We start from the raw sequence: 71,444 nt of genomic DNA, 5'->3' as shown, positions 1-71,444 counted from the left end.
TACAGCAACCTAAAACATGCAGCCAGCTAGCAAAGGAGTACTGCAGACTTCTTAAATGGGCTAACACTGGAACTCTTCCTTTCTTAGTGGGGTCCTCTCTGCTGTTAAAAAGCTGTGGGAAACCTGTTCCAGAGCAGAGTAGAGTCAAATAGTTGCAAGTTTCTTTGGTAGAAAGGTATTTCAGGTAGGGTTGGAAAAACTCCTCTGTTACCAGATACTCTGAGATTAGTATTTGCTCAATGTAGGGCCAAAGATGCTTACACTAGGAAAAAAAAAAGGCAGGGGTTTTGTTTGCTTTTTAATTGTTTTAAGATTAAATACAGTACGTCAAATTCAATGAGTGGTTGCTGATGTATGTTGAAGATGTTCAGCGTAAGCTGTGCTCCAGCTGCAGTTCCCCTTCCTATTCAGATACTCAAGACAGCCAGTTTGACACATTATTATTGGAAAAAATTATATTTTGGAAGAACTCACTACAGAAGGTGACAGAATTCCAAAAAAATCAAATTACATGAAAATATACATCGCAATTCTCTTTGTACATCAGGTGAGGAAACTCTGAAGTAGAAGGCAAAGAAGATGAAGGGCCACAGAAGAGAGAAAAGGGAAAAGGAAGGAAGCTATTTTTTCATATCAAACCCAGAAGTTAGCTATTTGAAAGCCTACAGATGTGCATGCTTGAACTCAACCTTGAGAAAAAACAAAGCCTCCCACACACACCCCCACCCCACAAACAGGCAATGAAAAAGGCAAAAGAAATTATAATCAAATTACCCTAAAAGCAGCTCATTCCTATCTTGGACTTAGTCAACTGATCTTCCAAATAAAAGCACTCCAGTCCATTGGAAGTTAAAAATCCAGCAGGCTGCTCAAGGGTGCTCCATGGCCAGTTTTATTGCTATACCCAATTCAAGAAGCAGGTGTAATTGGGTTAAAAAAGGGGAATGGAAGGGGGGCAGCACCTTTGTGACTACAAAGGTCATCACAGAAGACGACACAAATTTAATAAATCCTTCCAGGTTTCAGTTAGGAAAATTTTAAGTTAGGGGAGAATAAAAGAAAGCATGTTTCCAAAAAAGAGATACTAAACTTTAATAAGCAAGAGATTTCAATTAAGCCTCAGTGGGTCTAAGGAAAAAAGAGGGGGTGGTGGGAAAAAAAAAACCAAACAACTTTATCCTAATTTTTTAATTTGACATGCTTCACAAGCTGTTGGTTTGGTTTTGGGGGGTTTTGTGTGTTTGGGTTTTTTTTAACTGATAGGAAACAATGAATAGGGAAGAGAAAAACCTGCTAAAATCTTTAGAATTTACACAATTCCATTCCTAACTACAGACAGAATTATTTGGTACAATGTGTATTTGTGGATGTACATGAACAGTATATATATTATCCGGATCATGTTGTGCTATGTACACATCTTTACAATTCTTCCTGAAGGTTAAAGCAGTTCATTAGATTTCAAAATGCGTAATCATCTTGTGTTGGCACTTGTTAGGCTCTTGTCAGCATTGATAACTGGCATGTTTTATTGCAGCCCAGTTCCAGCCAGTGTTTGCCAACTTGTAACAACAGAAGTCCAGCAATAGTTGGGTAGAGTGCAGGAAAAAAAACAGTGCCATTTTTCTCAATTGGAGACCTACAAAGAAATCACAGTTATTAAAAATAACACACCTCATCACCCTCAATTAAAGACGCTCAATAGTGTTTTAAGCTTTAGATAATCATTACTTGTTCAATAACTTCACATACACCTGAACAGAAGATGCAAAAATATAAGACTGGAGTTAGATCAGCATACTGGTTATCCAAGCTCAGCTATCAGACTTCCAGATATCACAAGGTTGGAAGAGACCTTTAAGAGCAAGTCCAACCACTCATCAAGTTATTATTCACATAGGACTAAACACCTCTAGGTTTACCACTGAGACCTCTGTGCATCACTAACTGTGAAGGATGCTGCTTCCACAGCCAAGTGCAGTACCAAAAGGGCAGTGCTTCAGTAGGTAACCCCACCACAGCTACCACCTCAGGCTGTGCTTGTTTGAAACCAGCTATACAGCCCCTTCTCATGCCATTCACCACTCATCACTTAAAGAGGAGTCATTGGGACTTAAAAAAAAAAAAGACTTTTGCCTTCCAAAAAAGCAGCACAGCCAATTACTTCATTATTTGTCATGAGCATTGTTTCACTATGGCCAAGTTTTACATGGCAACAGAGCCAGGGTTACTTAAGGATACTCTGGAGTGTTACTCAGTTACTCCCTTTCTCTAAGAAAGAAAAAACTGTCAGCTGCATTGACAATTCTTGTCCAACTGTTTATAACCAGACTGTAAGACATTCAGTTCCTTTGTTTGGTCTTTTGATCAGCATCAAGCAGTTTCATCCTTTATACTGGAGTAAGTTCCATTCAGTCAAAGTGTTTCTGCAGAGAAGAGATGCTGCAGTGCTGGTGTGGCAGATGGAGCCTTCCACCACCCCCAACATCCTTACAGAAGTGTTAAGAAAGGAACCAAGTACCTCCTGTACAACCCTGGTGAAGAAAAACTAACTAGCATTGAGTAAGCTGTTCAGAGAGTGCAACTCTTAAACTACATCCAGCACCACACTTCCCACCCACCCCCCCAGGTTTTGTGCACTGAAGCTAACTACTCCATATAGTTTGGGGCTTCTCCAGCCAAAGGGGTCAGAGGAGTTTATTTGCCAACCCAACCATTAAGAAAGGGCTGCTTCACCACAAAGCTGTCCTTTACTTTGAAAAGCAAGAGCAGGAAATTCATAGTTAGCTGAGGAAGTTTTTTCCTTGGCATACACCAAGTGACCAAAGGACAGGCATTTGAGGGCCACATTTTAATACAGTTTTCTGCAAGAGTTTGTTTAAAAAAAAGGAAGTCCCCTTAAAATTAGGGCAGAATGTTCAAATTAGAGTAAGTATTGAGTCAAAAGCTCATTTTTAACAGGGTGGCACAAAATGTGAATATCACATCAGCTTCTCTGCTGGAGCCAAAGTTTTGCAGACTCAACTCAGATCAATGTGATCAATGCTGAGCTCCTTCACTGAACACACACAGAGCTTATCTAGGTTTCTGTATCAGTACCTGAGTTACATTACATTGCTAGATGCTCTGTTCACCTGCCTTACATGTGTCTCACTATTGCTAGTAATTGGTTAAGACTACACAGCTACGTTGCTCCTTTTTAAGGCAGCTGTTAACATTCTTGCAGTTTCTTATCTTGTTCTCAGACTTCTGCTCTTCTCCTGCATCCCAACTGTGCCGTAACGGATCTCCGCTCGACCCCCAGGCCTGATTTGATGGGAGTTGAACCTTGCAGCAATAAATCTGGGTGGGCCACAGAACCCACTCCTCATACACAGCCACACTCCTCTCCGGTCAAACCTTGTACAGGCTCTCAGATATACTACAGTTCAGTTTCCAAGCAGAATATAGCTCTTTCTGAAGCTATTCTTAGGCCTTCCCAAGTTAGAGAGGTTTGGGCTGCTGAAGAGAGCATGGCCTTTCCTGGTATCATTGATGAGCAATCTCTTGAACCTTTCTGATATGCTAGTAGACTATTAGAATTCTCCTAAGTATCTGAGGTGATCCTTTCCCAGTGGTTCCTAACAACCTCACTGTAGTCTTGCTGTATGCAACATGCCACCCACAGCTGCAAGATAAACTCCAATTATATATACACACACATAATATCATGAGATAGCAGGACTGGATGCTTTTAAAGATTCAAGCAAGTATTCTTCACAATAATGAAGATGAAAAAATGATTACTCACTTCTCTGGCTCCAGTACCCTCTAATCACTATTAATAAAGCAGGATGAATACTGATGAAGAGAATTTAAACTTCTGAACAGCATAAACACAAGAATGCTAGAGATGCTCCCCAAACTCGGCAGGAGTAGTTGTTACCTCACTTGAAAATTCTTTTAGTCTTTAGCATCACATACAGGCAAAGGGCTCCACTGAGGCTGTGGCTGAGAAAGGTTTGGGCTTTTCTGGCTTTTGAGGGGGAAAAATTAGTTCAGCAACACTCAGGCAGGAAATAGTCAACTCTGGTAAGTGGGTAACCGTCTTGTCTTTAGAAGGATACTTACCCTGAAAAAAGTGAAGCTACTAGTTGCTGAATAAGTGTCACTCAAAAGCAGTTTCTTGGCTTTTTCTTACACAGCGGGCAACTTTTCTTTTAAATTCTCCATTTCTGTCTTCTCTCCATTCTTTCTGTAATGGAACAGACAGCTTTCAGGTGCTTATGTTTTCAGAAATCAGCCATCTAGTCAACACCTCGATTTGCTTACAAACATTGAGCTAGTCAATGAAAATCTAAGATGTTCAGGACTTTTGAGAGCTTGCTTTTGTTTCCATGCAAGCTGCTCACAAGACAGTGAGGACGCACAGCCTTTTCCCCTTGGACTTTAGGCATTGCCCAATAATAACCTGATGGCTACCATTATTTCATAGAATCTTTCCTGGTGGAGGCAGTCTTAAGGCACAGAGTTGACTTCCTCACTCTTGGCCTCCTCAAACTCCCAGCACCTCAAACCTATTGCTTAGGGAGGCCTGGGGAACCAAAGTGGGTAGGGAGGACGTTTTCCCACAGCACTGAGCTGGGACTATCTTCCAACCCTCTCTGTCTTTCTGGTCTCTGACTGCTCCCTAAACACAGAATCCCAGGGGTTAGAAGGGACCTGGAGAGCTCATGGGGTCCAACCCACCTGCCAAAGCAGCTCCCCAGCTCATATTGCACAGGGCGGCGTCCAGACGGGGCTGGAATATCTCCAGAGATGGAGACTCCACAACCCCCTGGGCAGCCTGTCCCAGGGCTCTGGCACCCTCACTGGGGAAAAGTTCTTCCTGTGCTCTAACTTGCAGCCATTGCCCCTTGTCCTGTCCCCACAGAGCACTGAAAAGGGGCTGCCCATTTCCCCCTGCATCCCACCCTTCAGCTATTTATCAACATTAAGAAGGTCCCCCCTTAGTCTTCTTCTCTCCAGGCTGAACAGCCCCAGCTCACTCAGCATTTCCTCAGAGGGGAGATGCTCCAGGCCCTTCATCATCTCCGGAGCCTCCTCTGGACTCTCTCCAGGACATCCCTGTCTTTTTTTATCCCAGGGAGCCCAGCACTGGACACAACACTACAGGTGGGGCCTGACCAGGGCAGAGCAGAGGGGGAGGATCCCCTCCTGTGACCTGCTGGCCACACTCCTCTTGATGCCCCCAGGATCCCATTGTCTCTCTCAGCCCCCAGGGCACACTGCTGGCTCATGGCCACCCTGTCATCTACCAGGACCCCCAGGTCCTTCTCCACAGAGCTCCTGTTTCTCTGCTCCCTTCAGGGACTGGAAGGCTGCAACCCATCATGAAATACCTTTTCATCCCCTACTTGTAATGAAGGTTATGGCACATTTTAGATAGGAAGTTACCATAACCAGGATATCTTAACATTCACCACCCTACAAGCTCATGCAGCCACCCAGCATGTTGAAAAGCCCTGTCTGTCTTATCTTACCAGTGAAAGCATAAACAAGGCTACTAATATAATAACTGTTCTTTTTTCCATAATTTCTATCACAGGAATTTGGTTCCTCCAGTTGGTACATAAGATAGCTTAAGGCCAAAGAAAACATTGAATTTGTGCTCTTGTAGCTTCAGAGTCTTAGTTTTTGCTTCTGCCTTTTATATTTGTAGTTGTATGAAACAAGTGTTCAGAATTGAAGAGCAAACAGTTTCGAGTTTGACTGCAATCTCTCATTGTGAACTGTTCTATTTGCTTCGTGAAATCTATTCAGGCTCCTGCCCCTAGTTTTTCTCCCACTCCAACAAGGATGGTTTCTTTTTCCATGAATCAGGTAGACCCCCTGCTCCTATAAAGCTGTCACCTGCCTCTAACACTTCAGACTCACTTAAAACTAGAAATTAATGAAAGGAGTCAAAGTATCTTTTAATAGTTGCCAAATACTGTTGCTGCAGTAAACTTGTACTTTATAAAAATCAATAAGCTGTCTTGACAGCAGTTCACAATAAAGCACAAGCTTCTGATACTTTATTACCCTGATGAGCATCTTCTTGTTAATACAAAAAGCAAGCAATCTACAATCCAGCAGGAGATGCTAGGCTGCTCAAGCAGCACATTGAGTTTTGAGTTACTTAGATGTTCTAATACCAGTCAGAAAAATAGTTCCCAGCACCCAAAGGTTCCATCAGTGATGCCTCAGTACTGACTTCACAGTTGGAGTTAAGGTTTTACTCTTTCAAGCTGCACCAAAAAAATAAGAAAGCAGCTGTTTCCTTGAGACATTGTCAACATCTACTCTAAGATTCAGGTAAACAAATTCATGGTCTTCTATCTAATATCTCCCTGTGTGGCAAAAACCCCAATTTGCTCCTGAAGTGGCTGGCAGAGTGGGGCATGCTACAGAAAGATCAAAAAGCTTGAGAGATGCCAGGAAGGTGGCAAGCATAGCTAAAAGTACAAACCCTCTCCAGTGTTAGACTGGCTGCATTCAACATACATGTGTCTAAACTAAGCAGTTCTAATTGTACTTTTAGCATTTCATTTGTAACTTGTTCCACCTGGTGTGCTCAGGTTTGCCAGCAGGAAACATGTGCTCTGGGTATTTGTTTCCACCCGTAACAGGGCACAAGAAGAGGAATACCCACACTCAAGAGAACATTAAATGAGGGAATTCTTCACTACAACTTCTTGGGCTTGGTCTTTATTTTCTTCCCATTAAGTCTGGTCCACTTAAGACTACTCCCATGATCATTTGTCAGCAGAACTCAACCACCTTTGGAAATACTAACAGCACAGTAGATGAAAGGCTTCAGGGAACTCAACTCCCACCCATTTCAGGAAGTTACAGCTAACTTGACAGAGCAGGTTAACATGCTTCTAGAAAACTCTGCGCCTTCTGATTACCATCCTCACTACTCCAGTTAAAAGACCTAGAACCTCTCTTTTGTGAGAGATAGCATGTATTATTTGTCACTGCTGAACCACAAGTGACAGCAAGTATGTTGGCATATGTCAAATGAACAGGACCTCAAGTCCATTCCTCTACTCCCCTCAAAACTGAGAGCTTTTTCTCTCCCCACCACAAATAGTTGTTAGTCTAATTGCTGTTCTGCTATAAATAGGAGATGATATTTGTGTTTATACACCCACACAGAACACATCTCACTTAAGACAGTACCCTTACTGCAAATTCACCAGGCCACTCTTCCCCACTCCTTAGTCTTCTGGTCTGGAAGAAGTCTCCCTTGGAGCTGGAGGACAGATGCCCAGGGAGCTTCCAAGTACACTCCCAAAGCACAGACCTACTGGTTTTACCCATGGACCAAGGAAGAGTGCTGTAAAGAGGTGGATGCCCAAAGTCACAATAGATTTAGTCCAAAGGACCCCACCACATTTTCTCCTTCCACTCAAGTCAATACTTAACAGCTTCTATGTTTTCCTGAACAAACACTTTGGTGTGTTACACTAACAACATACCAGGAACAAAAAAAAAGTTCCAAACTACATTACCTTCTGCAGCTCAACTCAATTCTAGTTTAACTGTTACACTTATATAGCCACAGAGGATTTTACAGCCAGCTTCCTTTAAATTTTAAGGCTAAAGGAGCTGAAGTTTATCCATTAAGTACCTCTGTGCAGAAGTTATTTACTATAAATAAGTGTGTTCTTGCATAAGAGAACTTAAACCACTGCCAATGAAATCTGTCGGCATCTTCCCTTTGCAGTCCAAGAAATTTCCCAAGGCTTAACTAGTAATTATGTTTCACAATATGACTGCTTTTCCCAACAAAAAGGTAGCCTTAGCCTGTGATATAAAAGGTTTTTTCCACGAGCTACTGCACTGTTTGTCCAACTAGAAGCAAAACTCCACTGCAGGTTTAAGGTTTCTACGCTGAAGACAAATCAGCAGACCAAGGAAAATCTTACCGCTGCATCGACATTAGCAGGAGAATCACCATTGGGATCTGCCAGCATAGAAATAACACTAATCATGATAGTTTCCACTGTGTGAATGGGAAGCCAGCGTTCCTCAGGTTTTTCATAGCCATATTTGTCTTCTCCAGGCTCATGAAGGATTGAAATGCAGACATCACCGTTCTTGTCAACTACAAAACAGAACAAGGCATATTTCAGTAATGAACAACACGCTGGCATTTCTTTGGGATAGTTGTGGAACTGCTCATCTTCACTCCAGCTAGTCTTAAAACAAGTTACTGAAGACTTTTTATAAACAGGGAAAGTAATTAACTATTACAGTACTCAATCTGAAGTAAAAAGGGCTTGGTGGAAGTCTTATTATGCCTGGACTTCAGGCAGATAAGGTGCACGGGGAGAAGTTAATTCTAATATCATGCTGCAACTTTCAAGCCTGTTTAGAGAGGCTTCCACTACAGCTTTTGCTGTCAAGTTCAGGAAACTAGAGTGATTTTTACTTTTTTTCCAGAGCAGCAGCATCTGGAAAAAAAGCTGGATATTCCTGCTTCTGGAATTACAAACTGTTTGACAAGTACTCTGACATTTCCAGAGATGAAACTCACACAGCATCAGTATGTTCCCTTCTGTCCCTTAAGAGTGAAGCACTGTGCTGGTCTCCTCCCAGCTTTAAAAAGTGTTCTTCAGTTCATAAAGTGATTATTCCTTCAGAGTAAAAACCTTCTCTTTTATTTACCTCCCATCTATGTCCAGCAGTCCATAAGTAAATGAAATTTTAGGAGGAGTCTTCCTTGGACGGACTAAAAGATGCTTCACCAGAGGACAACCACCATGGGACTTCTATATTGAACTGACAAGTTAGTAACACTAAGATGAAATATTAGGAGGTATAACAGAAGGCAGCTACAGAAGTCAAGTTTCTCCTCAGACCAGGATTTTGCACTTCAGAAAAAAGGAATATCCCTGAGCAGTTCCCAAGAATTCCAGAAGTTACTCAAAGTAGCTTCTTAAAATATTCCAGGAGCAGTCTTTCAGAGCAGCACTATTAAAAACTTTGACATTATTATTTCTTTATGAAGATGACAAAATAAACACATAGCTTCATATTTCTAACGTAAGCAGAAGTGCATCCATTTGTCTCCAGTGTGTTTTAGATTGCAGAATGAATCGAAGCTGTGACATCTCTTACCGTTTGGGTGCCAGATTTCTGTGATGAATTTCATTTTTGGCGGCCTCAGTGGATAGTCTTTTGGGAAAGTAAGATGAGCCTTGAAAACACCACCTTCACTGGGGAATCAAAAATATCTTAGTAGAGTTTCTTGTATACTTAAGCTGAAGATCAGAACTTACTGATGCGTCAAAAGCTCTAAGTTCACCCCTCACACAGCTTAACATGGTGTTAGGGATTATCAGTACCGCAATTTTCATACGCAATGCAAGAGTTTCTACATTGAGGAGATCCTTTAACAAGATATGCCAGTTCCCCAACACTGTATCTTTTTTAGAATTAGGGTGATGTTCCAGAGGGTAAAAAAACCCCAATACACACAAAAATAGTAAAAAAAACTGCTAAAGAATTCACCATCTGGAAATACAATTTACTTTTTTCCTCCCAGTGCACTTAACAGCAAAAGGAGATACTGCCAGTTATTACCCTTCTCCAGTGCAGCCCAACAGACACCTGTTTATTTACCTCCTTTAGAAATCTCAGTCCTAACTTCTTGGTATCAGTCTATAGCAGTGAGCCCCAGTGAACAGTTACAGAAAGCTTTACAATTGTGCTTGTAGCATTGCTTTATAAAGAGACTTCCAATACTACCTTTTCAGCAAAAGGGATTTAGGCATGACAGTAAGGTCTTCTGCATTACAGTTCCACACTAAACTAGAAAACAACGATAAATGAGAGATATCCAGTCTTTATGTGGAGTTACAGGCCCATATGTAACTAAGGTAATAGCTTGATGGGTTTTGGTGTTCTAGTTTTGGGGTTTTTTTAAATGAAATACCTAGGTTCCAATACCTGGGAATAATTTCTTTTGAGAAATGCTAATGCCTATATCAAATGGAAAGCCTTAGAGACAGAATATTTAATTAAAGTACTTAAAACATTCACACTGTTACTGTCATTTCTTGTAATTGAAGTTTGTAACAATCTGAAATTGCCAAGGTGGATAATACAGAGACTGGAACAGGACCTCCACAGGTGCCCTGAGACGTGTAGTATGACAAACAGCAGCTACACAGATGTAAGTAGTGGTGTAGAAAGGACAAAGCAGTGCAGTTTTTCCCCCTTGTATTTGACCAGGAGGAGGAACCAGTATCCAAAGCCCCCAAGCTACAGAGAAAATAATAAGTTTTACCACCAGTAACCAAAGAAATGCAATTCTAGCAAGTGTCTCAAAAACCACCCAAATCCAAAGAGCACCAGCTCTAACCAACTTGGCTCTTAAAATAAAGTAGCTGAGGGATTTGAACCCACAGCATTCGTTTTCCACAAGCTTTAGAAGAGGAAGGAAGTTTCAAAAAAATTCTCGATCCTGGGAAGAGACAGAGTTCCATAAACACTGGCTGTTTTAACATCCCTACTAGTTGAGACAGAGGAGAATTAAGATTCCATTTGTTGAGAGCCCCAAACCATTCAAGTTCTTTCTTTCAAACTGAAAAAGTTTCTTTCCCCCCCTTAAAGAAGCAGTTCCTAAAACTACTAGACTGCATGACAGTTGCCCTTCAACTATATATATAGGTCTTCAATTGGATACATTAGAAAACAGTTAATGAAGTACAGCTGAAGTTGAGGGATCTGTGCCATTTCTAGCTATATTTCTGATAAAGAGGTCTGCATCAGTAGTCAAACACTAAATCCAGTCTCTAGGTAAACTTGGAATAAAGTGGGACCATGAATGAGACTTGACTATGAAAATTCTGAACCAGCTGGTTAAGTTAAACTAATAGTTCTACTGTCGTCACAAAAATGGACCAGGGAGGAAGGGTTCAGCATACCACTACCTTGAAAAGCAGTAACTAGGGACTGGAAGAGCAGAGCTTCTCATCTAAAAAGCCTCAAAAGCAGCTAAGCACCTTATCAAAGTGGGGAAAACATGCTATTGCAATTTTTATGATCTACTAAGAGGCTGAAGTAGCAGCAGTATTTCTTGATTGACAGTATTTATTAAACGGCCATGAGAATATAACAAGACTTCTCAAAAGAGGTCAACAGAAGTTGGAGAATTCATCTCATGCAAGACTGATAAGTACAGTGTAGTGAGCTTAAGGAGAAGCAACACAATTTGATTACTGTGCTTAAGTACTTATTCAGAAGTCTGCAGACAGAGGTATACAACTTCATGTTGGAACTAAAACTGACCTCAACTAAATGTCACTAGGCTTTTTGTATCAGTAATTTACCACTGGAACAGCTCAGTGAAGTAGAACAGAGTTCACCTTCAAGAGCTACACTTTAAACTGACCTCTTCTGGGCATAGAGCCTTTCCCCAGGAGCTACAATGGATGATCATATATAAGCTCTATGAGAGAGAGAGATAAATCCTTCTCTCAATTAGCCAGAGCCCTTTGAAAAAAAATCTAAGACCCACACACCACCACAACAAATCAAACCACCCCCAGAAACAGCCACACCACATGTACCAGAGTGCTTCAGGTATAAAGCAGTACAAAAAACACAGTGAACTTCAGTCCAAGAAAATAACTGACATTATGAACTCCAGAGCTTTGTCTTCAAATGTCAGTTAAAGAACCCAGTCCACAGGATAAAGATACAAGCTTTTTAAAGCCCACTGTGAAGGTCTGCCAATTATTCAAATGTGATCAACACTGAAGTACTCTAGGTCACACTAGGAAGTTCTCTCATCTCAAACTGACAGGACTTCAGTCTCATTCTGTGGTCTGCTGCAGTTTCTCTAACTACATACCTCTTGCATTTTCCTACAACACCTAGCATGAAGTTGTAATGGTTTGATACTGTACTACCAGCTGGCTAGAGCCTCACAACAGTAACAACAAATAATGATTATATCTGCCTTATGCATCTAAGTAAGGAAGAAAAGCTGCCTCTATAGCCTGTTCCTTCTCATTTCTACACAACTGGGATCAGCGTTCCCAGGGGAACAAAGCAGTTTACAACTACATAGCAAGTTCAACTATTTACAGGTATTTCACTAGCAACAGAACATTATTACCTAACTTACTCAGTACAAAGATTTAAGTTAACTTATACTCACTTAGACCAAACTAAAACTAGTAAATCCAAGTTTACTTAAGTTTCTGTATAAGCATCAGTACTTACTAGAGTGTATCTGGAGGACCAATAATAAGGACTTCCCATCGATAAAGATCATTGTCATCTATTAAGCCCGCTGAAAAGCCTTCCACTGGATTTTTGTTGAGCTCTGTGTAGGAAAAAGAATTTAAGAATGACTTTAGGTGTCCAATATGCATTTGCTGGTTTTGCTCATGCCTCTACAAGTGACCAAGAAAAACCCCATGACTTTCAGTGATTTGGCACCTACTAATGGACTTATGGCCTGGGTGAATACCCTCAGCTCCCTATCACACCCAACAGAACACTGCCAGAGTGGAGACCTGTAGTATGACTCTCAAACTATTTAAGTACATCATGAGAAAAGCATCAAAACAACTCAGACCTGTGGGACATGGTCTCCTAATCTAGATACCAACATGTGTGTGTACAAGTCAGAAAACAGACCTTCTCCAACAAAAAGCCATGCTGCTTTGTAAATGCCTTGAGGAAACAGAATAAACTAGTCTATCTTTAGCTCTAGAAAATGTTAACAGAGGAACATCGTCACACTTGTTTTTATTTGAAACTAACATCCTTAAATGATTTTCTTTTTAAATCTGAAAGCATTTGAGACCTGTGCCCAGTGCATTCCAGAGATAATGATTTACTACTTTCTGAAAGAAAGCCTAGAAGACCAGCTATCATGCTGTTTAGGCTTGGGTCTATTTTTCCTTTTGTTTTACAGTTTTATCCACTAGTTATAAGCAATACAGGATATATGCTTACAGGCTACTTCATGAAGTTCCTGCCAGATAGAAGGCTTATCTGGAAATAGCTGTGCAGCAGTCCAGCCTAGATGTAGACACCACTCAGTTTGTTTTCAGCCTGCTCCAGGAAAAAGCTAAGAGTCAGAAATAAAGACCTCAAATGAGTTCTGCCTGAAATTCAACTCAGGGTTTAGGGAAGAACATCCCTTAAGCAATAGCTTCAGGTCAAAAGCTAATTTAAGTGCCATATTAAGATTCTGGATCCAGCATTTCCAACAGTACATAAAAAGCACTGAGGGATCTTGGATATTTAAGACAGAGTAAGTGAAGAAAATTATTCCTTCAACTGGTCAGTTATTTCCAAATTATTTTAGTTCCTGCCAGACATTATACCGCCCTCATTATTAATTATTATTAATACACTTCACATTACAGTCTATCTACATATTTACTCTCTGTAAACCCAACAGCTGTCCTTATAACGCCCTCAGGTACATGCAGAACTTCAAGTGAGAAGCTCATACCTTTATGGAGAAAAGGCTACCATTAAGGCACCTGATTTGCCCATAAGCTTGCAGTCAGTTTTAACAGTTTAGTTTTTAACTCTTTAAAGCATGGTTAAAAAAAATAGAAGAATCATGAATTCAAGCCCTATACAGAACAGACTAAATCCACACAGGGAAAAGAAAACATTAATCTCATATGAAGGACTGAAGGGGCAGAGAGGAGGAATACCAACTGTGTTTGGTAGTAATTCAGAGCCAAATTTATCTGCTTAGATGACTCAATGCTAAAACCCCAAAAAACATAAGGGATTTCCTTAGAAGTTACTCAGTAGGGGTTCAGTCAATAGATGAGACCAGCCACTCACTCTCCACGGACAAAGACTTCGGTACTGAACCAAATCACGTTTTCTCAAGATAATGCCTGAAACAAGAGGTAGTATCACAGGCTGTTTAACCAAGATGCAAAGCAAGAACTACAGCACAGCCACACATCCACTAAGCAGGCAGGTTTCCACACTCTGGCATCTAGGAAACTTTGTGGCAACAGCTACATAGGTACTTCTATTTGGTTTTAGGTGAAAAGGGCAAAGAGCATCTCAAAAGAAACAAAGATTCACCAGTCCTTTACTACCTCCCCACTACAGATACTACTCAAGCATCAGCTACTAAAGTTCCACCACGTTAGTAGTTAAATATACCTGCTTTTCCATGCAGGATTTTATTAAGAAAATAAGTCTATGCAAAAGAGCCACCTCTGTTCAGGACACTGAAGCCATGGTTATTATATTAGTATTGTAAAATAGACTATCCAGCATAACATCTATAGAAGGAAATAGAAAGAGCACAAGTATTAGATCTTAATATTTCACCCTAAGACATTCAAGCCTGAATTTAAGCCTCCAGAACACAAGTTCTCATTTCTGTATTTCCATAGGGAGGAAACAGTTTATACCAAGTTCTACCTAAACTGCTATAACTCAAGCTGCTCACATTTATCTTCCTTATTGTTATCACTTCTCACTGATAAGACTAAACAAGCCTGCAGAAGACTCCAGCAAATTCAGCATGCTTCTCCATCTAAATATGTCACACTACTTTCAACCCATCATACATGTTTTCTTCTCTGTTTCATGAGTCATGCTATTTCTGTTTCTCTTTACATCTGTCTCAGCCTCCAAATAACTTTTTTTAATCCTTAAGTCCTTTGAAACATTTTTCCATGTACTTGCTCCCAGTCCAAGCCAGCTCTTGCACTCTGATTCATAGCTAAGACCTTGCAGCACTCTATTGCAAAAGATGTGAGGAGGAGTAAGATTGCTGGATCCCACTCTTGTAACACAGAAAATCTGTAAGCTATATGAAGATGAGGGCCACCTTCAGTTACCAAGAGTTATAGAAATCTGCTCAGTGGAATTTGCCTATAAATCAAACTATGAAGTTACTTCAGCAAATTATGATGTTACTACTTTCAAAGGAGGTCTCTGCTTGTAAAACGTTTCCATTTTCCTTCCATGGTGACAGTAGATCAAACAGCTGCTGATTGCAAAAATCATCTGAGATCAAACAATGAATATAAACTCAGGCACTTCCTCCACTAGAGGTAGGTTAAAATGAGCTTTCCATCCAGATCATTTGGACTAAACTCAACATCAACTAAGAGCTGACTGGTAGAGAAAAAAGGAGATCTCAGACAAGTTTTGAGCTAGGACAGAAAAAACCCTCCACATCATCCTTGGCTGTTCACCACAATAGCCAGGAGCTGCTACTCATTAAAACTTGAAAACACTGATGCCTAAGGTTTGGGTTTATTCCCTGCTAGTGCTGCATGTCAGAAAAGTTAACTAACAGTACTACCTATTTCTTCACAAGCTGAAACTCACACAGTAGTGAAATCCATGCACCAATATCCCAAATAAACAGCAATGCTATATGGCAAGAAAGGAGCACACACACTCTATGCTCACAGCAATCAGCTGCTGGGCAGAGGGACTTCTGCCCACCAACCAGAGCCTCTGGTGACACCCACACTGCACTCAAGAAAATGAGACACCTGTTCCCTGCATCTGTCATTTCTTACCAACTACAGTAGTTAACTACTTGTAGTCTGAACAGGAGTTTTCCTAGACAGACACATGGATGGCAAGTATGCTTCATAAAGCAAAGGATACAAATCCTTCCCCAAGCCAGAGAGAGGGAATAAGCCCTTGGTACAGGTCCTTTACAAAGTCCCATTGAAGAGCTAGTCTACAAGTCCTAGACATGCAAATAAGTCAGATGTCCATGAAGAACCAAATCCCTCCATGTTATTTTTTCAACACTTCGTTTTCCTTTGAGATTTCTTGTATAGCTAAAGATATTCTGTATGGTTTTAAATGTAAATGAGTATATTAACACATCTGTCATGTCCATGCCTAAGTTAAGTGCAATTTATTATATATTAGACACTATGGTTTATTTCTGCCAACATTTTCTGTGTTTCTGATAGATTCATATAACAGAAATTTCTTAAAGAGGAAAAAAATAACAACTCTTACATTGACTGTAGAAGCAGTTTCAGGTAGAGACCTTCGCAGCTCAAGCAGCAGCTGACAGCCAAGCAGCAAGAACCTGGACAGCAGCCAAACAGCAACATACTGGGGAAAGAATCCTGGGGCTGCTTATAAATTAGACATTCAGTCCCTTTAATCCCAGCCCTGAATCAATACCTGATTTGGGGACATGAGAGACTACTGGCCCATAATCCACTAGAGTTGTTTAAGTCCACAACAGAGTTTAATGGTCAATGCTTAGTCTCCCACATGATGTGCCAACACAACACCGTGCTGCTTTAGTGGTTTAGCTCTTAAAGCAGAACTAAGTTACCGTTGCCTTAAACTTGAGCCAACACACTGCCAGGAGCTGTGCTTCCAGTTTCAGTGTTTAGTCAACACAAAGCTACTGATGTTCCCACACTCACTAAAACTGCCTTTATAAGCCATGAGACTTTGACCAATCCAAAAGCAAAACGGCATCAACACGAGTGACTAAGCAGAAACAGCCCCATGGCTGCACGCGGCAGCTATGTACGGCATCTGAACTGCTCAGCCTGACGTTTCCCCCAGCCAGCCATAGCATAGGAACACTTCAGGGTATTTTAAGCTACACTACAAAACAAAGTTTTCAAAAAATATACAAGCTTTCACCTTCTATTTAATAGCAGCTTCTTCAGCAAGGTACAGGGTGGATGAGTTTTGTGCCGTCAGTGAACAGAGTCCAGCACACAGACAGGACAGTTCAAGTCCTGGCTAAGGCTTCTGAAGAAGGCATCTTACTGACTTAGGTGCAGTTCCCAGAACAAGCAGGTATGGGCCATATCAGAGCTTTACATTCACTGGGCATTAGGCTTGTTCTTTATCAGTTGCTTCTTGAGAGCCTCAGCACTACTTCAGGAGCTTCCAATAACTGTACAGACTGAAAATCCTCATTCTAGACTCTACTCCATACCCAAAAATTGTGACTTCCATATAGTTGTATTATCTCAGGCCAGTTATGATCCCCAAAGCTTCCCTTTCTGCCTGCATACTCAGCTGCAAGTCTCCAATTCTAAATTAGCAACGTCCTTGCAAAGATGTATCCACAGAGCTCTCCATATTATCTACTTTCATCATGTACTGTCTTGCTCCACAAGCTCATCCAAGAAGTTCAGCCTTTCAGTACCTAAAGGGGGTCTACAGGAAAGTTGGAGAGGGACTCTTTGTTAGGTAATGCAGTGATAGGACAAAGAGTAATGGGTTTAAACTGGAAGAGGGAAGGTTTAAATTAGACATTTGGAACAAGTTCTTCTTTGTGAGGGTGGGGAGGCCCCAGCACAGGGAGCCCAGAGACATCTTGCCATCTCCTCAGCTACAGCTGTAGAGCCTCCCACGCTTTTCCATAGCAAAGCAGGTTTGTGTAAGGATGCCAGCCAAGGTTGAAGGGTTCTGGTTTGATTTTTGGTTTTAATACCTAACAATATCCTAGTCAGGCCACAGCTCAGCTCTGTAAACAAAAGGACAACACCACTAGCCCAAAGTGAAGAGGGAAAAGCTCCTATAACTGCCCCTATGGGTCAGTGGATTAAAATTTTAAGTACCAGAGAAGTGTGACTAGATACAACTAGAATTCCTTTATTAGTAAGGTATAATGTTATTCTACACATAAACTAAGAGTCAAGTTTCTTGTTTGCATGTGTTCTGTAGATCAGTGTTCACAGGAGTTGTGGCATACCCAAAAATAGACAATGGAAAGTTCAGGGTAGCTACCTAGTTGAAACCTGACTCATAACACACTAACCAGAAGCAGGTGTCTAGGACTGCCTTGGTTCTTGAGGAGCTCCCCATAGTTCCTTAAGTCCATTAAGGTGGCCACTCACTGTTGTCTAAAGCACCATTGACAATGTCTATCTCAACTTAGAGGTCTCAAAGCCAGCTCTCTCATGCAGTTTCAGTTAGACCACAGATAACTAGCTACCAACCTGACCTGGCAACTCAGTTTACTCATGATGTTTCCATGCACCATTTTACCCAAGAGTTGTAGACACAGACAAGAATAGGCATGACCTATCCTGAAACATTTTCTTTCTGTAGGACTTGTCATACACAGAAGCCTTCTGTTTACATAAACTCAAACCATACCTTTTCCAACAGCCCACACTTACCATACACAGAAGGAAAGTGTCTTAACCCCTCCCCAGATGTGTTTGCCATTAAACAAATGTCAGCAACTCAGTAAGTTCAGTAACTGTGGAGCAGTGTGACTACTAAGCACACCAGTCTTTTGCCTCAAGATGAAGGTGGTGATCGAGTTCCTTTCCTGTCCAAATCAGTTTCCACAGAACACTGAAAATACAGAACACACTGAAGAAAACCTCTGAATTCCATAGTATTGTTTAATCTTTTGAAATTCTTATTCTTCCAGAATTAAGATTCTCAGCACTAAGTTTGGAACATATGTTTAAATTAAAATCAATCCTGGATTTCTGGTAGAAATTGAGGTAAACTGTTTCCTGAAGAGCCCTCTTTAGCTGGGCTGCTTTAAGTATACTGTGCATCACATCCTATCAGGATCTAGCAGTTACATCACTCAGATTAAAATGGAGGTTGAACACATCTGTTAAATTCTAGTAAGATCTGAGGTTTGTTGGGGGGAAGTAGTATGAGTAAGGGGAGAACAGGGGTAGTCAGAAGGACTGGAAGAACCCCATTCTGAAGTCCACATCTGAAAGGAAGCAAGTATCTCACCAGGAAACATCCAGTGGTTTGCTCACAAAGAGTCAACTCAACACAGGGCCACATTCATCTAATAAAACTCAGTGCAACAGAAACACCACCTTCATTTTGTCCTCAGTGTCCAATGCATGTGCTAGGTAGGTACGTGCATCTGTCTGTATTTGAGACTGTCACCCTCAGCAGAGCTCAACAGAGATCTTAGCAGGATAAGTAGTCATGAGGCTCCATGATTAACTCATCCCAAAGCAGATGTCAAAGACAGGTCAGATGAATCACACTCTACATCTATCCATTCCTCTCACCTACAGAGGAGCCTGAAGAGCTTCCAATGTCCACAGCATACAACTGCTAGAATTTGTCAGAACAAATTGTTGTGCTAGGTGCCAATCATACTAATATAGCTGAGTGTTACGTGGACAGCAGGAAAAGTTAATTAACTTCTTAACAGCTGACTGTAAATTACCAACAGCTGAAAGCAACAGAAAAATCCATCCAAGTATCTTTTGAGTAGTCATATACACATCAGTCATGAAGCAGCGCTGTCAAACAGAGACAAGAGCTCTAGGATATGTGTTGTGTACCTACAGACGTCCTAGAACCATGTTCTAGTCTCTATCACAAGACTATGCCATAGGGAGACGTTAACATCTGAAGAGTTCCTCAGAGGTTTTCTTCATCATATGATTAAGTGGTGCAAATCAAGGACTTTTGCAGCTTGTTTTCTCTTTTGCTTATAACATAACAGATTTGCATCTCCTAATTTGAACTACACTGTTATTCAGAACCAAGACATTTCTCTGACTCCTGATAGCATCACCTGTTAGATCAGCACCAAATGCAAGCCAACTAAAAAACCAGCCTACCTGACATACTAGTTATGAATGGAAATTCATTTCCCTTTAACAATCCACATACAGAAAGCCTTTATTATTATCAAAAAGTCTTTACTATTATTCTAAACCTGTACAAGCACTGTTAACATTCATGCACAGCTATACTTGGTGCTCTTATAAGTCTAGATATCTGATCTCTGTTCCACCTGATATGCCTTGGAACTGAGAGTAAGGAGAAGCAAGTATGAACATTTGCAGGGTGGCCTAAAGCTCAGAACTACTGCATTCCATAAATGAAAGATCTTGCCAAGCCCAGCCTACTGCCAGATATGCACACCCCACTGAAGTGAAGCACAGAGCAGGTGCAACACTGACAGCACAGGCCTGCATGTGAAGCGTTACCCTGATTCTGTTCTCACGTGCTGGGACAAAAAGCAGACAGCATGAGTTTCAGGAGTCATGTGCCCTCTTCCTCACCCAAGCCACCTGCTCTTCTTTCTCCAGGCATCAGCCTCCACATTCAATTTAGTATTCAGTTAGTTCACACTTTCAGAACAGCAGCCACCTTTCAGTTCAGTCCACCAGACCCCAATCTTTATACTGGAAACAAAATGCTGTTTGATTTTTTATGCTTCCACGCTATTCTACACCAATACTTGAAGCTCACTCGTTCAGAACACCCCACAAGCTTAAGGACTTTCAAAAACCCAGCCTTCCAGGTGACAAACAAGAACAACATCTAGATCACAACAGATGCTGCATTAGAAGAAGAAAATTCAGCAGAATGCCTATTTAGATTTTACCTACAAAGTTCACTTATTTTCAAACTGTTTAGAATAGAGCTCAGGGCAGGGGAGAAAATACAATTTGTACCAACATCAACCACAAAATGGACCAAGTAATCCTACCATTGCTGAATACACACTTACTGTTTCAAGTCTTCCTTGTGTTAAAGGAAAAAACAATCAAAGCTAGGGCAGAGCCAAGGCAGGATCAGTCCTAAGTACATCTGGCTTTATTTCACTCTTTTATCCCAGATCAGTTTCTCTTTACGTAGTCCTTCAATGCTGAAGTTGAAATCACTATCAATCACAAATGCAAGACATTTTAGTTAAAGTTGGGAGATTTAACATCTCCAAATAAAGATCTTATGGATAAAGCAGGAGTTACTTTAATTATTTTCTCAATAGGTAATATTGTAGGTAAACATTTCATAGGATCTCCAGCAGCCTTCTCCCATTCCACCACTAACAGAACAGATCTAGGTACGTACATAATTTGGTATAACTTACTATGACTTGTCTGGGGGGACCAGAGAAGGAAATAACTCATCATTTGTGGTAAGTTTTGTAGTCACAGCTGGCTGTGACTTCAGCTGCCCCATCAAGGAGTAAGCTTATGAAGCAGGTTGTTACTGCTTCATCCTGTTCAAGGAATGGGTTTAGTCATCAAGCCCATCCCTCTGGGGGTTTAGTTAAACTTCATTTTCCAGAGCTGATAGCATCCCTCAACTTCCGTTCTTCTAACTGCTTTCATAAATACTCTGTTCTTTGAAGAGGCAAGAGTTCTTATTTCTGCAAGAGGAACATTTGAAAAACTACCATGCAGGGAGTAAAGTTTGCCATAAATCACATCCACTACATTATGATGGAATGCTTATACTGCTGAGCCTCTAGTCTCTGTCACAAGGCATGTGTTCTAGCAACAGTATCATCTACAAAGTCAGCATGAGCAAGGTAGCTTTGAGGCTTCTGTCAGTACATCCTCACCAGAAACAGGATAATCTTACCTGTTATAGCAGGCCCTATGTGGCAAGAGGCTTAAGGTGAGTGGTACACACTACACACGTGCTGTGGCTAAGCACCCCAAAAAGAATCAGAGCAATGAAAATAGATTGTTATCTAGAACTACAAAAGAGTCCTTTGAAAACAAAGCAGGAGGGGTTACAGCATTTGAAGTCAGATTTGACACGTACAGGACCTTGAGTCTTAACTATTTCAGGACCATACAGAACATTTGGTCATACAAACAGATGTCTCCAAGGAAGCCAACAAAGCAGACTAACACCAACTTAATACTTCAGATCAGTGCCACTCAAATCATTATCTCGTAGACAAACCTACTGTAAGCCAATGAGTAGCCAGTACTGAACTGTAAACAAACTGTAAAACTGCCTTCTACCACCAGCCACTCAAGAGATATGCCAGCTCACCTTCAATCAATAAAGTGATTTTAACTCCATAACAGCATCAGAATTCACTACTTCAGATCTTAAAAGTAAATTCTATGTAACTGCCCAAAAGTCACCTAGCTCAACATTACAAGTTTTTTTCACATAAGGAAGCAAGTGGTTGAACTGCCACATTAAGTATTTAATACAGTTGAGAAACTTGTTAAATTTTAATCAGACATTTTTACTTTGAAATAGGAGCTGTATATACTTTAAGTAGAAATAATGCCATGTTTGAGAAAACACTAGTATGATCATATCTATCTATCTCCTAAAATGAAGGATAATTACAACACAATACAATTTCAGCCAACAAGGGCATGGTTATTTCCCTGTTTTCAGTAATCTGTTTATATTATAACAGGACTTGCACTTCTGGTTCCACTGTACATTACCAATTTAACTGCACCCCTCCTACATGATTTTACTGGATTAACTAGACATGTCTCCCTACTGTAACAGGTCTCTGTCAGCAAGGATTTGGCAGAAAGATGAAACAGAAGTGTATTCTATGCCTCAGCCTGCAAAACCCTTGGGGTTGACAGTTCGAGACTGGAGAAGTAGTTTTATACCTCTCAGTTATCCCCTGTCTCCTTTTAAGGGGTATAAAGTTTTGGGGCTGTACAGAGAATGTTTTATCCTCCCCTGGGGAGTGAACTCTGCTCATGTGGTACTATACCAATCTACATAGTTGCTACTGATTTTAATAGGGGGTTTTGGAAGTTCAGAGGCACTTCACTCCTATTTTTTCTTGCACCTTACTCATAAGAGGAAATGGATGTCATGTGTTCTATTTCACATTATTTCCAATGACAGAGAGCCTTTCTCCTTCAAAAAAAAAAATCCATACAAATATGTTTATTGAGTTTTAGGAGATTTCCAGAAACTGCTACAGTTTACAATTAAGTTGACTTGTGAAAAAACAGCCATTTAGCTTTACAGAGAGATGAAAGCCTCCCCTCAGCTCAAGCTAGTCAGACTAGTACTCTTAACTGGCTTTAGCAGTCAGAGATCCCACTCAGCAGCTCCTTTAAATACTTTCAAAATAAAGACTCACACCAAATAAAAGCTATCCAAAGTTCTGACTATCTTGATCTGAAGTGTTCCTGTGCCTAAACAGGGGCAGGCACATGTCAATATAAAAACAGCTACTGCACAAATTCCCTGGTGATATAGCTCAATATTTCATTAGCTAAGGCACTTAGTATTAGGGATGGGGAAACCACAAACAAGACCCCCCCCAAAATAAACACAAACCCACATCTAATTTGAAGTTCTACTTGGTGACTGTTATTGAATAACCCTTCTCTTAGAGCACTATCAGCATCCAGAACATACCTCTTAAGCTGACAAGCACGTTGTATGTATCCTGCTTTGGTATGAGTTACCTGCTCAAGTTTAATACAAGCCAGCTTGCTCCAGAAGAAATAGAAGTCTGTCTTCATACACTTACTAGAACAACTTGGGATTATGTTAAGTTTCTCTTGTATTTTGATAGGACCCTTGGTTTTAAGTTTCACTGACAACCAAACAGGTTTACCAGTTGACCTTCACTTTAACAAAGTCCTTAAAAATCAAAACAAGTCACTGATGAAGTGCAACACAGGTGCCCATTTTCCCCATAATGCCTTTATTTAGAACTAAAAACATATGGGAGGCAAAACAGGTAACCAGTTCCAAGAACTAGTATTTCACATTCCTTTCCTCTCCTATCATTGTTCCCCCCCCCCCCCCCCCCCCCCTTTTTGGTACAGAGAAGGGCTATCCAGGTCCTTGCCCATTAAAGAATTCCTATATTCTTCAATTGCTCCACCATGACACAGGTTTCAAACTTCCCCTTCAGCCTCCCTCCACTTCTGGATGCCTTTCTCCAAGTCCAACAGCTCTGGCTTCAGATCTCTTGTGCCTGAATAATGCCAGCTTGATGCATGATCTAGAGCAATTTAAATCAGTTTAGATCACATAACTCTTATCCACTGCCTGCTCACTGTCCTTCAAAATCCAACCACTAGGTACAGCCCAGTGACTCACCAAGCTTGAAACAACACAAAAGTGTCAGCCCCACCAGTGAAAAAGATTACCACAATGCTGATTTTGTTTGTTTTGAGGTAGTACAAGTACTGTAAACAAAGGGACACATTGGAGCAGCTGAGACTTGGAAGAAGACAGCAGTAGGGAAGGAAGATCAGACATCATGAAGCTCAGTCTCTGTATTGCGACTTCAGGTAGCCTGCCATCAGAAAGAGCAGTGTCAGAGTCTAGTGTCACCTCAGTTCAGATGTTATTTAGAAAACAGTTTCTTCACATGTATTTCTCAGGTCAGTTACTCCAGATAGGATTTTTGAAGAGTTCAAGACTCTTCTTCAGTACTCACACTTAAAATCACTTTTAATACAGGTTTGGGGTTTTTGTTGGTTTTGGTTTCTTTAATATTCAAGAACACCAAAGGCACTGACATTACTTCAAACACAAAAACCCCACAAAAAAAAAGTTGCCTATTACACACAAATGGTTGCAGTACTTGAGTCAGCACAGTTGAATCAGCAGCAGTAATAAAGGCAACTGGAAAAGCTTACCAGTTTTTACTGTAACACATGAAGCCTTAAGGAAAAGGCCAGCAGAAGGGTAAACAGAAATTAACCCTAAAGTCTGCAAGTCCATTCACTATCCACACAGCCTGTGCTTACAGAAGGTCTCAAGATCTCACAAGACAAGAAAAAAACCTGCCCCCAAGACCACCCAATCCACACCACAGAAGCTGACAGTTAATAGTTATTATTGAGAGGTTTCAACTACATGTCAAACTTTCTTTCACTGAGCACAATTAGTTGGTTAAAAGAGAAGTTCCAGACAGCCTAGGAACTATATTAGGTTACCAAAGGCTCATTTTTATCAAGTTAGCAAGCAACTACTCTACACTATTGCTTCCCTAGAGGCATCATTTACAGGAAAGAGAAGCTTTGTATCAAACCTAGTCTAGAGCTCCTGTAGTAAGTCTATACCCAGTGTTATTAGCATATCCAAACATGCTGACACCTTGCTGAATGTCAGTAACAATTTCAGCAGTTACTAAGGCATTAAGGGGCACATGCTTACGTTCAAGAGTCCAACTACCATATGTCTGAGATTTGGAGTATTTTTAAAGAATGTCACCTTAAAGGGGTAAAAAAAAAAAAAGAAATCCTGTGCTAATTACTAACTCTGCTGAAGTCTCTCAAACTTCTCATCAACTGAAACTAGAAGATAGTGCTGGGGATGCAACAAATACATCACCTAGCTCGCTATACCTGGTTACACAACTTCACAATGTTGTTTTCCACCCTGACGCTTTCAAAGACGCTGCTGAAGTCTCAGGCTTAATCATCCTTCGGGAATTCCTGTGCCACTCAGTGACCCCCCCCCCCCTTTGTACGGCCACCCAGCAAACTTCAGCCAGCGGTGTGTTTGCCCGAGTTTAGGTACACTAGCACACATTTCCTTATCGGGGTATGAAGCAATTTTTACGTAAGGGACAAAAAAGGCAATCAAGATTCGCCCCAAGTGCCGGGTAAAGCCGCGCGTTTTCTCGATGGGGATTACTTTACCCCGGCCGCAAAAGCCCAGAAGGCAGAGGGGGAGCATGTGGAGCGGGGGAGGGACAACAGGCGGCAGGCACCTCGCCGCGCCCGGCCACGGGCTCGTTTCTCTTTAAATCCGCCAGCCAGCGACACATGGAGCTGCATTGTGCGCCCCGCCGCGCGGGCGGCCCTGCGCATGCGCACAGCCGGCGGACCGGGCCGGGCCAGGTCCCCGCGGCGGCGGCCCAGCGCGCACGGCCGCCCGCCCGGGGACAAAGGGAGGGGGGGGGGGGGGGGGGGGGGGGGGGCGGCGGCGACGACTCGCGACTCGGAGCCAAGCTGCCACCCTCCCGCGCTCCCTTTACGCCGCGCTCCCCGCCACGGCGGCGGGGCCCAACCCGGCCCTCCGACCCTTCCTGTCCCCCAACTCCTCCTTTCCCGCACCCGTCCCGCCCCCTCGCCCACCCCCCACCCCCCCCTCACGGGTTCCCCCCCCCCCCTCCCCTCCCGCCCCCAAGAGCACGCGGCGGGCTGCCCTGCGCACCCTCCCCTGGGCTCGGTCGTTCCCCCCCCGTCCCGAGTCGTTTCTCCCCACCCCTCCTCTTCCGCCCAGGAGTCCGGTGCTGCCCGGTCCTCTTCCCTCCCTCCCCGTCAGTGCCTGCAGAAACCCCGGCTCTTCTGACAACAAAGGGGGAAGGCGGCCTCGCACTCCAGATCCGTCCTCCCCGGCGTAGGGCACGGGAGGTGAGGGTGGGAGCCGGGACGGGGGCACCTCAGGTCCCCACAGGAGTGCGTGCGTAGTGGGACGATTCACCTCCGGCCCTGAAGTACCGTTTCCACGGTGGAAGTCCTCCCCCCACCCCCGCTTCTTTTCGGGGCCTGACAAAGATCCCCCTCGCACCCCGGAGCCTTCCCTGCACACATCCCCCATGCTGCGGGGAGGAGAGCTCCGGCTCCTTTCTCTCCCCCGCCCCCCTTCCGCCCCCCCACGAAACAGGGCTGAAAGAGAGATCGGGGAGACTGCCAGGTAGGGGCGAGCAGGCCCGTCGCTAACCCCTACTTCCCTGACGGGACGGGGGCAGCGAAGGAAACGCTTCTCCCCGCCATGACGGCCCTCCGCACCCCTCCCCCCCGGCTCCCCTGGCAGCGATCGCCAGGCAGTCTCCCCCTCCCCCCCTCGGCCTAGTTCCCTCAGCTCCCGGCTGGCAAGGAGACCGGCGGGGGGGTGGGGGCGTAATCTCCCCTTCCCCCTCACACACACACTCCCCGCCAACCGGCCAGCCGGCCGCCCGCCCCCTCCCTCCCCCGAGCCGGCGCCCCTTCCCCCAGCGTAGGCCCCGACCCCTCAGAGGCCGGCCGGCCGGCCAGCCTCCCCTCCCCGACTCTCTCCCACTCCACCCGCAGCAGATCGCCTCCCTCCCGCCGACCCCCCCAGCCCAGGTACCTGCTAGTTGTCTCCGCAATAGCAAGGCGGACTGGAGCTCCGTCATTCTCCCCCTCTCTGCCCGGGGAGGGAGTCCCAGCAGCGGCGGGGACGGCGCGGCTCCTGGTGCTGCGAGCGCCCGAGGCGGCGGCGAGTGGCCCTCAGCCCGCCCGCACCGCGCCCCCCGGGGGTCTGGCTCCACGCCGGCCGCCGTCACAGCACGCAGGGTCCCTGGCAGGGGCGCGCGGCCGTGGCTCCGTGCCGCCCTCCTCCTCACCGCCACCTCCTCCTCCCCCCGCCCGCCAGGAATTTCACTGCACTCCGGGCCGCGGTGCGCAGGCGCACTCAGGGCCGGCCGCCGGCCCTTCCGCGTCGCCATCTTGAGAGGGGATGTGAGGCGGGGCGTGCCGCCTTTCGGCCGCCATGGTGAGGTCTCTTCTTTCCCTCCCTCCCTCCCTTACCCCTCCTTTTGCAAAGCTCTCGGCTGCAAGGAGGGAGGGAGGGAGGCAGATGCTTCGGAGGGGCAACTTTCTTCCACAGTACTTTGTGCTGCCGGCTTCTTTCCTGGCTGCTTCTGCTTGGCATTTCCCTGAGGGCAGCCAGGCTGCTCTGAGGCGCAGCTGGCAGCTCCCTGCGAGGGAGACAGGTCGTCCCTCGGTTACCGCGCTGCACGAGACTGTTCTCAGATACAGGGCAGTAAGTAACATGAGTTGTCTGGGCAACTCATCTGGCCTCAGAGTCCTCCTTGCCCTCAGACTTCAGCTATCCCTCCAACCTCGTAAAATACACGAGGCTCTGAGGAGGGGCTAAAAAGAGCAGGCTAAAAGGAGTTAGCAGCTGCTAGATGAAAGTTCCTCATGCAGGATTGCTGTAAAATGTAGATTTTTGTCTGTGGGTGTGATGGGGATGCTTGTGTGAGGGGGAGTGTGCTGCTGCGGGAAAGGGAAAGAGTTATAAAAGGCTTACATCAAACCCCTTCTTAGGCTTGTGAAGTAAAGGGACTCTCCTGCCTTAGCTTATCCCTGAAGGTCACAGGCTTGATTTTTGGGTCTCTGGCAAAAAAGCTTTCTGAAAAGGAGCTTTTGCAAGGTGTCTGTGAGTCTGACGACAGCCACTGCTGAGAGGAAGGCTGAAAATGGCCAGGAACAGTACAGATTATCTGTATATTCATGTGTTGACTGTGAAAAATATACTGTGATAAACAGGTGTGTAAGACCCTAAAATAAAAGACATCAGCTGCTCTGCTCCTCTGCCATAGGTTTCAAGCATCCTATTGGATTCTCCAATCTTACACTTTCATTCTCAGGGAAATGCTGTTTCTGGCTAATTGGATGAACAATTATTATGAGTGACAGAAAGTAGGAAACTCTCTGCTCTGCTGTAGAAAGAAATTGCTATGAAGGCATTTATCCTGTATCAGTTTGCCAAAATGTTCAAATCCTCTGGAAAAACAGCTCTTTCTATTTTTTCTACTACAAGGGGTTTATTTTGTTTGTGAACACCAAACTTGGCTTGCAATGAAAACTATCCCATAAGAAAGATCTTTTAGTTGGCAATGCTGAAGCAATTTCCCATGCTGCAATTTAAAAGGCCTAGTATAGTCTGAGAGTTTCAATACTGTTCTAGTACAATTAATCAGAATACTATTCCCAGATATTATTGCAGTTCTGATTAAATTTGTGTCCTCTTTAATGATTAAACTAGGATGTTACAAGACATCCCATGGTGTATGATACTATTACTGAAATTCATCTCATAAATGGTGTCCTTAGCCAAAGAAAGCCTTTGTGAAAGCAGGTTGATTTTAATTCCTAAATGTATTCCCAAATGTATTTTGTATTTATATTATGTATTGCTCCAGTCAGGTTCATTCAGTCTTGTTTCTTAATTTTTCTATCTGTTTAAGCATAGAAGGCTATCATGTGCAACTGCATTTTGTAAACTTCTTATGCTAAGAGACAGTCATCCAGATTGGAATTCAGGCGTGTTGATGGGAAGTGACACTATTGTGGATGGTATTTCTGTTTCAGGAATAAAAGGTAGGCTTTGTTCACAATGTCTGTTAAGCAAGCACAAATTCACTCAACTTTCTGTACCTGATGTCAATTCAGGCACGAGTACACATTTCTGACAGCTCTATTAATAGAGGACCTAACTACAGCAGTGAAGATTGAATAGTTATATGAAACAACTCTATTTCTATTGCATTTTATTAATTAAATCACCCTGAATTCTTTACCATTAGGTCACTCACTGGCAGTCATATTAGTTAAGAAGGGAAGTTTTCTGCAGCCTTGTGTATGATTTTCCTTGTAAGGAACATAGAAGGCTGTGGGTTGGGAAAGAAAGGATAAGGTTTAAGCTGACACAGATGACCTGGATTCCTTTATTCTGGCTGCAGATTCAACCCTAAATTATACAAGCAATATATATTTCATTGTAGGAAGCATTGGCAACTTAAAAGTACTCCAACGCTGTCAGATCACCTTGTGTGCACTTGCACAGTGTAGAACATGGATACTGCTGCTGAGGGCAGGTGTGTGACTGAGACATCAACTAGTTTGGTGTTTCCTTACAGCAATGAAGACTCTGTGGAATCCCATCATGAAAACAAAGCCATCGTGCCACAGCAGAGTGGGAACTCTGTTGGCACACAGTTCACATTGCCTGTCCTTAACACAAGAGGCTATCTGAAAAGAGGTAAAAGCCTTTCCCTGGCTAGGTGATCTTCTGTTCTGTGAATACCTACTTTCTGTACTCCCTATGTCCAAACACTGTTTGCTGAGACAACAAGCGGTACATTTTAGGAAAAGATATCAAGATAGGAGAGATTGTTTCCTTAGATTTGTTTTACTGTCTCTGGCATGCAGCCTCTCTGCAACTCTCTCCCCCATCCCTGGATTAAATGGAAGGGCAATAAGAATTTAGATTACTTTGTCTTTCCTGAGACCATTTATTGTATAATGACTGTTCTGATTTTACAGTCATTTGCTGTGGTCCTTACTGCATTAATCTTTTCCCTTGGCAAGAGCATATTATCATAATCATTCATCTTGTGGTTGGAATAGGAAATCCTGGAAGTTTTTCTGTCACCTTAAAAAAGTTCAAGGTTTCACATTCAGCATCTGAACTTTGGTTGAATAGGATGTCTTTCATTTTACTTTCTTCCTAATTCTTCATTCACAACACAAATCACAGATCACACTAGTAGATAGTTTTTGCTCAGTAGAGTGTCTTCCAGCTGGATTCACAGTTGGCAACATCTGCTCCCCTACTTCAGCTTCTTGGCAAAAACAGAAAGCTGATGGTAGGATAGACATAGCTCCCTGTAACATGTTTTGCAATGTTCATCTGATTTTACCTGGTGGAGTCAGTGCAGAGACATTTTAAACAGTAGCAATGTGAGGTATCAGTTTTTAGGCTTTAAAAACTTCTTGTTAGGCAAACATGGGCCATTTATACATCTACCATTGAGTTTCTTGCAGTTTATATCTAGTAAACAGGTTGTTTTCTTACTGGTAAAAGTGAAATTTTTAAGGCCTATATTCTGGATCCAAATAGTCATCAGAAAAAAGTATCAGTTTGCCCTTTAGGCTTGCTTTTGCTGTGCATTCACTGATATATAAGCAGTTTGCTCAAAGGACTTTCTCTTGATTAAGCCTTAACTGAGTTTGCTTACGAGTAGTAAAATCCAAATTACTTCTTGATACATTGGTAACAGTTGGGCTGTGCCATGGGTATGTATCATAATGGGAAATGCTCTGAAAATCCCTTGTTAAGAGAGAATTTTGGAAAAATGAGGCAGCAATTCATGGTGTTTTGTTTTCAATTCATAGCTCCCTGCTGGCTTGAATAAGAGCGTAACAAGGACTAAAAGCTGCTTTGTTTCCAGTTAGATATGACCTATAAATAAAGGGACAACCTGTGATGAACGTATCAGTCTGGCCAGAAGTATTTTGTGTAACAGGTTCAAAAGTTTAACTGTTACTCAAATGTTGTTGGGTTCATGTTTCACTGGGAAGTGGAGGGGTGAGGAGTGTGAAGAAGTGGGGTTTCCTGAAAAAAAGGGACCACTGCACGAGTAGCATGGCAGACAGAAACCTGGTATGGGTGCTGCTGCAGCTGCTACAACACATCTTTTCAGAACATACCTCCGTGCAGAGGATGATGAAAATGTTTATATTTAGTTATAGCAATGGTTAGATCCTCTGACCAAGATCAGAGTCCCGCTGGGTTAACACTAATCCCTGAGGATCTCCTGTAGAGGTAAGACCCACCATTCTTCTGTAGCAGTCCAAATAGGATGGATGTGTGGCAGTCCATGGTGCTAAAATGTCTTGCCCAACCACAGAATCATAGGGGTTGGAAGGGACCTCTAGACATCATCAAGTCCAACCCCCCTGCCAAAGCAGGGTCCCTTGGACACGCCGCACAGGTAGATGTCCAGACGGGGCTGGAATATCTCCAGAGAAGGAGACTCCACAACGCCCCTGGGTGGCCTGTCCCAGGGCTCTGGCACCCTCACCATGAAGAAGTTCTTCCACATATTGGTGTGAGCCCCATCAAGCCTGACCTTGAATGTCTCCAGGGATGGGGCCTCCACCACCTCTCTGGGCAACCTGTGCCAGTGATCCAACACCCTCATGTTGAAGAACATTTTCCTAATATTCCAACAGAATCACAGAATCACAAGTTTGGAAAAGAATGGTATGGTCTGTGTTGGAAGGGACCCCAAGGATCACAGAGCTCCAACTACCTGCCACAGGTAGGGACACCAACCTCCAGGCCTGGAGCTACACAGGGTTGCCCAGGGCCCCATCCAACCTGGCCTTGAACACCCCCAGGGATAGGGCACTCACCCCCTCTCTGGGCAGCCTGTTCCAGCCCCTCACCACTCTCTCTGCAAAGAACTTCCCCCTAATATCCAATTTCATCCTTCCTTCAGCTTCACTCCATCCCCCTTGTCCTGCCATTGTCTACCCTTCTAAAAAGCTGATTCCCCTCCTGCCCAAGGTGTCAGAGCAAGCCTGTACTGGAGCCAGAAATAGGAACTGGTCCTGACTTCCATTCCCTGATACATGAAACCGCAATGGCTTTAACGTTCAAACCTCAACACGTGTCTCTCATTCCTCTGTAAATCCAGCAGTATTCCACCTAAGTCACTGACCAGAGATGAAGCTTTCAGCTGTGGCATGAAGCGTGGAAAATGATTGCTTGAGCCAAAAAAAGAAAAAGGTATGTAAATGCAGACTAAGTTGTTCACTGAAGGCTGACACCTAAACAAAGTGTTTTCATGTGATTTTTGGATGAGAGTTCTGGTATGAATGAATCATCCTTGACAGGAATGGCCCTGGTAAAGCAGTTTCTGGATCTGCAAGAAATTCTTATGGATTCTTAATGGTGATGTTTACTCAGATTTTCGGCAGGAAGGTGCTGTTTAAGACCTCAGTAAACCAGAATGTCTAAATTATTAATTAAACAGATAGTGTTCTCAGCTGGGAAATGAGGATTTTCCCTAGTCAGTGATGTTAGGATCAGGGTGAAATGCCTACCTGAGAGGTGTTTGCTTTATGCAATGTGAACGTAGTTTTCTCAAAGTACATTGCATTTCTTCCCTTACTGAGTCAGAAACTTGACTTCAACATAGGACAGTAAATGAAAGCCACAGAAATGAAGGTAATGATGAAAGACTGGCTTGAATGCCAAATAGTTATGGGGAGGTTTAACCTAAAATTAAAATTGTAATTTATGGCTCATGTTTCTAAATAATTAAGTGTGAGAAATTTTTGCTTTGTTACTTGCAACACCTGACCAAATTGTCAGAGTTTAATATACCTGATGGAAAGCAGTCATGAGATCCACTGCTGTGTCAGTTTTCAATCCCTGGAACAAATACAAGGATGTGAAATATGAGGCAGGTAGTAACTGATTTGTCTTTTCTGAAATGCTGGCATGTTACTGGAAGAAAATAAACATCAGTATTCTTACTTGAAGAAAAGAAAACAAGGACATATAATTGAGAATGGTTATTTGTATCTGAATTTAATCCAGAAACTGAAGTACTGTTTTCACCACTTCCTTTTTCTATTGTTGGCTTGAACCAGACATTTAAATAATTGATTCATGATTTAAAATGGCAAGCAGGAAATCTTAATTTACATGATTTATTTTAATCATATTTTACACTGGTAATTCTTAAACATTTTCTTAAATAAAAGCAGATTCAATGTGCCTGGCAGGAAGTTACTTTTTGTTAGAAGGGCAGGAGTAGTCATTGATTTAAGACACATTAACATACATCTGTTCTGTTCTATCTGTTAACATATATCTGTTTTTTTTAAGTCCTTAAGTAGTATTTGAGATCCTGTGTTTATTAGATGTTGTGTATTTCTGTATAAGTTACATTTAGATGTGATTCACTTAAAATTCACGAAGGATTCATTAATGAGAGATGAAAATTTGTTTTTAGCTCCACCAAGTCCAAGATACTAATACTACCAGATCTTATCTTCCCACAAGTTAGAGCTAATCATCCTGCATCTTGATTTTGTTCATAGTTTGGGAAAGGGAAAAACAAGCTGGCTCCCTTTTTCAAATCCCAGTTTGGTTCTCATCTCTGAATGAACCAGTAATCAAAATGAACTTGTTGAATAAACTAAAATGAAGAATTCACTCTCTTTCTGCACCTGCAGATGAAGCTAGTATTGTACAAAGCTGGTTCAGCAATGAACACGCTATTTCTAGCCACTTACTCAGTAACACCCACCAGTTTGCTGTTTAGACTTTCTCTGAAATTTCTGCAGCAAGCCTGGGCTGCTTGTATGTTTTGCACTTAGTGATACTAGATTTCACTGCAGTGAAGGCTGCTCTTACTTTAAGTTTCATTTTAAATAGGACTGGTTTTAAAAGGACAGAAATAATTGGTTTAAAATAATCATAGAATCCCAGACTGGTCTGGGTTGGAAGGGACCCCAAGGATCAGAGAGCTCCAACCCCCCTGCCACGGGCAGGGCCACCAACCTCCAGGCCTGGAGCTACACAAGGTTGCCCAGGGCCCCATCCAACCTGGCCTTGAACACCCCCAGGGATGGGGCACCTACCCCCTCTCTGGGCAGCCTGTTCCAGCCCCTTCAGCTTCACTCCATCCCCCTTGTCCTGCCAGTCTCTACCCTTTGAACAAGCTGATTCCCCTCCTGTTTCTCTGCTCCCTTCAGGGACTGGAAGGCTGCAATGAGGTCCCCCCACAGCCTTCTCTTCTCCAGGCTGAACCAGCCCAGCTCCCTCAGCCTCTCTTCATAGGGGAGCTGCTCCAGCCCTCTGAGCATCTTTGTGGCTCCTCTGAACCCTCTCCAACAGTTCCCCATCTTTCTTGTATTGTGGCCCCAGCTCTGGACACAGGACTCCAGCTGGGGCCTCAGGAGGGCAGAGCAGGGAGGGACAATCCCCTCCCTGTCCCTGCTGCCACCCCTCTGCTGATGGAGCCCAGGATCCCATCGCCCTTCCCAGCTGCAAGAGCCACTGCTGGCTCATGGGGAGTTTCTCATCCCCCATCACAACCAGGTCCTTCTCAGCAGGGCTGCTCCCCAGGAGCTCTTCTCCCAGGCTGTCAATATGTCTGGGATTCCTCCAGCCCAAGTGCAACACCTCACACTTGGCAGTGTTGAACCTCATCAGGTTCACCCAGTCCCACCTTTCCAGCCTGTCAAGATCCCTCTGGATGGCTCCTTTCCTTCTGCAGTGTCACTCACACCACTCAGCTTGGTGTCAGCCCCAAACTTGCTGAGGCTGCACTCAATTCCATCATCCATGTCATTGATAGAGATGTTACAGAGAACCGGTCCCAAGACAGAGCCCTGGGGGACACCACTTGTCACTGGCCTCCACCTGGACATATCCATGCAGATTTCACTGCCCTTTTCTGTTATAATTGTGGCAGAAGCATCCACAATCCTAAAAGGCAAGAAATCCAGTTATGAGGTACACCAATAAAAGTAAGCTTGAGCTAAACCAATGGTAAACAAAAAAGCAGTTAGTATCTTTGGTGCGTGGTAACTATACCTCCCTTCTCTTGACCTCCATGTGCTGTTCTGTGCTTGAATAAATCTCAGCTAGATGAGGAAGCTCTGTTTCAGTGATGTGCAACTTCCTCCTTTGTCTGATGGTAATGCAAATGTTCCCACTTGCAAAGAAGGAGGAGGGTACACTTAATAAATTTGGAGTGTGTTCACCTTCTACTGCTCTGTGATTACTTGCTGCAACTGTAGTTTCTACTGCTATACCTTCTGAGACAGAAATATATGGATACAACTGAGGGGAATGTTACCTGTAAAATGAGTTCTTTAGGTAAGTACCCCATGACATTTTTCATAAAATTGCAGTTTGTTTCCTAATTAAAAAGGTGTAGGAGAAGAGTCTGAACTAGCCTGCTTGCCCAACCAAAAGCATGATCTGCACTGCAGGAAGTTTAAAGTTATATAGATATTATTTGTCAGTAATAAAGAAAAGCATGGATTTTACAGTTTAGAGTGTACATTGTATTTGCTGCGATTACAAGGCTAAAGTATGCTTGTGCTGGGTCCACACTGTGTTCTGTGCTCTTACCCAGGATATGTGAAAGAAATTCAAGCTGAGGAGATGAAAAGGATGCAGTAACTAAAACCACAGAATTTATTGAAGCTCACAGAACGAGAACCTTTCATATTTTCTAGCTAAGTATATAGCAAAACAGGTGGTCCAGCTGGTTTTCTTGAAGTTTTCTGGTAACAAAAGACTGCTCATAAAGTCTGCTGGACTCCTAGAGATTGTTGGTTTATATGCTTCAGTCCCTTGCTACGCATTTGTATGTGCAAAGATAAGAGATGTGCAGACTGAGTTGTGCTAGTTATGCTTGCAAAGGTTTGAAGAAAAATTGTTGGCAACCTAGTCTTGATTATTCAGCTACTAAAGTTTATTCTAAAATACTAAATATTTCATCATTTTAAATCATTAGCAGTTGTTCCCTGAATGTTAATCATGACTAAACAGGGCCATAAGTGATACACTGTGGATTTGACAAACTACAGGTGCAGAATTTCTCCAACTTACATCAGAAAGAGAGCACTCAGGTTCTCTCCCCTCCAGCCAGTACAGGCTGTCTATTCCAAGGGAGTAACAAGCTGGCAAATGGGCATCAGTCTGGAGGACTGAAACACAGGAGAAATAGGCACATTGGTAGGTGAGTCACCTCTGGAGTTTTGCAGTATGGTCCTTTATGAGAACAGAATATTGATTCTATAGTATATCTGAAACTGGTGACATTACTTGAGTAGGCTGCACCTGTGTTACATCAGCCACTGTTCAGTTTAAACTGCAGGTCAAACTGCTGTCCCTCCAGTCATGCAAACCAGGTCGTAATGCCTAGGGCCAAATTTGTCTTTACATTTTATCCTTGCAGACTGCCTTCAAAACCAGAGGGGACTTACTGTGCAGCCTTGGTTCAAACAGAGACCACAGTGACAAACCTTAAAAAACCCACAGCCTCTTACCTAAATCTCTGTCATTCCACAGCTCTTTTGTAGTCATTATCATTGTCTTTGAATCTCCTTGGAGTGGAATATTTCAGGTAGGTCCAGACATGCATTTATTAAGCTGTCTCTCTACCAGAATTATGTTTAATTTAATTTTTCTGATCTTGTCAGACACTAAAATTACTAAGTCTTGCAACAACCCATACTGCAGTTATTTGCAGAATCTCATGATTTATGAATTTGCTTCCATCACAATAGGTTTAAAATATATACATCTCCAAATGCAGGCTGCTCCCATCTGTGCTTGCAAATACAACCAAGCATGTATTCTCTTTTGGCTACTTTATGTTATCTGGGTGATGCCTAAGAGAGGTAAGATTTCAAAAGCAGCTTATTTCTTTCTTCCTAAAATCAGTATTGCTGGATCTAGTCAATAATGAGTATTGTTTCTGTGTTCATTCCTTTCATAGACTTTGTTGCTGTTTGCTATTCAGTGGGTTAATGAGGTTTTTTTTTTTGTTACATGTATAGAAATGGTTAATCAGGATAAGAAATATTCTTCAGTTTATATATTTCTGACAACTTAGTGGGTTAACATAGCCATGTCTTGGAGAGCAGAAGGCTTCATTAGCTGCCCACACCACTGGGTTCTTTTCTTTCCAGTAAGGGTGGCCACACAGGGCAGGACTGTGGCCAAGAAAGGGTCATTCCTCAGTCTCAGGAGGAGCACATAGCAGAGTGAAGACCCAGCAGGACTGCTGCCCAGATGCTGAGTGGGTGCCCAGAAGCACAGGACACTCCAGATGAGTAATAGCTGAGGAGAACTTGCTCTAGTTGAAACAAGCCAGCTTCCTAAGCACATAAAACTCCTGTAGCTTGGCCTGCTGACTCTCAGCCAACCAATTCTAGCTATCCCCAAGGATACGTGTTCATCTGGGGAGCCTCAGTTGCATTTGTCAGGTTCAACCATCAAAAAAACTTTTGGTGCTGCAGCCAGATTCAGGGTGGTGTAAGAAAATGTGTTGCTCTGTGTGTGGACTGGTTCCTAGAAGGAACAGGTTTTGACTTGCTGCTACCATGGAAGGATTTAACTGCTGGTGACTTCTTGCATGACACAGCTAGAAGATCTCATGCTTAAATGAAATGTCAAGAGAACAGAGCTGGTGAAGGGAGCGTGGTAAGGATAAAAATCTCCTTTCTATATTGCATTGGCACCTAGCACCCCTACTGTAAGCTATGTGGACAAATAGTGCTCTTTGTTCCAAGATCCTGACTGACAGAAATGAAAAAAACAAAGGGGGGGGGGGGAATTTGGCTATAAAGAAATGAGCTGTCATCTTGCTTAACAAAAGTTGGTATGTATTGTAGAGTGGTATCCTGTGATTCTGTAGCTTACATGGCAGAAGTGGATCGTCACAAAGTTTTGCAGGAATTTTTTGGCATGGCACTATCTACAGCCATGTGGAAATAGTAATTGGAGCAAAGGATAAACAGGCAGTTAAAGGCAGGATACTGTCAAGCAATGATGTCTATAGGAGGTGACAGAGTAAGGCTAAGTCACAGAGTGGCTTTTAGAAGTGACTGCAGACTTGTATCCAGCAGTGAAAAATGGAGTGGATGGAATGATCTGGCTTGTGATATCAGAAAACATCAAGTGGAAGTGATGCCTGGAAGCTTTCATGAAGAGCAAAAGGGCAATCGAGTTGTAAAAGAGTTCAGAGCTGGTGGTTTGGGGTTTGTGTAGAACATTTTCTGTTTAACATGATTCTATCTTGAGAGCAGCCCTGCTGAGGACCTGGGTGTGATGGGGGATGAGAAACTTCCCATGAGCCAGCAGTGGCTCTTGCAGCTTGGAAGAGCGATGGGATCCTGGGCTCCATCAGCAGAGGGGTGGCAGCAGGGACAGGGAGGGGATTGTCCCTCTCTGCTCTGCCCTCCTGAGGCCCCAGCTGGAGTCCTGTGTCCAGAGCTGGGGCCACCAGTACAAGAAAGATGGGGAACTGGTGGAGGGGTTGGAACTCTCTGATCTTTGGGGACCCTTCCAACCCAGGCCAGTCTATGATTCTATCTTTGGAAAACTAGGAATTTGCAAATTCTGTTTTAGGAAAGCAGAACTGAGTTCTCCCCATAACAGTGTTAGTTAAAAGCTGCTTTTAATTGTGTGTACACATCATGTCCAGCAGTAGATGTCAGGAGTTCAGAGCAGTATAGGATGTGCCCCAGAAACTCAAAGGGCAATTGAATCAAGAGACATTTAAGCTAGCCAGACCAAGAGTTAAATCCTGACGAGTTGTCCCACGGGGCTTTCCTTACAAGCTTTGAGATGTGGCTGGGCATCAAATATGGAAAATATCTGTCCTAAAGGACATGGAGCCCAGAGCCATGAGCGGTGATGAAAAAACCCCATCCCGACTGGGACCGTTTCACTTCCTACTGCTACGGAACTACCCTGCCACAAGCCGCCAAGACTCACGGGTTTGAGTCTACAGCACCCTGCTCGGGCTCTACTTCTCCCTGCTGCTGTTGGGTTTTCTTCTTCGGAAGTAGTACCAGACCGGAGGGACTGTTCGGGGGCTGTCACACCGCTCCGCAACCCGAGGCTCTGCCCGGCGCCGGTGTTTGAGCGCCGCTCAACGGCGCGGCGCCGCAGCGGCTGCCGGGGCGCCCGGCCTCTCTCTGCCGCCGCGTCCTCCTCCCTCCTCACGCCGGGTTTGGGGCTGGTAAAGCGGAGCCCACCTCCGGCTCGCCTGCCTTTAAAGCCCGCTGTAATCCTTCAGAGGAAATTTCGTATCTTTTGCGGATTTTTTTTTCCCGCCCTCGTGGGAGTGGATGAAGTTTTTAATTTCGTATTCTGAATAGTTTTCAGACGGAAGCTGACTCACATGGAGCTCCCTTGAGCAGGAGTGGGGAGAGATGCCCCTAATGTATATCTAAATCACAGGGGTTGGAAGGGACCTGGAGAGCTCCTGGGGTCCAACCCCCCTGCCAAAGCAGCTCCCCAGCTCATATTGCACAGGGCGGCGTCCAGACGGGGCTGGAATATCTCCAGAGATGGAGACTCCACAACCCCCTGGGCAGCCTGTCCCAGGGCTCTGGCACCCTCACTGGGGAAAAGTTCTTCCTATGCTCTAACTTGCAGCCATTGCCCCTTGTCCTGTCCCCACAGAGCACTGAAAAGGGGCTGCCCATTTCCCCCTGCATCCCATCCTTCAATATTTATCAACATGAAGAAGGTCCCCCCTTAGTCTTCTTCTCTCCAGGCTGAACAGCCCCAGCTCACTCAGCCTTTCCTCAGAGGGGAGATGCTCCAGGCCCTTCATCATCTCCGGAGCCTCCTCTGGCCTCTCTCCAGGACATCCCTGTCTTTTTTATCCCAGGGAGCCCAGCACTGGACACAACACTGCAGGTGGGGCCTGACCAGGGCAGAGCAGAGGGGCCCTTAGAAAGTTGAGAGCTAAGATATTACCCTCCAAGAAGACTCCTCTTGAAATAAAAGTTAATATAGACTTACCCATGGTTAAATTAAACTTGCCTGCTGGTTTATGATGAACTAGATCTTAATGAAGACAGCATGACATACTACAGTTTTGAGTGCACAATAGTCTGGATTTTACAAAGTGGCCAAGAATACTGGGTGCTATTTTGTTTTTCAGTTTAGTCTGAAGTGTGAAACACACAGTTCTTAAAAGCACCCCAACTATAGACACCTGTCTTCATGCACGTGATAAACTGTAATCAGTATTCATTCCAATCAGCTGCCTCTCAAATGCTCACAGTTCCATCTCCCTTTGCTTGTTGTAGCATTTTGGGTTGGTGTTTAGGGTTTTTTTTTCAATATTCCTTGTCTGTAAAAATACCCAAATCAGCCTGTAGTCTGGAGTATGAGTTTTCTGCTGAAATTGCTGATTTGACCTAAAAACTCAGGGCCTAATTGGAAAGAATTTTGATCTGGGGCAGATGGGCAGTAGCAGGGTGGAGTGACTCATCAGGTGGCAGGGGCAAGGCTAGGTAGCCCTATTTTAAAAGCCAGAAGTGAGTGGATTTGTGACAGGAATGAAGATCTGAGGCGCAGAGAAAGCATTGTGTAACTTGTCCAGAGTTGTGCAAGAAATCTGATAAAAAGGAAGGGAGGCTCAAGTCAAAGGTACCAACCTAGTCTAGCAAATGAACTTACCTTCTTTTAATATCCCTCTCCTCTAAGAAAGGCTATTTTTAACCCTGGCATCTCACTGAGTTCTTAGCAGAGATCATTCTTACTTTTGTATATGCAGTTTCTGTGGCATCTCTGCACAGTTTTGCACTTTTATTTCTTGGATGCACAAGGGATTATTCTGCCTTTGTTTACGTTCACTTTGCCTTGCCTGCAAAGTCTGGCACTTCAGCACTTTTGCTTTTCACAAAAACACAGGGCTGCAGCTTGGTCAAGTTCTTCCTTCTGGAAGGAACATTTCAACTTTTAGTGGCTGGAGTCCGCTGCCGGAAATGACTGTAGTGATTGAAGTTCCTCATAGCCTGAGCACAAAACTGACTTGTAGCTTGGTGTGTTAAGGAAAGGCTTCATAGTCTGCACTGGGCAACATGCAAAACTCCAGCACACTGGAAGACACAGGCTTACAGTCCCAGCCACCTCCTGAGGAGCAGAATTATGGAGCTGCTGCACCACATGCAGGACAAGGTCTATCTGTGTCTGTGTCAAGGAATGGTTCAGCAAAGAGAAATTACCTGATAGCTGCTGTGCTGTGCTATGGAAATTTAATCAATTTCATGGATTGGTTCATTGTACCAGGTGAGAGCCTGTTTTCTCTTAAAAGAAACTTCCCAACAGCTCTATTTACTTTGTAGTTACTAATGTTTTCTAAAGTAAAGATATGCTTTATGTCTTTTTAATCTTTCCAACTTCTCTGCTTTAGCCTGTTTGATCATGCTGTTAATGAAACTTCCAGTTTTAAATCTTGAAAGACCAATAAATGATGTATTAGTCATTAATGGTTAATAGAATGATGGTAAAAGTAACATCTGATAAATGCTTGAGATTCATATTTTTAAATCTAAGTCTCTTATAAACAGACTTCAGTATGCAGAGAAACTAGTTTAATTTTATATCTGGATTCTAGTGAGATTTGACAAATAAGTTTCCCTTTATTGTGTACAGCAGCTTGCCAGCCCTTATTTGGATCTAGATTAGATAGGAAATTATTCCTTTATCTGAAGAAGAGCGATGCCATTCCCCTGTTAAAAGTACAAAGAATATGTTATCTTAATGCAAGTTTGTTTAGGGGGGAGACTTAACTTCATCATTATCTGCTGGAAATTGTGTGATTTCTGCAACAAATTGGGTAAGGAGAATGGAGATCCACTTTGTTAAGCATCACCTACCAAATTTACAACTTGTTTTCTAAGAAATAATATTCTTCCAAAATGTGATATTTTTAAACATTTTTGTTTAAATTTTAAGCAGTGCTTCTAGTAAACTGGTGGGAAGTCTGGATTTTTTCCATCCATGTAAATTGTTATCTGTATAAATGCTTCTGTTTAGCATCACTCCTAAGCATCTACCATGCTTCCAGGGAACTGATTTATAAATGAGGAGGAAGCACTTGCTATATTTTTGTGCTGAGTGGCTTGGAAACCATAAATGTTTTAAAACCTTGGGAAAAAAATGAAGGATGGATTGTTACATTTGGAATTAATAACTAGTGAATATACACAGACTAATTATTTTTACTACTTAGACCACTGAGACAGTGACCTTCAGTCACTCTCTTTAAAAACTGAGAAGCTAGTGGGTTTAGGAGTTGGACCCCATGAACTCTCCAGGTCCCTTCCAGCCCCTGGGATTCTGTGATTCTATGATTCTATACTGTTTACCTGCTAGCATTCAGCTGCATTGCAGAATTCTCACCTTGTTACTTTTGGGTTTGGTTCTCCATATGTATGAACATATTGTCGAATAGAAGTGAACAGGGAGGGGAAGGAGAGGCCTGGGAAGCTGTTTAAAAGTGGCAGTTACAGAGTTGTGGTTTCCGGGCAGTTTTGCTCATGGGGTTTCACAAAGTTTGCATCAACCTTCACACAGAAAACAAGTGCTTCCACTTATTTTTCTGATGGAACTGAGGCTTCAGTTTGTTAAAAGCAGTGATGATGCAGACTTCCCCCCCCAATCTGTTACTCTGTTCATACCAATGCTTTGATATGTGCCAATAACTGGTCAGGGCAGTTCTATCAGCTCTGTGCAGGGGATAACATTTCAGTGAGTTATCCTGAGGTGATATCGTTCAGTTCAAGTCCTGTGTTAGCTGTCATTTGTTCTAAATACTGTCAGTCCCAAACTGAAGTTCCTGGAATGCAGTATTTCTCTGTGCTGATAATCAGCGACCAGAAAGTATAGATACAATTGATTGTCCTCTTTAATTATGCAGAATGTTCAAATGACATCACTGACTTAAACCTCTGAGAATATTAGGAAAACCCTAAGAGCAGAATATGTTCAAAAGTCATTGATAAACAACGATAAAACCTCTGGTGCTGCTGTTAGGCTAGACCTTGATCTACACTGACTTCAGGTTTCATCAGTAACCAGTGAGGAGACTGATTATGCTGCTGCAGGGGAGAGTGTTGATTTAGCTTTAAACTAGCTGGTTCAAGAATACTTTTCAGTGGCTGCAGCAGCACGGCCTATGGCATAACATGTAAAACACACTGTAGGAGCAGAGTAAGTACCTCTGAATGAGTTCATCTCCCTCTGAGTTTCACTCTGCTGCAGATCAGCTTTTGTGAACATAACAGACAATTTACACCAAACTCATTTTCTGAAGTGGCCGCTTCTTTCTCTGTATGTTTTGATTTTGGCTGGTTTGGCAAAGCTAAAACTGAAATTTATTTTTTAATTGCTATATTTCAATCTCAAAGTGAAGGTATACTTACTCAAAGCAGTATCTTCTGCTTTTTTTTTTCTCTTTTTTTCCCCCAGGAATATAATGCAGAAATGCAAGATAGGTGAGACAGTAGATCTCTGCAGCCTTGGCATGATACAGAGATAAAACTGACTTTATTGTCTCAGCAGCATTCATACATCTATGGGGAGCCAGATCCATGGATCTTCCCTCAGTTTGTTGCTTGTGTGGCTTTCTTCCATACTTTTTGACCACTCTTCTAACATTTTCCCATAGCTATTGAATGTTTAGCAATAGAGGTAGAATGTCCAACAGCCATTTATCACAAATAGAGATTATCACTTCTGGTGAGGCTTGTCTGTTGTCACCACAGAGTTTTGTAAATCCACAGTTATCTGTATCTCAACTGATCTCTGCAAAATTGTCATGGAAATATGATCAGAATTACATGCTTGGAACCATGATCTGAATTACATGAGTATTTTTCTGGCTTCTGGGCTGATTTAGCCACCATCAACTAATGAATACTGTTGCTGTCTGCATCCTGAAATAATCCAACATGCACTAATTTGAATACTGTATATATAGAACATATTAACAGTTGTACATGTATGTATTGCAAGCTGAATGTGCTGCAGTTCTTGCAAGCCCTGTTCTTGCAATAAATCTTTAAGTTGTCAGATCAATAGAAACACAAGGAATGAGCAGGATACTTTGCTGTCATTCAGTGTTTGACTCTGTTGCAGGGATCCTGTTGGATTTACAGAAATACTTCCAGCTTAGTGATGGGGATACAGGTCTACTCCAAACAGGTAAAATCTCTTAAGTCCAGATGGTTTACTTTGCCTTGAATTTGTGTGGTCAGTTCCTAAACCCAGTTGAGTTACTTCTTCTAGTTCCTGTGCGTGTGTGGTATCGCTCACTTCCTCTTGTGGGCAGGCTGACTGTAATGCAAAACTGAAAGTTCATTGAGGGCTGGAGTTGAGTCCTTCAAAAATCCCACCATATGTGAATCACAAAAGGTGAAGGAATTTCTCAAGAAATACAGAACCTGAGCATTTGGGCTCCATCAGCAGAGGGGTGGCAGCAGGGACAGGGAGGGGGTTGTCCCTCTCTGCTCTGCCCTCCTTAGGCCCCATTTGGAGTCCTGTATGCAGAGCTGGGGCCCCAATACAAGAAAGATGTGGGACTGTTGGGGAGGGTTCAGGGGAGTACATACAATAAAAATAATTTGAGCAATATTTTCTTTGCTTCTTCTTGGATTCTCAGTCTTCATCTTGTGTTACATGCTGGCTGCCCCCATCTTTGGATACCTCGGTGACCGGTACAACAGGAAGATCATCCTTGGATGTGGTATTTTCTTCTGGTCCAGTGTAACATTAGGCAGTTCATTCATCAATGAATTGGTATGTTGCTATTTTGAGGGCACTGTGAAAACAATCTGCATACATCTTTCAGGACCTGATCAAGTCCTTCCCTGGTCTCATTTGGAAAAGCTGTCAGTACGCACACACTCCCTAAGCCTGGACTAAATGGACTTTATGCAGGAATGCTTTGTGGGACTGTGGAGTCCAGCTGAGCTAATGGAGAGCTCACACATTGCTGTTGCAATTGATGGGACCTTATTTTTACCTGAATGCTTGCTGATTATGACCTTATAATGTAGCAGCTTGTTTAGCAAGCTTGTGGTCTCTTGTCCCTGTCCTGTAATTCCCTCTGAGTGTCACTCTAAGAAGTCACTACTGTGCAGGAAGCAGAAAGCACAGCAGTGGGATGCAAGGGAGGCAGGTGTGAGTGGAGGGAATCCAGACAGATGCAAAAGGCAGTTGAATTCTTATTTTCTCTGGCACATTTGATCCACTAAAGTGTACCTGTTTAATAGTAGGCTTGCTTTCTTTCTTGCATGGGTATTTTTAGACTATATGTGATATGTCTTTTGCCTGCAGTATTACTGGATGTTCTTTCTTTCACGAGGACTAGTTGGCATTGGCACAGCCAGCTATTCCACAATAGCACCTGCCATCATTGCAGACCTGTTTGAGGAAGGAAAAAGGACCACGATGTTATCTGTCTTCTATATCTTCATTCCAGTGGGAAGGTTGGTTTTCTTGCTAGTAACTGACCAGTCTTTTGCAATTCTGACCATGCTTGCAATTCAATATACCCCAAGCCTTGATTAGATGTATATTGCTGTATGTGCCTGCATTGGCTTTTGCAAAAAACACACTTGCTTAGTGTGTATAAGTAGATCTGGTTAGGTTTATTTCTGTATTTACTTTGAAGAAAATTTTCCTTCCCCCCCACCCCCCCACCCCCCCCCAACATTTTTCAGGGAGGATCTAAATTCTCAAAACTGGGTTTTGGAAAACAAAAGCTTTCAGATTTTTTTTTTTTACTTGGCAGATTTTTCAAGAACCCTCCACCAAATGTCTCCCAAGGAGCAGCTGGTACTTCCCTCTCTTCTTTAAGTTAAATTGGCATTTTGTCTGAAGAAGAGGTGGAGAAGGATCTTTTAAAATTGTTAGAAATCTACTCTTTATTAGAGCAGGCAGTCAAGGCTAACCCCAGAAAGCAGATTAAAATGAAAGGAATTCCTGCAGGGCTTAATTGATGTGGCTAGCACAGAAAAGAGTAAATAATAAACTGCTTCATGGTGTGCCTGATCTGGGTTTTCAGATTCTACAGAATGTGTACTCCAAGGGGAATCTGGGACATTATTGCCACCATCTCAAGTCTGCTCTGAGGAGTTTAGACTCTCCCTTAAATACTGGCTGGCAAGTAGACCAGTACAGACCATAAGGTTTTACATTTGTCCATTCTGAAAACCATGACAGAGTACTTCTCTGTGCTCTCCTTAGATGGCAAGACACATCTTTTCAGCCAGCAAGAATTCTTTGGTGCCTGCTGATTATTCCTTTCTGTTGCTTACAGTGGTCTTGGTTATGTCCTAGCAGCTGGCATGGCAGAGGTCACAGGCGACTGGCACTGGGCATTCAGGGTGAGTTATTCCCTTCCACTCCTGGGGCTGAGCCATTTGCTGTAAAATCAGAATCATCACTGGGGTTTGGATTGCTTATGCTCATTGTGTTAGAAGAGGTGAGCAGTGGAAGGACTTTCTGCTGTCTGACTGGTCATGAACTTGGAGTTTAAGAGAACTCTTCCTGCAGGGCAAGCAGAAGATTTATGCCCTAGCTCTTGCAGAATGAAAGCTGGCATAGGTGCAATTGTACAGCAGCCAGGGCAGGTATTGGTGTTCCTCTTACCTGAGAACACACTTGGAATGGTTGTCAGTGTGCCAAAATCCCCTCAGACAGGAAGCTGAAGGTGAAGTGGTCATTATACTGATAGCACCAGTATCATTCTTCAAGGGAAGTAGAGAGATACTGTTTTCTGAAATGCTGTTGGAGACAACTTCTGTGATTTGAGAGTTTCAAGGAAAAACCTTCTTCTGCTCTGCTCATGTCATTGTGATGCTTCTCCATACTGAACACCGAGTGCTTTGGAAGTACCTGTCAGACCCTCCTAATTTACCTATAAAATTAGCTACCGAGTACGGGATGAGTAGGGAGGAATGTTTACTGGAGTAGCAGTCTGATGTTATTCAGGTAACACTGATGACAGTGATTCTTGCATTTATGGTCCAGTCACAGTACAGTTTTATTTCTTCACATGTTTTTTCTCAAAAATCAGAGGGAGTGGTCGTGTCACTGTAAATAACCAAAATTGCTCTTCTTTGCAAGTATGATCTACAAGCAGCAACTCACACCTACTTCTGGATATATCTGCAGTTCTCAAAGATGTCATTCTAACAGTGAATTTGAATTGCTGTGGAATTTTCCCTGTGAGGAAAAAGGCATCTTTGATCTAACCAACCTTGTGCCCACAGGTAACTCCTTGCATGGGAGGTCTAGCACTGGTTCTTCTGATTCTGCTGGTCCCTCACAGGACCCAGAGAAAGACAGCAGCACACAGAGCGCTCAGCATCTCTGGCACAATACGAGTAGCAGCTGAGAAACCAGGTGCACAGACAAATGTCAAGACTACTTGGTGTCAGGATGTCATATCACTTGCCAAGAAGTAAGTGATTTTAACATCAAAGGGTCCCTCCGTTGAGGAATGTCCATTCCTTTATTAGAAATACGACCATCAGACCCCACTCAGCTCCTTTCTATCACATGCTGTGTGCAAGATGGTTGAAACACCATCAATAAAAACCTTTCTTCCACTCTTTCACAGGAACACTATACAAGAGATCAAAAATTGCTTTATTTTGTTATCCTCCCATTTTGTAGAGAGGGAAGGAGGCAAAGTTTTGATGGCAGTGTGCTCCTGTTTAAATCCAACTCCACTTCTGCTGGTTCCCCTTCCCTCTTGCTGTAGCACGTAGAGTAAGCTAGAATGGTAAAAGTGTGTGTTTTTCCAGTGTAACTTTACCTGTAATTCTTAGTGCCAGAGGAAGGCTGCATGAGCACATCTCAGCCTGTCTGTATGTGCTGTTTGTGAGGCTGCTGTTCTAGGGGCTGGGAGGGAGGGAGGGATGGGTCCGGCTGGAAAACAGCAGGTGCCGCTGTGCAGCTGCGCCAGAGCCGGCTCCGCACAGCCTGTGCCTGGGGTCCCCCTCGGATGCTGTTGGTTTAAGGATTTGCTTTCCTGGGACCTGGTCTGTCTTTGGAGTGTTCCTTTTGAAGAGGATCCAGCGTTTTCTAACTGACAGTTACATCTGCATCCTCTTCGCATCCAGCACAACAAGCACATTAGAGATCCGGTCTGTTGGATCACAGTTTGTAGGCAGTAGTCTGAAGTGAATAAAAAAAATGAACTTTCCATAATAAAAAGATAAACCTTTCTGACATTTCAACAACTAGACTATCATCAAAGTTGCTTTCCTACAAAGATGTGCCTTACAAACCTCCAGCAATGTTGTAAAAATAGACTTTAATTTTCTTTTCCATTAGCAATTGATGTCCAAAGCATAAGGGTATACTGCCAAAAAACAGGTGGTTCTAATTTTAATCAGGTCCAAACCCCTTTATCTTTCAAAGATGAAGAATTAGAATCCTCTAGTCCAGGGGTCACCTGGTTATTTGCAGCACTTTTATTTAGTCTTAAGATTTCATACCTCCCTATTGACCTCAAATGGGATTTTCTCCTAAACTATTAACTAGAAAGACACCAGTAAAAAGTTATTTTTCTCATAGACTAGGGCAGGAATAAGACAAGATTTGGACAGTTTTTAAAAATGCTGCTTCTTTTGTCTGAAAACTCTGTGAAGATTGAGAGTCTGTTTTTACTTAGGAGGAATTAAGGTCTTCAGCCACTGAAGTTTGGAAGACCCGTATGTTGCTCCCATTTATATTGGTTATACCAGCAACTTAAAACCATTCTGAGGCATTTGTACTTGCACACAGAACTCTTTCATTTAGCTACTAAGCTGTTAAATTTGTGCCTGCTCTCTACTGTTGCAGTTCTGCTATAAAAAATTTCACAGCAATTGTTTTAGCAGAAGTTGGCAATGAAATCTGCATGAGTGGGGTTGTGCTCTTTGGTCTAATTTGTATTTCACTGTTGAACTTGATAGATAAAGCCTGATCAAAATTAATGTCTTCAAGGGAGCGCATTTTGCTTGTAAAATGTCTGAATGAATTGTTTTGTTATTGCTTGAAATCCTGGATATTGCAGGCAAGCCTTCCCTTTTCCCTCACACTCCATTCCTTCTCATGTCTCTCCTTTCTTTTGACTTGCAGTTGGAGTTTTGTCTGGTCCTCGCTGGGTCTAACTGCCATGGCCTTCATTACTGGAGCCCTGGGAATGTGGGTACCACTGTTCCTTTACAGAGCTCAGGTTGTCCAGGGCATTGTATCACCATGCCTCCAAGAATCATGCAATTCATCTAACAGGTGAGGTGTGCACAGCTGTGGAAACACACTTGGAAACACTGCACAGTGCTACATCAGTTTCTTTCCAAGGGCAGGAGGTGGGATGTGACTGTGAACACTTCTTGTCTAGGCAATTAGCTATTACTGCCAAATTGCTTCTAAGTATGCTGAGATACTCCTGTTTGTTTAGAACCACTCAGTTAGCTGGAAAGATGCTGCCAGCTCTAAGTAAAGCAGAAAGAAGCAGTAACAGGAACACTTGCAGGGAAAGGAGCCGCTTTAGCACGGAGACTTTGGCTGACAGTCGATTGTGCATCCCAAGCTACTTAAATACCCTTATAAATATGCTTAGATCCTGTGTTTTGGTATCTTTCCTATTATCTTCTTGTTAGTCTGGTTTGAAAACTCCTGCCATGTTGGCCAGATCATTGTGACTCCCACCACAAAGCAAGATTAATGAATTTGATCTAGTATCATCTCATTAGAGCTAAACAGGCTAATTTGGACTTGTGAGTAACTGCCAGGAAAGCTCCACTTAAACAGGCCATCCACATCAATAAAGATTCATTAATAAGTATCAAATGTTGGGTGGGCAAGGGGCATTTACAATAAGAGAGGATTTTGAAGCAATCATAACACAAATTTTTGGACGTCACTTTCCCCAAACTAGGAAGGGAATTTTTTTCCTTACAATGTGTTATCCAGGATGGAAAAATGTATTCAGTGTTCCCCTGGAGTCTTCATGGCTGCCCTCAGTAGCAGGGAGCACTGAGACACTGCCCTTCCATGTGCTGACTCCCTACCAGTGGTCTCCACACAAGTGGAGACTTTACCTTTCTTCTGGAGGCATCCCAAATCAGGTTTCAGTATCTACCTTCATGGTGGATTTCCAAGAGCTAACTGCTTATTACATTATCTTTCTAGGTAAAGACAATGAAAGGGAAAAGCAGTAATCATCCCTTGAGTGTTTCCTTTGGTAACTGGGTTCTTTTGCTTTTCTGCAATAGAATAACTGAGTCAACTCAAAAGTGGTTTCCACGTGTAGCTGGATGGATGAAGTAGGCATCCACAAGTACTTCAGTGGGAAATGCAGTTGTCCTTCCATGGATGCCACCATTGGCACATCACTTAATAGTGAATTATGCTGCAGAAGGGAGTGAACTCAGGAGCCTGGCTCAGGCTAGGCAGAGAAGGGAGGTTGAGCCATTTAAACTGTTAACTGATAGAGTTTAAATGCTTCCTTTATTAAGCTGAAGATGTTAGCCTGTGTTTTGTTTTCTCATTCACCTTCTGAAATATTATTCCATGGTAGTGTTGCTAGAGCAGACATGGTCTTCAGAGAAGTAAAATAGAATCCCTGATAGTTTAATCTCATGTACTGCTTCTTACATGGTGCTGTAAAAATAACCTTGGCATGAGGTAGTGCCAGAAGCAGCATATACAGCTGGTTTCAGACTATTATTCCAGAGGGATGCAAAGGAACAATATGAATGATGATGTCAGACCTGTAGCTGGTGGTGCTGGAAGGACTGAGCTGCACGTTCCCAGACCTGCCCAGGATACTTTAAGGAGGGTTTCCTCCCCTCTGGCTGTTCAGCAGTTGCACACTTTGTTTCAGGATCAGGGCTGTGTCACTTAGACTCCCTGGAAACACAAATTCAAATGACAACACAGCTGACTCAGGTCTCAGTCCTTGCAAGGTAGATAAATAGGCATTGGGAAGTTTTTATTCAGGTCTTTGTGCAGACACTTCTGAACAGATCAGAAAGATAAGTGAACATTCAAAGACCCTAAAGAATCCCATAGGAGCCTTTCCTTAGTACTGGGCCTCCACACTTTCCTGCTCCCAGTCAACTGAACTATGCTTGAATTTAGTTTTGTCTGTTCCCTTTTTTTTTCCATCTGTATCTTTATTTCAGCTGCAGTTTACAACCCATGAGTCTTCTAAACACAGTTCTATGAATACTTCCATCACCTTGGAGCTTGCCTAGACAAAGCACTAAGTTATACTGCCTGGTGACGATCTACATTGTCACTATCAAGCTATAGTCAGTGATGGATCAGAATCCTGAAGAACTTGCAGTACAAATATGCTTAAAATTTGTTATTTTATAAAGCAATACTTTCTTTTTTTTTCTTTTGGTTTTTTCTTTTCTTGTAGGATTTTCCTAATAAGAAAAAAATTTAAAAGTAGATGCCTTGTAGCTTAAAGGAATAGACCATATCCTGGCTGGTTACTTTGCTTTGCAGTCAGAGAAAGCTTAGGAATATGCACAAACTTAGCATGTAGCTCTCTGAAATATGTAGAAGCACCTGTGCTGAGAACACAATGCTCCTGTCCCTGTTTGCTTTGGGAGAATTATGGTGCATTAGACATTCAGTGGCACCACTGCTCTTGTTGCAAGAGACTGTCTTTGTCATTAGGATCCCATCTGGGACAGAGAGAAAAGTATATGTGGAAGTCCCCTTTGGAAGCTGAATCTTCTAAGCTATTCAAACACCCACTTTTAAAACACAAACCTTTCATTCCTGGAGAACACATTTGCAATTGCACACACAAAAAGCTGAGTGGCATTTGCAGCTTGGTGTTCAGATAATACTACTTGAACCTCCCACTAGTGAACTCTTTGGTATTCTTTCAACTCTTTTGGGAAGCAGATGTTTCCCATAGTCAGAGAAGTGACTCATCTCAGCTGTGCTAACTGGAGGGTTATAATTTAGATGTATGTAATTCCATGTGATAGCATCTCTTCCAGGACAGCAGATTGGGATACAGAGTTATTCCCTCTGTGCTTTAGGGATGACTGAGTAGATTGGTTCGCAGGGTAACCAGGAGACTGTGTCTCCTCTAAACTGCTGGATGTCCAAGCCAGGTCAGACTGGGAAGAGGTTTCTTGGAGCCTGGGTGCATAATACCATAACACCTGCTCTGTTAAAGGGAAAATATCTGCTCCACAGGGTAAAGCCTGGGTTGCAGAGGCATACCTTCCATTGAGGCTCAGGATTAAATCCATTTAGAAGGAGTGGAATAAAATTCCCCATTAAAGATTCCTCTGAAAATAAAGGTATAAGCTAACACCTTTTTTTCCCCACAGTATAGTCTTATTATGTTCAACTGGATCCTTTGCTTTGTCACCAGCATAATATTTGGAGGTATCACCATTGGGACAGGAATCTTGGGAGTTGTTGCTGGGGCAGAAGCTGCAAGAAGATTAAGGAAGATAAACAATAAAGTTGATCCCCTGATCTGTGCCACAAGCATGTTCATCTCTTCTCTGTGCCTCTACATAGCTCTGATGGTGGCCCAGACGAGCATCCTTTCCACTTTTGTAAGTGCCAATCTTTCTGTCATTAGCAAAATGTTTTCTGGGATCCTGGGGAGAAGGGGGAGGAGGAGGTGAGGGGTGGCTTTTACAGAGTTCTCTGCATTCTTCTAGCCCATGAAGAGGTTGGCAATGAGGTGACCTGCCAGCCAGGCATGGTGCATGCTGCTCTGGTACTGCCACAGGTGCAGCCTGTCCTGTGAGAGCCGTGATGTGCATTACTGGGTCCAGCAAAAAGGGCAGGTGCTCAGAGCATTCTGAATTGCTCCTCAGGACATATAGAATCTTCCTGCACTAAAGAAGAAGATATTAAGCCTAGGCAGTTAGCTGCATGAAGCTGGTGTCCCTTATGCACAGATATAGTTAAAGGAACCCACATTCTTATGCATCACTTTTTAATGCTACGTGACACATTTAGTATTCTTATTTATTTTTGCTTTCTGAATACTTAGAGATTGGTGTACTTGTGACTGTACAGTATGCACAGTTCTTGCTAAGAATAATTTAGCCATCACCTTCAAAGCCCCAAAGCACTAGCTGATCTTCAAAGTCAAATTGAAGTATACATTAACTGAAATTCTGTTCTCAGTAAAGGGAAAAACAGAAACTTCCTAGGAATGACAAACAGTTCCAAAACCTCCCTGTGAGAGGGAACTATACGTAAACCTCATTTTAACTATAATCTGGTAACAGCTAGGGAAAGACTCCAAGCTTTTTTCCTGTGACTCCATAGCCACAATTACCATGATTAACATAAATAAGAGGATCCAAGTAAAGTTAATTACAGTAATCAAGAGTTCTCTGCAAAGGGTACTTTTCCAGGTTTTTTTGCTTCTAAGAATACACTTATTCAAAGAGGTTTTTCCTTTTGCCTCCTCAGGAATGTGTATTCCTGGGGAAAAACACCTTTACACCTAAGGAAAAAAACAAATGGATTTGCTTGTTTGAGTAAAATGTGAAATTTCAGATTATTTTTAGATTCAGGAGTGGAGATCTGAGTGCCAAAAGAATTACCCACTTTTCTTTCTCTGCTTCTCACATAGTTCTGCTCTGAGTATGTTCTTCAGTTCTGGTTTTTTTGTCACTGAACCTGGAGAACAACAATTGCATTTGCCTGTCTGTGTCAGATGAGTGAATCAGTACTACAGGGGGTTTGAATTATCAAGACAGACATTTTATTAGGATGCATAAAAAGGAATTTCATTAAAATGTTTCTCTCCTTGCAAACAGCATTGTGTTTTCACACTGTGTGTTATCTGGGAGGAAATTCTGGACTGGGCTATGGGTAACTGTGTTCCTTACGTTTCTTCCAGTGGGCAGGCCAGGTGTTTATTTAGCCACTGCTTGTGCTGGTTTGATGTGCTCAATTCCAGTGTTCCAACATGTAATGTCAACAACATGCAGGCTGTGGATGTGTCTACCTGGACTTCAGGAAAGCCTTTGACACTGTTTCTCACAGCATTCTGACTGAGAAACTGGCTGCCCCTGGCCTGGACAGGGGGACCCTCAGCTGGGTTCAAAACTGGCTGGATGGGCCCAAAGGGTGAATGGAGCCAGATCAGCTGGAGGCCGGTCACGAGTGGCGTCCCCCAGGGCTCAGTCCTGGGTCCAGTTCTGTTCAACATCTTCATCAGTGACCTGGATGAAGGGATTGAATGACCCCTCAGTGAGTTTGCAGGTGACACTGAGCTGGGAGGAAGTGTTGATCTGCCTGAGGGTGGGGAGGCTCTTCAGAGAGGTCTGAACAGGCTGGACCCATGGGCTGAGACCAATGGGATGAAGTTTAACAAGGCCAAGTGCAGAGTGCTGCACAGGGGACAGAACAACCCCAGGCAGCGCTACAGGCTGGGGGAGACTGGCTGGAGAGCTGTCAGGCAGAGAGGGACCTGGGGGTGTTGGGTGGCTGCAGGCTGAACATGAGCCAGCAGTGTGCCCAGGAAAGCCAAAGGCATCCTGGCTTGTGTCAGACATAGTGTGGCCAGTAGGTCTGGGGAGGGGATTGTGCCCCTGTACTGGGCACTGGTGAGGCTGCGCCTGGAGTGCTGGGTCCAGTTCTGGGCTCCTCCCCATCAGAAGGACATTGAGGTCCTGAAGCTACACAAGGCTGCCCAGAGCCCCATCCAACCTGGCCTTGAACAGCCCCAGGGACGGGGCACCCACCCCCTCTCTGGGGAGGAAGTAAAAGACATCTGGATAAAGGTCTATACTAAATATCTCTGTACTTGAAGGAATGTTTTTCCCGGACTGGTTTGGAAAATACCCAAGAGCAGTATGTGCAAGGCACACATAGGAGGTCTGGGTATCACAGGAAGATGTCTTTAGTAGGACAGATTCTTCTTAGGGATATGTAAGCTACTCCTCTGAAAGCATCTGATAGTTTTGCATCATATCTGTCTTAGGGCTGCATTCTCATCAACCTGAGACAGCATCTTGACCAAGACCTCACCAAACAAGATGCTGGCACCTGTTGCTCTAATGGGTCTTATCTCCTAGGTGCCATCTGACTTTGTGGCCTGTGTCACTGAATAGGTTCTGTCTTCTAGAACTGATCTGGCTTAACAGAGTAGCTTAAATGTTTAAATGCTTTCCTGAAGCATTGATTAGTCTCTACAGCCTGCTCAAATCTACGTCCAGGGCTGTCTGAAAAGGTTCATCTTTTCTAAGACCCCAGTTGTATGAGCTGTTGGGGCCCTACCCTGTTTCCTGATGGCTGGGTCTCCATCAGCAATAAATTAGGGAATTCCCACAGGGCACGGAGGTATTGAGGCTGCTTGTCTCATGGAGTTGGTTTTGGAAGCTCTCCCTCTGAAGGAGCCTTTAAGAATCCTCGTAATGGCACAGAGGTTTTCTGTTGGCTTCATTTGGAAACCTGAGCAAAGGGAGATCTGAGAACTTTATAAACCTGTGCTGAATCTTTCTCTTCACAGGATCTTCCTTTCTTCTTCTTCAGTTCAGCAGTTCATTATAGTTTATTTGGGAGTGTGGTAGTTGTTTCCTGTTTTGTCTCTCCTGCTGTTGCTTTGTGACACAAAGCAGCCCACATACATACCTTCTCTGGTTCTTTCCTCCCTTTTGAGATGATGTTAGTGTTTGTAAGCACAGAGAGAGAGATGTTTAAGTTCTCATAGATGCATATGTACAGCAACTCTTACATAGGTAAGTGTAGTCAGTGAGCCTGACTTGATCTTCACAGCAAAGGTCAATGTAGTGTGTATAGTCACTGCTTTTTTTTTTTTTTTCCAGGTTTTTATTGCATTTGGAGAACTGTTTTTATCTGTAAATTGGGCTGTTGTGACAGACATATTGTTGGTAAGTATTTCTGAAACTAGTTCCTTATTTTGAGTTTTTCAGCCTTTCTCAACGTAACACTGTTCATAAGCCTGCCCTTGGTGGCCAGAAGGGCCACCACCTTCTAGGAAGAGAGGAGGGTGCTCTTGCTAAGAATATCCTTGGTACACTGCTAACCTTAGGGATGTAATCACATGCCATGATACATCAGTAACAAAATAGGTGTGGTGGTGCAGTGGTCCAAACCCATTGTAAGCCCAGGAGGGATGAAACTCATGCAAGTGGAACTGCTTAGTGCTTCTGGTACCCACCATAGTGTGGATTTTCTGTACCACTCTGAGTTGCTGGATGTCTGCCAGAAGATGGTCTGCACCAGAAAGAGGATCATTTTCTTTCTGTCTCTGTTCAGAAATTTTGTATTTCAAAAAATGATCTATATGAGGGAAAGTCAATATCCTGGAAACTCAAGTTAGTGAATGTGTTACAGACCAACGTTTTGGGAACTATTATTCCAGAATACAGTGCAGATAAACTCCAGTACTGAATCACAGAATCACAGGGGTTGGAAGGGACCTGGAGAGCTCATGGGGTCCAACCCCCCTGCCAAAGCAGCTCCCCAGCTCATATTGCACAGGGTGGCGTCCAGACGGGGCTGGAATCTCTCCAGAGATGGAGACTCCACAACCCCCTGGGCAGCCTGTCCCAGGGCTCTGGCACCCTCACTGGGGAAAAGCTCTTCCTATTCTCTAACTTGCAGCCATTGCCCCTTGTCCTGTCCCCACAGAGCACTGAAAAGGGGCTGCCCATTTTTCCCTGCATCCCATCCTTTGACTCTCAAAGAACAGTCAGAAACCACTGCCCTATGGGTCAAGATCTGTAGCCTTGAAGCAGTGAACAGGTGTGGAAAAACTGCCACTGGTCCAAAATAGATTTTTTTATTAGCTTCTATTTCAGTTTATTTTGCTATCATTGGGCTTTTTGCAGTGGAACCAAGCACTCACCATTAGCATTCTTTTTATACCAGTTGAGGCACCAGTGAAGAATTTTCTTTAAGTTTTTTCTCTTTGAGCTCCCACATCTGCATTTTAAGTCATGCCTCTGCCACTGCCAAAGAGGAAGGTGCCATCACTGCACGATATACTGTAGCTATAGGATGGGCAAAGGCAGATGATTCCTGTCAGCTATTTCCATCAGTTTCTCTCTGAACCCAGACTGAATGTCTGCAAGGAACTGTGCTTTCCTTCAGCTTGCTCAGGGAATGCTGCACCATAGCCCTGCCTGCAGGAAATCCTTCAGGGTGTCATTGCCATATCCCACATCCATGTACATCCAAGGGAGGAGGAAATTCTTGTCTCCTAAGTGACCGACATCCCTCATTTGTAGTTAATTTTGAATCTTTGGGGTTTAGCTACAAGCAATATTGCATCAGCCAGCAAGAAGTGGGAAGGTGAAAAGTTCGCAGAGCTGAGCTGCGCAGTGATGTGTTCCCCCTGAGAGCAGACGTTTGGTGTATTACCATGAACATGCTTCAGGTTGGATCTGTTGAATTCTAAACTTACTAATTGTTTTATCAGAAAAAATGATGAAGGTCACCTGAATTTGAGGATGTCTGCTCATTCGGTGACAATCTTATTTGGGAGTTCTGTTTCACCCTGGTTCAAAAGCCATGGGCTCAGTGTATTACTGCTGTTACATTGACTGAAGGATGTCATAGCTAACGACATTAATTTCTCTTTCTGCATTGTTTCCCATGTGAACTAGTAGGATTTCTGATAATGTGGCTGGATTTGCCAATGTATGTTCTTATTTTGCCATAAAGATGAGTTTTCTTTCTCCCCCATGGCACTACTAGCCAGACAACGTAGCGTTTAACCTGCAGCCTATGGAGCTGAAGACAAAGGAAGATGCTGGCTGAATGATAAGGACTTTCTTCCTTTGTGGCTAACACATCAGGATGCATGGCATGTAGCAACCTTTCTGCCCCTTATTTCACTGTAAACATGAAGGTATCTACTATACAGCTACAGTCAGAATGTGCAAGTGGAGAAATGCTGGAGCTGCCTTGCTTACAATACTCCATCTTACTGGGAGTCTGTACATGCAGTGTCCCTTATGAAATACATTTGCCATCTGTGAGGTAATGGGGCTGTCAATTAGGGTTTGGGCAGCTAAAAGCACAGGAGATGCTGGAACTGGAAGCCAGTTTGTGGTTTGGGAAGGCTACCAACACGTCCCTGTCTTTGTTTGGAGGTGCCCTGGCAGGTATAGGTAAAGGAGCCTGTCCATTCCATCTGCTTTTTTAGCTGACAGCTCTGTCACATAGGAGGATGCTAAAGCCTCCAGGGACAGCATTACAGGGTTGGCAAACTCTTATATCTGGTGGGGCAACCTGTTCATCTGTCAAGGCATCTGGCCCGGGACCTTGTAGGAAATGACAGCATGTAGGATGCCACCTGCATGGCACACGTAACCGGGCAGTCCATGTGGACAAGCAGGAAGCCATGGCTCTTTCATTGTCCCTGTGTGTGGGCATGTTTGATTTCTTCTTTCCCCAGGGCATCCTACAGTGCACTGAAGAAGAGCAAGAGCACATGGTTTCATTGCACAGAGGAACATGAAAGATAGCCAGGCAAAGTTTGTATGAGCCTAGTAATTCTAGGCAATGTTCTACCCTTCCCTTTCCTTTTTCTTGTTACAGCTTTGTTCCAAGTGTCTCTTGTAGTTACAGATATGTGATATTAAATAAATGTGGCAAGAAAGAGCTCTCTCCACACAGAAAGAGCAGAAGTGCATTTATCTTTCCTCATGCCTGCAGTGCCCACAATATATGAAGTGCATAACAGTCTTTGATTTATATTACTCAAACTCAGCCTGTCATTATCAATAAAAGAAAAGAAATCTGAGTCTAGGTCAGATGACAAGATATTCTTAGGGAGCCAAGAACTGACAGTCTCCAGTCTGTCACAGCAAGGTCTGCTTCCTAAGCTCAGAGCCTTCTACTGTAGCTTCTTCCTTTCTCCTCTTTCTGTTCAGGAGCCTGTTCCCAAAGTTCAGATACACATCTGGCACTCCAGGGAGGTTCTGAGAGAGGACAAAACTTGGGTAGACTGCACATCCCCAGTCGAGGCCAAAGTCTACCATGACCATGTGGAAGAGGAGCTGTTGGAGAGTTCCTTCATCCCATGGATGACAAGGATTTCAGCTTCCAGATCAGCCAATCTCACATCACTCTGTTCTTAAACTAGCAAGGGACTGGATGCAGTGTGATGGCAACATGACATTAAAGTGGTTTTCTGTAGCTCTGATCTCCCAGACACCTCTGTTTTAATACTCATTATTGTTGAAGCACTCAATCTAAATATTTCTGATGAAAAATAAATGTTGGATCTATGATGAGAAACATCTCCTTTGGAGTGATTAAGGACGGAAGGGATACAAGCTAGCCTAATGTGTACAAAGTAAGGAGGGAGATTGTGTCTTACAGTAAAACTCTATTGTGTAGAGTAGTCTCACTGGGGGCAGAGATGCTGGTTTCAGATGTTGAGTGATTTCTATATCCAAATTTCTGCTCTCTGGCTGGGAGGGGCACTGCTGATGGGTTCTTTACTGAAACCCTTTTGCAATACGGGGTAAGGAGGACCAAAAGGCTCCCAGTGAGTAGAATGAGTTACATGAGCTCTTGAGAAACTCCCTCTCTGAGAAGAGGGGATCTGGCTGTAGGACAAAGGGTGTCAGTGCTCACTGCTGTGATTCTGGCATTGCAGCAGGGAGGAAGTCACGATACTGCTTAGAAAATACTGGCCACAAGACAGGTTTACTGGACAGAAAGCCAAGTTGGCTATGTGTTTTGCTAGTTGTGTTGGGTGAAGTCTGCCTATTTTCTTTCTTATTTCAGATCAAATGCTCTGTCAAATCTAAATTAGGTTCATAGCCTCACTTCCCAAGGAAACAGACCTACTATAGTCTGTGTCTGCTTTCTTTTTAAGTTTTGAAACCACGACCCTCAAACAAGTTTGATAGAGCTGGACACCTCAGGAAGACCCAAGTTCATACAGGCCTTGTAAAAACAGGTGACCTTGCTGAGAAAAATTATCTCTGTTGGCACCCTCAGTATGAGCTGTGCTTTAGGGAAAGAGTCTACAGCACATATTCTTGTGAAACATGAGAGAAAATGGTAGATAGAGGTTTGAGAGAGACATGGGGAATGAAAACCATAGCAACAGAAAAAGCTTGTCATGGTATTTAAACTACAGGATGTAAATCGTGCATTATTCTCTCAATGTTTTTTATAAAAATCACATTTTTCAGGTGTTTTGATTCTGTATGTGCTCCAGTGTTCATACCAAGAATGTGTATCACAGTAGCTCCTGCAGATGAGGGCTCCAAGGGTGAAAGGAATGCAGTGTCATAGAATCCTCTGTCGATCCATTGCCGAACACAGACTGTTCCACTAACACAGCTTGTTGTCCTTTCTTTCTGCATCTGTGGTATGAATTTGTAGTTTCAGTATCCTTCAGTATTGTTCAAATGCTTTTATGTATGTGTAGGTCCGGACTGCAGGTGGCACTGCAGGGTTTTTGCCTTTATTCTCACCAGAGTAATGTTGGTGTCTCCAACAATGTCACTTCCTCACCCCTCTGTTTTAACGTCTGGTGATGGAGCTTCACCCATCCTAAAGATGTGGCATTGATGTTACTATTGTAATATAATTATATCTTAGTGGTAGGTTAATATTTTTTATCTAAAGTTCTGAGGCATTTTTAAACACAAGGAATGATGATAAAACTAAACTAAATGTGAGAGTAGTATCTTTTTTCTTCTAAACACAACTTGCTATACATGTTAGTGAGTGAGCTGGGGCTGTTCAGCCTGGAGAGAAGACGACCAAGGGGGGACCTTATTAATGTTGATAAATATCTGTGATTCTGGTGTGCCAGTTTGGATCCCCTCCCTTTGTCTTCACAGCAGACACCCTTTATAGTCCTGGCAACTACTTTGGGTTCCAGGTACCCCTGTGTCCCCCGCAGTGTAGACCATGGCTGCTGACACAGCGTCAGGAGCGATTTCCCTCAGAGGCTGCCAGTGCTGGATCTCTGTGTTAGTAAATCTGGATGTCTGGATGGGGTCCTGTCCGTTAGCTGCTGTTAGGTGCATGGCCAGGTGAATCTACACAAGCTGCTGTAAGTCTGTGGATGGAGGCAGGGAGCCAGTCTTTCCCTGCTTTATTGCCATTCCCTTTGTAAGTTGCTTTCCTGCACATCATTTCTCTCAACAAAACATTCAGTGTACTCCTGTGCTCAGAGTAACTTCTCTGACTCCAAACTTGTAAACAGTGTTTGAATATGAAATATATGAAATTGACTATATTAATCTCTCCAGGGGGCTCTATAAGTCATTTGCCATTCATGAGATTCACTCTGTTAATTCTCTCGTGGGCTGTGTTTTGTTTCAGTACGTTGTGACACCAGGAAGGCAGTCTACAGCTATTGCCCTGCAGATTTTGGTGAGCCATTTGCTGGGAGATGCAGGCAGCCCATATCTCATTGGGACTGTAAGTGAATTCTCTGCTTATTGGACTTTCTTTAGGGTCAAATGTCTAGAAACTGAAAAACAGACACTCTCAGAATTGTAGGCACTTCCTGGTCCAAAACTAGGAATGACTGAAGCTGGTGGCCTTTGTACTAGAACACAGAAAGACATTTTCTAAACATTGTTTCTTGCATGTAAGTTCTGGTCCTGTGACGCTGCAGGTGTGTAGAATATAACCTGTACCTGGAGAAGAGAAGGCTGTGGGGGGACCTCATTGCAGCCTTCCAGTCCCTGAAGGGAGCAGAGGAACAGGAGGGGAATCAGCTTGTTCAAAGGGTAGAGACTGGCAGGACAAGGGGGATGGAGTGAAGCTGAAGGAAGGAAGGTTGAAATTGGACATTAGGATATTAGTGGGAAGTTCTTTCCAGAGAGAGTGGTGAGGGGCTGGAACAGGCTGCCCAGAGAGGGGGTGAGTGCCCCGTCCCTGGGGGTGTTCAAGGCCAGTTTGGCTGGGGCCCTGGGCAACCTTGTGTAGCTCCAGGCCTGGAGGTTGGTGCCCCTGCCTGTGGCAGGGGGGTTGGAGCTCTGTGATCCTTGGGGTCCCTTCCAACCCAGACCAGTCTATGATTCTATGATTCTACAGGTGTGAGTAGCTCCACACAGTGTGTAGAAATGTATTTTGATTTTAAATTTGTAAACTCCTCAATTTTTGAAGAAGTACTTTTCTGCAAACACAGTGTCAGGGGTGTTGTACTGGGATTTAAGAACTTTCTGCTAAATTTGTGTGGAGTTTCATGGAAATTAATCAAATAGCTTAAAACATAAGGCTCTGAGTTCAAATTGTATAGAATTTAGGAATCCCAGACTGGTTTGGGTTTGAGGGACCACCAAACTCCCCCATTCCAACCTCTGACATGGGCAGGGACACACACCCCAGCCCAGGGTGCCCGAAGCCCCATCCAGCCTGGACTTGAACCCTGCCAGGGATTCTGGGGCAGCCCTGGCTTCTCTGGGCACATTGTGCCAGGGCCTCCCCCCTCCCCTGGAAGGATTTCTGCTTCCCAGCCCCTCTCCAGCTGCCCTCCTGCAGCTGAAGGCCGTTCCCTGGGGTCTGGTCCTCCTTGCCCTTGGCACCAACCCCTCTCCAGCTCTCCTGGAATCCCTCAAGGGACTGGAAGGGGCTTGGAGCTCTCCCCGGAGCCTTCTCTCAGCCTGTCTCTGGAGCAGAGGTGCTCCAGCTCTCTGAGCATCTTCGTGGTCTCCTCTGGACTTGCTCCAGCAGCTCCATGCCCTTCTTATCCTGGGGATGCCTGAGCTGGATGCAGTACCTCAGTGGGATCTCCCCAGAGTGAAGCAGAGGGGCAGAACCCCCTCCCTTGACCTGCTGGTCATGCTGCTGGGGATGGAGCCCAGGACACCGTTGGCTTTCTGGGCTGCCAGCACACACCGCTGGCTCATGTTGAGTTTCTCATCCCCCAACACCCCCAAGTCCTTCTTCTCAGGGCTGCCCTCCATCCATTCTCTGCCCAGCCAGTACTTCTGCTTGGGATCCCCCCAACCCATGTGCAAGACCTTGCACTTGGCCTTGTTGAATAGTCCCACCTGTCTACCCTGTCCAGGTCCCTCTGGATGGGATCCCTTCCCTCCAGTGTGTCAAGCACACCACACAGCTTGGTGGTGTCAGCAAACTTGCTGAGGGTGCACTTGATCCCCCTGTCCACGTTAAAGAGCCACCTTATCCTGAAGGTGGAAATCTTGCAATTAGTCACTGGTCTCTTGAAAATCAGAACAAGGCTGACTGCAGTGCTTGCCCTTTCATCCCACTTGGCATTCAAAGCTCTGATCCTGAATTACCTTTACCATGGCTTCACATATTGCTTGAGACCTGATTTCCTTTCTCCTGCTGTTTCTCTTTCATTGACAAATGAAGTGATCACTTTGCTGGTTGGGGTGCATCATGAAACTCTTGCCCTCCTGCTGCTTTGGCTGTGTGCAGGGGGGAACATACCTGACATCACTGTGTCATGGGTAACAGCTGAAAAGATATCCTGAAAGCTGAAACATGCCTTGTGCATTCTCTCTTCTTTGAGTATTCTATTGATTGGTGCTTCCTGCTGGAAAGATGAAAATGTTTATATCTCATACCCACTGTTCTTGGCCATCTTTGAGGCACAGGCAGAATTGAGGCTTCTCACTGAATGTGCTGCTGTGCTTGCTCCTGACAGAATACTTCTTATGCAATCCCGTGCATGCAGCTGCCTTAAACAGCAGCCAAGCAAAAAGTGTGAGGACAAAAAGAGTTTACACAGATGACAATAACCTCAGGTAACCTTGCAGGGAATAAAAGTCCTGTGCAATGAGCTCAACGTTGTCCTCTGGAAATGCTTCTGTGAACCAAAATTCCAACACTGCCCATGTCTGCTGCCCTTAACCACTGAATCTTCTGCATTCGTGTCTTGCTGTTGTTTACTAACCTGCTCCAGCCAACCCTTGAACTTCAAAACTGGCTGGAGAGTCAGGGAATAGTCTGGTTTTCTTCCCTCTGCACTCCAGAGATTTTCCTAGTAAGTATTTTAAAGTTAAATGCATCGGGTTTGTATTTTGGCCATTATGCTTGCTGTAGTCCCTAGGTTCCTCTTTAGAGTTGGTCTTGCTCTTACCTGCCTTACACTGTCATAAACAATCACACTGACCCCAGCAGAGGTTGAAGAGTCTCATGTTTGTGTATTTCAAGTCACCTAACATATTGTAACCATCAAGAACAAATGTGGGAATAAAGATGACTGCATTCAACATTCAGCATTTTGTTTGTGCTGAGAAGAGATTTTAAGTTCCTGAATGAAACATGGAATCTTATTGAGTTTCCTGAAATCATAAAATTCATGTGTATCATTTATAGTTTTCACAACCTCATCACCCAGACAGTGCAAGAAGTGTCTGCCTGGTATCTTCTTCCCAGTTCTCCTCACTCCATGGCTCCTCAAATGCTCAAAGCATTATTCTTTATTTATATATTTATATATTTTATAATATATTTTAATAGATTTATATATTTAATTCCTTATTTATATTTTTATATATTCCTTTTATTTATATTCCTTTTTAATGAGAGCAGCTGCTTGTATCTGTATTGATGTTAATCCCCTGTTCTTATCCATCTGATTCTGTTTAGGGACAGATAAAATTATCAGATAACATCAAAAAGTGATAAAGGTCATTGCCAAATGTCTGCCTGGTGGAGATGAGCTAGCAAAGGGTAAAATGAGTTAAAGTTTCCCAAACATAAACACTGGTTGCAGCATTTCCTACTCCTGCGGGTAGAGGCACTGAAGGTGTAAAAGAACATGAGGTTGGTGATATTATCCCAGATTAATGACAGCCTTGTTCACCCCCCCAGATCTCCAATGCTATCCAGGCCAAGAATGCTCAGTCTTTCCAGTGGAACTTCTGGAGCATGCAGTACAGCTTCATTGTGTGTGCTTTTGTTGGGGTCTTTGGAGGAGGCTTTTTCCTCATGACATCTTTCTACATTGAGGAAGATCGTAAGGAAGCAGAGCGACACTGAGGTTTCTGTGCATCTTTATAACTTTTAAACCTGTATCTGACTGCTTTCCTGTTTGCCCATGAGTCATGATAGCAGCTCTATAAAGTTAAAGCACAAAATTTCTGCATTATATTAACACCACATTAGTTTCTCTACAAAAAAATAAAGGCAAAGTCTCAAATTAAGCAAACCTCCCACACTAAGCAAAACAGACTGCAGAACAACAAGGATCAGGGAGGTGCTGTTAGTGACACCTTCAAAACCTGCAGTCTGTGGAGGTGATAAAACAGCTGTGCAGTAGGTAATGCACCACCACCACTTCATGGCAGGTGAAGTTCTTTTTCTACTCTAACCCCAGTAGAACCAGTCCTTGCCTCCATCCTCCCTGGAAGAAGCCATGTTCAAAGTGTAGAGGACTTTGAGAAAACCTGTTGAGTTGGACAGAACACTGTGCTCAGTCACCTGATTCTTACAGCTTCTTTCTGCTCTGACTTGGATTTCTAGGTACCAGAAAGAACACTGTCTTCCACATGGAGATGAACTCTGGGGAAAGATTCACAAAGAAGAAAAGAACGTCCTCTCCTTTTTCTTTCCTTTGTGCTTAATGAGACACAGCTAGAGAAAAGGCCAAAGAATGATTCTTCCATGTGGCAGAAAACCCTGCACACTGACTTTTTTGGAGGCTTTTGACTGTGAGTCAAGAATTGCTACTGCATCAGCATATGGCAGCCCTCCCCCATCTGCAGAACAGGCAGGAAGACTCCACGAGCTGGGCAGCTCCAGGTGGTGCTGTATAGAGCTCTCACGACTGCCAATCTAAACAAGATCGTTGAGGTTATTTAGGAATGATTTATAGTATTTATGGCAGAATGTCTTGTGAGGATCAGGAAGGGAGGTCTGTGAATTCTCAGCAAGGTAAGATTTGCCTGTTGGATTGGGGAAATGTACCTTGTACAAAAAGTGTTTTCAGACAAAGAGAAACCAAAGCTATCAAAGTCAGGGTCAGATTCAAGAGGGGAGGGCTGTAATCATTTTATACGCAGCGTTAACGGCCTTGGGTAAATATTTCCTCTCAAGAAGGAACAGTGGTAGCAGTAAAACCACTTAAATATAATCACACAGAATCACAGAATCCCAGGGGTTGGAAGGGACCTGGAGAGTTCCTGGGGTCCAACCCCCCTGCCAAAGCAGCTCCCCAGCTCATATTGCACAGGGCGGCGTCCAGACGGGGCTGGAATATCTCCAGAGATGGAGACTCCACAACCCCCTGGGCAGCCTGTCCCAGGGCTCTGGCACCCTCACTGGGGAAAAGTCCTTCCCCATATTGGTGCTGAACTCCCTGTGCTCCAATTTGAGGCCACTGTCCCTTGTCCTGTCTCCAGATGCTAGAATGTCTTGCATAATGATCCATTTGAGGTCTTATCTCTGAAGTGCACAGGACTTTGGATGTGGTACCTCATGTGATGGTATCACGCCAGTTGCTGAGCAGGACACGATCAGTGCAGCCACCTGTTGTTGTCTGAGGTGGTGTTGTTGCCAGCAGCACCTTAAAGCCAAGGCCTGAGTGAATTGGGAATTCAGTTCCTTGTGCTGAATATTGCCTGAATCTCCCACTGAACTGTAAGGATCATAAAGCACAATATTTCTGTAACGACTCTGAATATCTCATGTCATTATAAATGGCATAAATCAGCAACTGCAGGTTTCTCTTTCTCCCCCTCTCTCCCTTGTTTTTAAAATATCTGCCTGGAAACCTGAATTAAACCCACGTGATGAAATTTGGCCAGAGCTTATGGCATTATGGACAATAATAGAGAAACTTTCTGGTGATCCTCAGTAAGAGTGCAATTATTATCTTTAAAATAAAAGTTGTTATTCTGAGAGACTAAGCAACGTGTTGTGGTTGTAACAACTGGCCAAAGCCATTATACCCCTGACTTTTTGAAAATTTATGTGGTGCCAGAGAAACCATGTCCAAGAAGGGATTTTTACTATTAGACGTGGCCACATCAGCTAGTGGGGGTCCTCAGTGCAAGTCTTAATATTTTTCAGGCTAGTTTTAAGACACCTGGTTGCACTGTTTGAATGAAAACCTCTTGCTCATATTCAGCAGACCAGATGAAATTTGTAGCATTTGTCCTCCAGCTAGAGGGAGAGCAATTCACCTGCACCAGTGCCTCACCGTAGGATGAATTTGGGAGGTCAAAAATCGTTCTTTAAGGCCTTCTCAACTCATTGTGCACTTGTAGTTGGACTTGGAAGAGCCTGAAATTCATGTAGTACACTGTTGCTATACCACATGTGCTGTTTTGACGATATCCACATGGCTCTGGCAAGCAGCTACACTGTCATAAAGGTAAATTGTGAGATGAGGTGAAATTCTCTAAAGCAGTATACTGTACAGCAGCACCTTTACTAGATGCCACTTACTGTTACATCACATTATGCCCAGAAACTGGTGGAAGAGTTCCAAGAAGTGCCCGTTGGTACCTGAGGACGTCCAATTATTTGATGCTGTTTAATTATATATTTGCTGATGATAACAGTGCCAGCCTTCCTTAGTATTTCATCACAGTTGCTCAGAAGGTGCACAGAAGCCTACTGCTGTGATGATATGCATTGTGCTTGAAGGCTCCTGGACACAATATATAGAGACATGTATATTCTGTACAGCCTGATTCTGAAACAGGGGATATTTGCATTAGGTAATGACTTGGTTTTGGTAAAGAATTCATTTTATAAGGTAACCTGGTACTATGAAAGGTGCTGAGTTTGGATTTACAGAGCTGTGCTGGTCAATAATTGAAACATGAGATTCTACCTCTGTTGCCAAATGCAGGCAGCCAGGCCAAGATCTGGAGAACAATTTCCTCCCCTACTCAGCTGTGATAGGTTTTAAGGAGTTTGACAGAACTTTTCTGTTGGTATGTTCTGTTCACGATTTGCCCTGCAAACAGATGATCTATTTATCACTTTGGTTAAGTCAGCATTAAATTCCTAAAAAAAAATAAATCAGAAAGCCTATCTGGAATACTGGGGAGGCATGCCTCTGACATATGAGCAAGAGCAAGATGCCAAATGCTGCTCTGCAGACAGTACATGAAGTCCGTGACAAACTCATTCCTCCTACTCTTAATCTCCTTTGTGGAAGTCAGTGCCTGGAAACCAGTGGGATCACGCTGACTAGTTCAATTCCATTCTTTCAAATGGTTCTCTCCCCTTTGTGAGGTAAGGGGAGAGCACTTTCCTTTCTGGTAATATTTTTTCTGCATTTCAGTAAACCTAACATCCAAGGCAAGGGCAGGGTGCTCTGTGCCCAGGCCTTCCTGGAGCTGCACTTCCCTGTCTTGCTGAGAACTGCTGACTCAGAGGTCGTGCAGAGGTGCAATGCCAGTGTGGAACAGCCCTGGGATGCTCTGCTGACAAAGCAGGGAGACTGTTCCCATCATCTGCCTCTGGATATGTAGGAGGAGTAGAGCTTCTCAACATTTTTTGTATGTCTTGAATTTGCTTCTGAGCAGGTGGCACCGAATTCTGCACTGAGGGGTTAACACAACGTGTTCTTAGCAGCTGCTTTTTGCCCCCTGAGAAGGGAGTGAGAAGATGTGAGGAGCTGTGCAGGCACCAAGGCCAGGGAAGGGGGGAGGAGGCAGCACTGGAGACATATTTCAGTACTGTGGCTGAAGGTGCACAGATGGCAGACCACAGCCTCCAGGCTACAGATTTAGATATTCTGTATAGGTTGCTCCTTCCCAAGAAGACCTTGTGTGTGTGTGTGTGTTTTACAGACAAAATCTTGTCAAGTATCAACCATGTAGATGTTTCATAAAGGTAGATGGTGCTCACACAGCCATCTAGTTTACAGACACTCTGAATGCCTCAGGTGGCTTTCATTCTGCCAATTCCTCCTTTAATAGCAACCATGTGTTCTCTCTGATTTCTAATGAGACTACTGCCAAATTACTTCAGCCTCCTCCTAAACGCAGGTAGTTCTCAAAGTGTTGTAAGAACTCACAGGTTTTTCAGCCAGGCTTCTCTGTTGTTTTCTCTGTCTTTCTTAGCAGTAAGTGTGTTATTGTCAATGGCAAATACTTTTGGTGTAGCTTTGTTTAGGAAGGGTTTCTTGTTTGTCATGCTCTGGGTATTGCTAATCAGAGTCTTCAGCAATGGGTGTATGTTGGAATGCTCAAGGCTGTCCCAAAATGCCTGGAGCTTTAAGATAGATTTCTGTACCCCTAAAGAAGTAGAAAATCAGCTTCAAGCTCTCAGCCAACAGACTGAGAGATGTGGAAGAAGCATTAAAGAACAAGGAACAGTCCTGGGGACTATGAAAAATAAAGCATCCTCTGGGAAAGCATCTCCTTAGGTACAAGAAGACTGCTGATGATGGAAGGAACCTTAGCCACGGCATTGGTAAGCTCTTCTTTGTTAACTACAGTTTGAGGGGTTGTTGGCCTGTGACTGTTTCATGTACAAGAACCGAAGGTGAAGTGCACAAGTGTCTGTCACATGTGAGAGGTGACCTTGCTGTGGTTATACACAAGCTGCACTACTTTGTGTGCAGCCTCTATGTGCCCAGGGTGTTACTGGTGTTTGTCCCCTGCTGAACTGGATGTTACCTTTCTCACTGCTTGCAGGAGTCTCAGAGGAGCTTTCCTTTAGCTCAAAGGGCTTGGGCTCAGTCATTGCTCTTACTCTGATGTTATGTCTATTGTAAAGTGTGATGTAGAGGAAAGTTAATGCGCAGCTTAGATGAACACACAATCAGTTTGTTTTCTGTCAGCTAAAAGAGTAAACTCAGTGTAGGTGTTTTCTGTTATCTACTTGCTCTGTGTGACCATATCCATCCCTGTAAGTAGGGAGGCTGCCTGTATGGGCCTTGCCACCACCCTCAGCTTCACAGAGCACTGGCTGCACTGTCTGTCTGTCTGGAACTGGTGGCAAACCTGTTGCACCACCCCCCTGCTATCATGGGCTGCCTGATGCCTGGGAGCAGGCTGCTCCAGGCCCCCTCCTGCCACTGGCACACGCAGGGGTCTGAAGGTGTTTTCCTGACAACACCAAATGTTGTTGGCTCCAAGAAGTCCTAATGTTATGTGAGGAATTACAATATTGGTGCTGAACCAGGAGACCTAAAAATGCAGAAACCGAGTGTGTGCAGAGAGATAACAATGGGGTATGTGTGTTTATTTGTGGTCTGCAGTGTGTGCTCTGTAAGGCTTACAATGAGAACTACATTCTTTGCTGATGCCAGATTGTTTCCTATAGCCTCTTTTCCTTAACTGCCATGTCTGCTTATGGCTTTTAATTACCTTAGTTAAGTGTCTGTACTGTCAGTAAACAGCCTTGTGGATTTTGCCACGAACGTATTTTTTTCTCAATCTGCACCCTTGTATTTTAATGTTGGCATACAGCTCCTGTGTTAGCCTAAATATTTCCACATATACCTTTCAAACTCTTCTAGTTCTCCCTTGATAACCAATCCCTCCAGTCCTTTTAATTGCATTTACAGTTTGTGTATTTCATTTGCCTGTGCTGCTACCGAACTGTCAGAGTTTTCAGTGGCAATCTTCCTTGGGCTGCAGCTATCAAACCTGCCTGCCAGCTTCCCATCTGCTAGGGGAGCTCTCCTGTCACATGCAGATCACTGTCAAGAGGCTGTGTGCAGAAATTAGGATATTGCCTGAAATCCTTGTTTGGCTGACAAGCCCATTTTCTGTAACATCTTGTTTAACTCTGCTGTAAGTGACGTTATCTAACCGAGAACGCATTGTGCAACGGGCAGCATTGCACACTGCGGATGGTAAAGCCCCTGTCTAACTCTGCTTCCTCCACAAAGTGCTCTTCTGATAACTTAAGGGTGGTTGTGGTGGTTTGGGGGATGTCTTCCCATGGAGAATTCTTCTTTTTTTTCCATGTGATTTACCAGGGAGTTGCTCTGAGCATCGTTTTCCCTAACAAAGCACACACCAATCAAAATGCTGTGGCTTGTGAGTGGCATCAGGTCGTTGACAGTCAGGTACTAACCCCAACAGCATAAAAAGAAAACCAGGGTGTTCCTCAGCTCCATCTGCTCTGTGCAATCCCAGCACCTTATGCCCACCTCCACCTTGTAACAACCTGGCTGCCCAGTGTACCGATTTCTGCTGACTGAGGAGATGAAGTGGCGGAGCAGGGTGAGGAGAACAAGGTGCAAGAGCTGTGGTATGGCAGCTACTCTCAGTTTGTGTGTCTCACTACCTCAGCTATTGCTGTAAGAGTCTCTGATAGTGAATAATAATCCAATAATGTAAGAATCTCTAATAGTGAATAATAATCGATACCTGGAGATCGTGCTGTTCTATTTCATCTGCAAATAGGGCCTGGAGCCAACCTTTCCTGTATGCCAGCTGATGCACGCTGGTGTATATAGGTGCTGCCATTTAGGAACAGGAGGGAAGGTGGTGCTGCTACCTGGCAGGGGAAATGTGTCAGGATTTAGGGTTCCTGGATCTTCTTAAAGCAACAAACAAGTTTATTGTGTTTTTCCTGACTACTGGAGAAAGGGAATGGTTCCCATTCAGAGGTATTACACCTTCCCAGGGTGTTGCAAGAGGTCCAATGTGCTGCTTTAGTAGAAAGGGCTTTAGGTGTGGAATCTCTTCTGTCCTACATAAGGCAGATCCTCTCCAGATGGAAATCCATGCCTGGTAATTCTGGTTTTG

At 43.6% G+C, this 71,444-nt stretch overlaps 2 protein-coding genes across 2 annotated transcripts; one reads left to right on the top strand and one right to left on the bottom strand.

The window, feature by feature from the left end:
* Positions 1-869: 869 nt before the first annotated feature.
* UBE2G1 (ubiquitin conjugating enzyme E2 G1) lies at positions 870-27,075 on the bottom strand. The gene is made up of 6 exons (XM_084273194.1): positions 26,803-27,075; positions 12,265-12,367; positions 9,151-9,248; positions 7,956-8,134; positions 4,111-4,234; positions 870-1,639 (listed from the first exon to the last, which is right to left on the bottom strand). Exons 1-5 carry the CDS (start codon positions 26,846-26,848, stop codon positions 4,148-4,150), a joined length of 513 nt encoding a protein of 170 aa, XP_084129320.1. The 5' UTR covers positions 26,849-27,075; the 3' UTR covers positions 870-1,639; positions 4,111-4,147.
* A 13,961-nt stretch (positions 27,076-41,036) lies between these two features.
* LOC311199149 (protein spinster homolog 3-like) lies at positions 41,037-65,318 on the top strand. The gene is made up of 12 exons (XM_084273198.1): positions 41,037-41,073; positions 43,927-43,992; positions 44,450-44,586; positions 45,127-45,278; positions 46,112-46,178; positions 47,067-47,257; positions 48,925-49,077; positions 52,196-52,385; positions 55,623-55,688; positions 61,120-61,218; positions 64,594-64,762; positions 65,245-65,318. The coding sequence occupies exons 1-11, from the start codon at positions 41,052-41,054 to the stop codon at positions 64,759-64,761; spliced, it is 1,311 nt and encodes a 436-aa protein (XP_084129324.1). The 5' UTR covers positions 41,037-41,051; the 3' UTR covers position 64,762; positions 65,245-65,318.
* Positions 65,319-71,444: the final 6,126 nt, after the last annotated feature.

The sequence above is a fragment of the Gallinula chloropus genome, assembly GCF_964237585.1.
Source record: "Gallinula chloropus genome assembly, chromosome: 19".
Classification (NCBI taxonomy): Eukaryota; Metazoa; Chordata; class Aves; order Gruiformes; family Rallidae; genus Gallinula; species Gallinula chloropus.
This window is presented reverse-complemented; position numbering and strand designations above follow the sequence as displayed.

Bases quoted from the DNA above. Each gene is read 5' to 3' on its own strand.
- UBE2G1 (XM_084273194.1), bottom strand. From the start codon at position 26,848: ATGACGGAGCTCCAGTCCGCCTTGCTATTGCGGAGACAACTAGCAG. The intron at 9,249-12,264 runs GTAAGTACTGAT...TTGATTCCCCAG, and splicing joins GGTCCTCCAGATACACTCTA to TGAAGGTGGTGTTTTCAAGG. The intron at 8,135-9,150 runs GTAAGAGATGTC...TCTGTTTTGTAG, and splicing joins AGAAATCTGGCACCCAAACG to TTGACAAGAACGGTGATGTC.
- LOC311199149 (XM_084273198.1), top strand. From the start codon at position 41,052: ATGGATTGGTTCATTGTACCAG. The intron at 44,587-45,126 runs GTATGTTGCTAT...TTTTGCCTGCAG, and splicing joins GTTCATTCATCAATGAATTG to TATTACTGGATGTTCTTTCT. The intron at 55,689-61,119 runs GTAAGTATTTCT...GTTTTGTTTCAG, and splicing joins TTGTGACAGACATATTGTTG to TACGTTGTGACACCAGGAAG.